The 72,089-nt window shown below is 46.5% G+C and overlaps 1 protein-coding gene across 1 annotated transcript; it reads right to left on the reverse strand.

Moving 5' to 3' along the window:
• Nucleotides 1-5,349: 5,349 nt before the first annotated feature.
• LOC138297216 (syncytin-2-like) lies at nt 5,350-17,419 on the reverse strand. Its single transcript, XM_069236702.1, has 2 exons — nt 17,349-17,419; nt 5,350-8,019 (listed from the first exon to the last, which is right to left on the reverse strand). The coding sequence occupies exon 2, from the start codon at nt 6,880-6,882 to the stop codon at nt 5,491-5,493; it is 1,392 nt and encodes a 463-aa protein (XP_069092803.1). The 5' UTR covers nt 6,883-8,019; nt 17,349-17,419; the 3' UTR covers nt 5,350-5,490.
• Nucleotides 17,420-72,089: the final 54,670 nt, after the last annotated feature.

Consider the following 72,089-nt stretch of genomic DNA (forward strand, 5'->3'; position numbering starts at 1 on the left):
ACCTATTGGAGATACTGAAGCCAAATTAATTAGGTAAGAATTTGGGTATACATACTATTGCGGTTCAGATTATTGGGGTTCAGCCCCCACACAATTCACAATGGCATTCACGATGTAGTTTTAGTTAGGCCCAGGTTTCCATAGGAAAGGGATGTTTTGGTTTGCTAATAACTTTGACGATGCTTGACAAATCTTCACGAAACTCTCCAGCATGGTTCATCCACATCCCATCCTTCCTGGAGCGTTTCGGGCGTTCAAGAGGGATGAGTAAAATGGAGATTGCAAAACACATTTTCCCCACACAGTTTCCCATAGGAACTTTAAACTGAGCCGCAGCCAAAATAGCAGAACAGAATTACACCGAATTTGGAAGAAAGATAGATTTTTACCCAGAAAGTGACCTTTATGTAATTTGGTGTAAATCTGTCAGTAGGTTTTGAGAAATGAAGGTTTAAAATGTATTGAAATCTAGAGCTGGAAAACTGTAGAACCAACAAATTAAAAGATGGAATCTGACTGACTGCATCACATCATCAACAAATATGTTTGACAGCCATTTTAGGACATGGGCACTCTGTCTATGAGTCCTGAAAAAAATAAAAATAACATAGGGGACAGGGTAGAGATACCCTTACCATATAAGCCTGTTAAGCAAAAAACAAACCAGTACCACCCAGGATGGGTCAAGGATTGGGGAGATCGGCACAATTTTATTTTTGTAATATATGGGGTAGAAGGAACATGTTTGCTTGACACCCTCCCGAGCCACTTATTGGTCCCAGAGACTCCTTCCCTGGGGCCTGAGAATTTGTTAAAAGTAAACTGAGGAGGAGGGGGCCATGTGTGTGGCCCCCGCCACAAGCCAATGTAGTAGCCCCGGGGAACCCATCCCCGTCTGGCCGTCAAGAAATATTGCTCCCTCCTTCTGGGGGAGGAAAAAACTAAATCCCAGTCCACGAGAATGCAAGCAGTGAAGAATGGATGTGCTCCTGCAGCATGAGCAGAAGGTAAGCCATCACTGGGTGGGAGCCCATTCACTTTTACGGCTTCTACTGGCACCCATCTCCCACAGATGCCCCCAACTTGAGGAGTTGCGGGTGCACTAAGTGAGACCGGGCGCCCACCAAAAATATTTTAAAAATACAAAAAGTGCAATGGCAGCTCAGAAGTGGGCTCTCTGCACTGCCATAAAAAAAACATTTGCAACCTTGAAACTTCACTATTGAAGCAGCGAGGAACCTCATGCAGTATTCACTGCTACCTCCCCGGAACACCCCATAATGCCCTGCATTAGCTTTATTTTTAAATATTGTCTGTGTTGTGGTGACCCAAGGAGGGGCAGGTGCACCATCAACATTTTATTAAAGTGCTCTGGGTTGCTGTAAAGAGCACATCAGCCCCCAGGATTTTTTTTTTTTTAAAACACACACAAAGGGGTCTACAGACCACCATACTCATGGTGGTGGACGGCAACCACCATATTACAACCCGGGCAGTCAGACTCCCAGGGAACCGCCAGGATCCATGAACCAAGCAGACTGGCAGTGGCAGAGACAGTAATCCACCAGGGCAGCACTGCATGCAGAGCTGCCCTGCAGATTATGACCTTGTTCTCCGCCAGCCTTTTTATGGCGGTTACGCTGCCACGAAAAGGCTGGCGGAGAACAGGTGCAAGGGGCCACAGGGGGGCCCTGCACTTGGCATGGGCAGTGCAGGGGCCCCCATGCCCAGCACCATCGCAATGTTCACTGTCTGCTCTGCAGACAGTGAACATTGCAAGGTTGCTTGTGCACCTTGCTGGCTACAGCATTGCTCGCAGCTCGATTACGAGCCGGAGACAATGCTGTAGCCTGTTTCCGGCTAGGCCGGTAGGTGGAAACTGAGGTTTCCGCCCGCTGACCTAGGGGGAAACTCCTAATAACTCCAGCAGGGATGTCACCACGAAGGAGGCGGCCACCCTGCTGGGAGTTAGCGGACAGGCTTTCCTGTCCGCCAAACTCAAAATGAAGCCCAAAGTCTTGTGGCTTATTAAAGGCATGACTCCAGAAGAGCTTACCATTATCTTTAAAGCACTCCTGGCTGGAGCTATGTGCTCTTCAAATGGGCTGCAGGGGCTGGTTCCATGGTTGCATTTTCTTGCCCGAAGAGTGTTCAAGAAAGACCCAAACACACAGTTATGGTTGTTTGGAATATAAATGCTTTAATTTAAATATTTTTGTGAAAATAATTATCATGCATTGTCACGTGTATAGTTATTAGGATTACTTTGGACTACTTTTATTGATAAATTATTGTGGCAATTTTTTGGCAAAGCCATTAGGTCTGTTTTTTATAAGTTGATGTGTTGACCCCAAGCTAAAGTCAATAGGCCAGTCTTTTATATCTTTGTTTTCTTGCCCTTCAATACAGCCAGTAGGTCTGCCAGACTTATAATGACATCTCTTTATATTGTTACTTTACATTAAAAGAAATCTCAGAAATTCATTGAATACTCAAAAGGTTAAAATGATATAGTTAGGTCTGATAATAATATCTTTATTGACATTAATAAAAAAACTCAGAAATTCGGTGAAAAAACAAAGGTTAAAGTGACATTATAAATAGGTGAAAATGTTGGTTAAAACGTAACAAAAAAGCCATTGAAATTCACCTCTTCTAATTAACTAAAGTAACTATAACTCAGGCCCTTTCCATGCACTGCTTATGATCATAAATAGTACATCACTGTTCTATGACATCATTGATGATCACTGTGAATGCCAAGGGTGCGAGTTAGTTACTTAAGTGAACTATAACATTACATTTTAAGTGACATTTTCATTGAATTATAGCATCACTGTAATCTTTGTTTTTTTCAGTGAATTTCTGAGGTTTTTTTTAACTTAAAGTAAGATATTATAACCAGACCTAACTATAACATCACTTTAAACTTTTGTTTTTTCAGTGACTATATATATATATATATATATATATATATATATATATATATATATATATATATATATATATATTTATATATATATATTAGACACACTGATGCATACATGAGGAGTCTGCTGCTCTTTGGCTATGCTGGAGCATTTACTTTAAAAGGTATGCTTTCATGAGACTGACAAACCTTTTCTCGTGCTGGAGGTAAGAAATAAGGGCATCACAAATCAACAAACATTTAGCATTTAAAGTTTGACCAATGTGGCCACACACAAAAATACAGGGAATGGCCAACAGGGGGTAACTTAACATTTGGAGGATAGTGATCCATGGAAAATTTGGATACCAACAGTATGTCACCTAGTGGTAAGTAAGGGTATGTTCTAATTCACCAATGATTATTAGAACTTGTGCCCTGCCAACAATAATCATTAACATAATAAAAAGCAATCTAATCTAGTTTTACTTGTGTTGTTTTTTGTTCAAATTAAAAATGTAGGGCCTGATTGAGAGCTCAGCAGTTTATTCCATCAAAATGCTGATGGTTATCCAGACCGCCAAAACTGAAATCCCATAGGACATAATGGGAATTAGATTTCGGGGGACGGGATATATGTCACTGTAGTGATCCTCTATGTTAATTTATTACACATTAGGACTCGTTTTAGGCCAATGAATCTTTTGACCCAGTTGAGAGACACCATAGGACGAGATAGCTAATCAATATGTCGATCAATATATCAATATTTATCACAATTATAAATTTCACTTTGGTCAAAGTCATTAATCAATTACATTGACGCAATCATGACCTTTCACCCATGAATAACCACACCTTTTAGTAGAATTTTATAAACTTTATTCCCTATTAGATACAATCTAAGATTAAGTGCTTTAATCTCAAAATAAAGAAACACAATAGCATAGTTACTATATGGCAGCTTTGGTAAGATTTCATTAAGGCAAGAATCACAAACATCAGAACATAGCACGGCGTAAACATAGATCAAATATAGCAGAATATTGATATCTCGTCAGTTCAACAAAGCATAGTCTCGGTCGTTTGTCTATTTGCGTCAGTGTGATGAACACCTGTCCTAACCACTAATTATCATTAGCATGTTGGGCTTCATGCAAAACAATTTTGAACACCAATTTGGAAAACATCTAGCTATGGTCTCTTGTCAAAAGCAAGCAGTTGGTACCTAGAAAGGAAAAGCAAACAGACAAATCACAAATGCATTGTCATAATTACCCTCCAAAGATTTGGTCAGCATACAGGATCATTCTTCGTCTTCAGGACATCAGTCAAAACACCATCAGTCAGGACTTAACTAAAAGGCATAGGGGCACTTCCCTCATAAGGAGGAAAAGTGTAAAATGGGCCGTCTATGGGTGAGGATGGTTTAATAAGTCTCAAGTCGCCAAACAGAGTGACAGAGTTTCTGGATAAAATCAATAGCATTCCCTACATAATTCTAATGACCTTTTTGTGACATGGGTTTTTATCCCTTTTTCGTAGTACATTCCCCCAAAATTCTAATGGACAATTGCTAACCCCACTATCTTTAGCCTATCACATAACACATTGGGTAATCCCAAATCTTCACCCCATATTATTTATGAGGTTTTGATTGGTCTTCATAATTGACGTCTTTAGAGGTTGCACATCCGGCATTGCTTCATCTTCTTGGCAATTCTTTGTACATCTTTTGATCAGCAGTTCTTCATTGTCCCGGTTTGAGTGACCTTGTACGTTACATTAATCTACACTTGTTTTAATTCATTTATAACAATTATTCCAGGGCACCGAAGATGCGCCTGGGAACGGATCTTACATGGTTACATTCATCTTCCAAGCTAGAAAGAAAAGAACATGGTGGGGTCATGGCCCCTCATGAGTCAGCACACTGGAAAACAGAGAAATGCATTTAATATGAGAGGCGAGCATCTAATCTGCAGCTCACGCTAATTTAAGGCCTATGAGGATTTTTAATACAGATTCAGTAATGCAAAAGGTTAATATAGCTCAGTTGGACATAACATAAAAACATTTTATTCATCATTATTTAATTCTGCATATACATTGGTGGCCACTCACCGTGGTCACAATTCAGGTGCATGTTTAAGCAATATCGCTATAATTATAGTTACTAGGCAGCATCGTTACACAATAATATATATACGTTTCATGTTAGCATGGATTATGTAAACTACGCTCTCTGTCCCTCCTCTGATGACGCATGTCATCATATAAACCTTCCCCTTTCAATCTTTCTCTCAATTTTTCACTTTACGCATGATGCGCATTTCAACATCTTGTCCCTTGCGTGAACTTTCCCAAATTTCGTTGAACATCTTCTCTCTTTCACTTTCTTCATTTCTCCTGGTTCTTTTTGTCCAATTTCTTTTAATTTTATCATTAATTTTGCATGCTCCCCATAATCCTAATAGACAGGCCAGAACAATTAACAGACCCATTAGTATTTTTGCAAGTACCCCATCCCAAATGTTGGTAAACCAGCTCCCTACTCTGGCAACTCCCTTTCCAAATTTCTCTCAAACTCCAAGTTCCTTCAAATCCTTCAAATCTGTACTATCTCTAGTTAGGTTAGTAAGCATACTTCTAATCTTTATATTATTATCTGGAATGAACGTGCAACAATGACGCTCGTTGAGCATCTTGCAGACCCCTCCACTCTTTGCCAAAAGAATGTCTAAAGCAAGCTGATTTTGAAGAGTCATAGCTCTTTCTGCAGCAAGTTCAGTATCAATCAGGAGTATAGCCCCTGTAAAATTTGTCAGCATGTTGTCCACAATAGTAGACAACTTTTGAATTTTCATGGAGTTTAAAATAACCCCTACTGAATGGATTATAGCCCCAAATATATCACCAATGACAGCCGCCACTGATTCTCGTTTCTGTCTAGTATGTTGTAATTCAGACGTTTTAGGTATTTGTTTTAAGTCATCAATCTGGTATATCTTTGGGAAAACTATTCCCAAATAACATGTCCCATACCATCCCTTAGGGAGACGGTAATAAGCATTAAGCCCACAGATGTAATAGATCCCAGGGATCGCTGGATCCTGTCCATTCAACATAAATGTCCATTTACTCTGAAACAAAAACAGATGTCTACATTCACTCGTTCCCACAAACAAGTTGTCTTGCTCAGATTTTGGCCTATATATACAAAGCCTTCCTACATGTAATGCATCTATAGCTAATTTGCCTTGTGTCTTGATTGCAGTGTAAGCGTAATCATTTGCATATGAGCGTTTTTCTAATCCTTTTTCTAATCTTTCTTTTAATGCTTTGCGTCTATCATCAGTGTGATCTAAGAAGCTTTTCTCTACAGGTGACAGCAAACAGGTCAGATTGTTGCGATGTGCATAAGCAGTTCCGAATGTAAGCGTTGGTTCGAAGAAACCTCTAACTATTTTTATATCATGCTCCTTAGCTAGCTTGTTCAAGAACTCAATCACAGGCACAAAGGAAAACACAACATCCAAATTTGAATAAAAGTATTGTACATGCTCTTGATTATAAAATCTGGTTAGTAGCAGACTACAGCTAATACCGTATGTTAGAGGAAGGCTATGATAGGTAACCCCTTCTTGCACAGATGAAGGAATCTTGGTACACACATAACAGTCTTTCGCATCCATGGTCTCGACATACTCATTCAGCAAGCAATAGAAGACATTAGTAGAAAGTTCCCCCTTTGAATTAGTTCCCTCATGCAAGTGTCTTGCATCCTGCTCAAACCTCTCCCACGGTGTTAGTGTTGCAGTTTCCAGTTTTGAAGTAGCATTAATATTCTTCTTATCTAACCACGGCATTCCCACAATCACTCCCACAATTATTATTGTGCACACAATACCTATTATAAGGCTTAACCAACCACACACCTTACTTTTCTTGTTACTACCTCTATTATAAGCCATGTCTGTACAGAATCAGATAGCAGAATAACAGTTAATTCGAGGATGATATAGAACTCTTTTTCTCTCTTGCTCTTTGCGTGTATTTACAGCGTTTTCACTCGCTCCAGGTCCCCTTTGTCAAATTAGGTTAGCAGCTTGTCACAATCAGGATTCTTAAAGTCAAATCAGGTTCTAATGTCACATCTGGTAATTTATAAGTCTCTTTCTCTTGGTCCTCAGCTTTGATTCTCAACAAAGTCTTTTCTTTGAGTTAATTCAGGTACCGTAGTATTGACCTGGTACTTCTCGATCAAAACAGAATGCTAGGCATTCTTGTTGCCATTCAGATGTTGTAGCATACGTCCATTAAGGACCTGTATATCTTCTGTTTGCGACTCTCTTTCCTTTCAATCTTCGTTCACCTTGCAGTTCTCCTTCACTTAGATCTTCCACTCGGGATGTATCAGTTTCTTCTGTTATTGTTTCACCTGGTATGCTTCTTATTCTTAGAACTGGTTTCTCTGGCCAGTTATCACCTTTATGCGTCTTCTTCCGATTTGTCTTTTCAGGACGCTGGACAGCACCCTTCTCTTGTAATATGGTGTTTTCACTTGATGGACCTGCAACTGGCTCAGGGGATGCTGGTACACTCTGATCTCTTTCTATTATTTCCCCCTCTTCTTCTTCTTCTTCTTGATCTGTAACGGGTTCGAGTTCTAACCCGTATCCGTCTACTTCTGGGAGAACCTCTCCTTGACTTAGTTCTCCTGCCGCCTCTACTGAGATAGGCACTCTGTCACCTCTCTCAAACTCATTCACTGTAAGAGGGACGAGGCTGTTCTCAGTGGGCTCTCCTACAGTCTCAGTTCCTTCTTGGCTATTTTCTGACCCTGAGACTTCTCTTCCTGGAACTGTTGTGCCGGAAACTTCAAGTTCCTCGTCAGTTGGGCACGTTACCTTCTTTATGTGACTGGCATGTATCCAATTTGGAACGCCTGCACATTTCACAGCAGTGGTTGTTGTCAAGATCCCTTGATATGGCCCTTTCCAGCACGGCTCCAAACACGACTTTCTCACGTGCTTCTTGACAACCACCCAGTCACCGGCCTGCAGGGTATGACCTGGATCTCCAATCGGTGGCAATGTGTTAGCCTCTACCTGGTGAGAGAAAGAGAGAATTACGTCAGCCAAACCTTTGCAGTAGTCCAACACCATATCATCTGTGATATTCACTAGAGCATTTGCAGGTACTGCTGGCAACCTCATAGCTCTGCCCATGAGGATCTCATGGGGGGACAGTCCTGTCTTCTTATCAGGGGTGTTCCTCATTGACATCAGCACTAAGGGCAATGCATCTGGCCATTTCATATTGGTAGCTGCGCACATCTTTGCCATTCTTGACTTCAGAGTACCACTCATTTGTTCTACTAGTCCTGATGCTTCAGGGCGGTAGCTACAATGCAGCTTTTGTTCGATGTCTAGTGTGGCACACAGAAGTTTAATCACTTCATTGTCGAAGTGTCTGCCCCTATCTGATTCTATAGAGACCGGAAACCCGAACCTTGGTATTAGTTCCCTAAGAAGCAGCTTTGAAACTGTGAGACTGTCATTTCTACGTGTGGGGTAGGCTTCAATCCAGTGACTGAAAACACATACAATCACCAGCATGTACTTCAATCATCCACAAACAGGCATCTCAATGAAAACCATTTGCATTTTGCTGAATAGACCACCAGCTCTCCCAATATGGCTCAAAGTTACCACAGTCCCTTTTCCAACATTCATCTGTTGACAGATGATGCACCTGTGACAGGTAACCTCTGCGGCATGTCTGAACTTTGGGTTAAACCAATCGATTTTGAATGACCTGATCATTGCATCTCTCCCAAGTCGTGCCTGTCCATGATATAACCTTGCGAATTGTGACAGAAGGCTGTTTGGCAAAACTAATTTCCCCTCTTCTGAGACCCACAAATCGTCAGCCCTCTGTACGCATTGCATTCTTTGCCAGGAACGTTTTTCCTCTGTGCTAGCATGACCCTGTAATGTCTTTAGCTCATCTAGGGTATCAACCACCCTTAATGCAAAGTTCAAACATGTGTCATTTTCAGTTTGCGGTAACAATTCCCACTGTTCCTTGAACGATATACAGTTCAATGCGCAAAGCCTTGCGACTTGATCTGCATAACCGTTTCCCATAGACACAGTCTTGTGACTTAACGTGAGCATTGCATTTCACCACAGCAATTTCAAGAGGTAACTGAATCGCATGTAACAAATCCTTTATCTGTTCACCATTTTTCACAGGAGAATCAGAAGAGGTCATGAAACCTCTCTGTGACCACAGTTGGCCGAAATCATGTACAATTCCGAATCCATATCTGCTGTCAGTATAGATAGTGACTCTCAGATTCACAGCTACGTGGCATGCCTTGGTAAGGGCAATTAACTCTGCCACTTGTGCGGAAAACACCTTCTCGAGCCAGGAAGCTTCAATGATACCAGCTATAGTGCATACAGCGTAACCAGCTCTCAGTGTTCCGATGGAATCTCTCAAACAAGATCCATCAACAAACATAATGCAATCATTTTCCTTTAACTGTGTGTCTTGAATATCAGGTTGTGGTTTGGTACATAGTTCCGTTACCTCAAGACAATCATGTTCAAATTCTTCTTCATTATTGACTTCAGTACTTTCAGCAGGAAGTAGAGTTGCTGGGTTTAACACAGTACATCGTTTCAGAGAAACATTTGGTGACCCCAGTATAATTGTCTAATATTTGGTAAGTCGAGCATTTGTCATGTGCTGGGTTTTGGTTCGAGCCAACAAAATTTCAACTGAATGTGGAACCATTACTGTTAGTGGGTATCCCATCACTATGCCTTCACATTGCGTAAGGCTCTGACCAACTGCTGCGACTGCGCGCAAACAACCCGGTAAGGATGCTGCGACGGGGTCCAGGGTAGCTGAAAAATACACTACAGGGCGATTTGCACGTCCATGGACCTGTGTCAAGACAGACAAAGAACAAGCGTCACGTTCATGACAAAACAGTAGAAAAGGCTTCGTATAATCAGGCATACCCAAAGCTGGTGCCCTGCACATGCACTCTCTCAATTCCATGAATGACTCAAGCTCTTCTTTGGACAAAGCTATGGTATACGGCTCATCCTTGATCTCTTTACCTGTCAGTTTTATCAAAGGTTTTGAGATAATCGAGAAGTTGGGTATCCACTGGCGACAGTAGCCCACCATTCCCAAAAACATTCTGACATCTCTCTTTGTCGTTAGGGGGTTTATTTGCAGAATGGCTGTTATTCTTTCTTTCGATATTCTCCTGGACCCTCTTTCAATCAGATGTCCCAAGTATTTCACCTCTTTCTGACAGTATTGCAGCTTCTTGGGAGACACCTTATGTCCGTTCTTTCCCAAATGATTCAGTAAGGCAATTGTGTCATATTTACAGTTATCCCTTGTTTTGGATGCAATCAGTAAGTCATTGATGTACTGCACTAGAGTCGAGTCAAAAGGCAGTACTAAGGATTCCAAATCCTTTTTCAATATCTGATTGAAGATGGACGGTGACTCAGAAAACCCTTGAGGAATTCTGCACCAACTGTAGACCTTATCCAGGAATTTAAAACTGAACAAAAATTGTCTGTCCTCGTGAAGAGGTATCGAAAAGAAAGCTTGTGACAAGTCTATAACGGTGAATCACTCAGCATCACACGGAACCTGAAACATGATCACTGCTGGATTTGGCACTATGGGGCAACATTTTACCACAATCTCGTTTATTTTCCTCAAATCCTGCACAATTCGGACTTTCCCACAGGGCTTTTTCAGACCCATTATCGGAGAATTACATGGACTGCTCAACACTTCCTTCAGAACTCCCTGTTTCAGAAAATCTGCAATTATTTGTGACACTTCAATAAGAACATCTTGTGCAATATGATATTGTGACACCTGGGGAAACACTGCATTTGGCTTCACTTGTACTTTAACTGGTTCCGCACCTTTTATCAGTCCCACTTCCTTTCCTGTCAAATCCCACACTTTCTCTGTCACAGTGCCTTGTAACTCGACAGGTAGGTCAATCATTGTAAGCATTGGAAACAAGGTAATCAAAGGATAATCCTCATTTGCCGTCCCTGTCTCTTCCTCTGAGAACTGACCTTCATCTCCTTCATCATCACTATTTGTCTGTACTTCAATTCCATCATTAGAACAGGTAATTGAACATTTTGTCTTGCACAGTAAGTCCCTTCCCAATAGGGATACCGGACTTGAATCACAGACTACAAACCTATACAGTCCCTGGAAGTTACCGATCTCAACTTGCACTGGATCTGTAATCGGATTTGTCAGGTACTGGTTTGCTACACCGACTACCCTTATGGTACGCCCCGAAAGTGGTAGTTTTGGAACCTCCGCACTCCTGACTGTAGAGCGTGTAGCTCCGGTATCAACCAAGAATTAAACTTTTTAACCCATCACCTTTCCCTCCACATAGGGACCCCTTTGGTCTATCTCTAAGGATGCTGCAAGCCTGCACTCTTCACTATCTGAGCTGTCATCCGACCACTCTTCATTCATGCCATTTTCACCTCGTAATGGGAATTGCTGTACTGTATTATTTTGACTCATTATCTGACCTGTGACCTGTTGAGGAAGCATCACCTGCTGCTGTCCCATCGGAGCCATTGGTAATTGCATTTGCTGTCTAGGTACCATGGGAATCTGCTGTTGTACTTGTTGCATCTGTACTGGCTGAACACGCGGCATTTGCATCTGCTGCATGGGCTGTACCCCTTGCATCTGTACCAAGTTATTTTGAAAGTTCGGATTTTGATGTCTCAGTTTTGAACCTCTTACATGTTGCAATGTACCGACATTAGTGCTTTGTTGAACGACACCATCCTGCACCACATTCGGGCACTCCCATTTCCAGTGCCCCACACCCCGCGCGCGTGACATGGTGACATCTTTTTCATCCCTTGTGCATCATTTTGAACCACAACGGTATTCAAGTCTGGACCGCGATTCACAAACCATTGGCCACGACCTCTCGGTTGCGCCTGAAACACACTATTCATTTGCGGTTGCTGCTGTATCATCTGTTGAATTTCATTTCCCTGTATTCCTGCCTATGCAGCCTTTATCTGCATCACCATTACTTTTTCCTTCAGCTTTTTCTGCTTCAGCTCAATTTCGTAGCTACAGTATTTCGCATACTGCAACACGTCATCAATTGGCTTTGCTTGCCAACAAATCAAATGATTCTTAATCATCTGACTGACCTCTGGTCTCAACCCTTCAACAAATCTAAACACGAGATGGTTCATGTCTTTCGGCTCGATGGTCTCAGTACCACTGTAATGTTTAAATGCTTTCAATAATCTCTCATAATAAGCATGTATAGATTCCTTAACCTCTTGTGAGGTCCGGTTGATTTTCTGCCAATCAGTCACCTTCGGCGACACCTTTTGTTTCAGAAACTCAATCACTTTATGATAGTACTTCATCACCTCCTCAGAGGGAGCTCCGGTCACCTTATCCCTTGCCGGCTCCTTCGTTGGCCAGTCTACCCCTCTCTTACACTCAAGCCACAAGTCAGGCAGAACAATGATCTCAAACAAGGTATTCAAGTCTTCCCAAAGACACTTTGCAAGTTTCACGAACCTGTCGGTTTGCTGATACCACTCGATCGGTTTCTCCCTCAGCCTAGGATAATCGTTAGTAAAGGATAGGATGTCTACTCTGGACCACGGTACATGAATTAAAACACCACCAGCTGTCTCTCTCATAGGTAGTATTTTTACCGATTGTGTATCGGGTGAAGCTTTTGTCTGACTCGACCCTGGACTGTCACTTTTCTCCTTATCTCTTTTCTTTGCCCATCTGCCTTCCCACTTTTCTAACGCACACCTGATTTGCGCACTTTGCAATAATTTTTTTTAATGCGCCTTCATTCCGGCAGACCTCATGTACTTAAAGTCTTTCAAATCAAAGTCTAATCTGTAGCTTCTTTTCAAATGTTTAGTGTTCTCAATGTCAATGTTGTATTTGTCTGCCAGGTTTGCTAATCTCTGATGCACCTTGCCCATTCTTTGGTAATCTTGGGGCACAGGAATCTCAGTTCCGCTTCAGTGTATGACTCTAATCTGTTTACCCCCATGGTCCCGTCCACTAATTCAGCAGCTTTCACTCCCAGTCTTACAAAATTTAGGCAGTCTTCTTGCCCTACCTTTCCCGGCTCCACTGCAGTCACTGTAGTCTTTTGTGAAGTATAAGTCTTTTCTAGCCATTCATTCAACTGTTGCACTGTAAAACCCTGCAGTGATATGTTCCCTGCATGTATCATTGGCGACTGTGAAGTATTTGTACTTATCGTCTGCGGAGTTAAAACCCCTAACCCTGTCTGACGCATTGCTTCCAAGGGTGCTTCTACTGGGCTTAGGTCTATTAAGGACCTCGGCTTTTCAACCGCTTGTTCTCCTGGGGCCATTATCTGGGGAGTTCCTATAGACTCTCCTCTTATCGCATCTTGGGTCATTACTCCCTGGTCACATATGCCAGATTTGCCCTGTACATATAATGGCACTGGCGGACCAACAGTGACTGGTAATGATATTGCAGCAGGTGTCTGACCTGGTCCCAAACTCCGTGGAGCAGCAACTCCATAAGTCTGTTCCAAAGTACCCGGGAGCGGTACTAATGGAGGACCAGCCACTGGGTTATACCCTGGTATCAATTGTGGTTGCGGCTGGGACAGCAATTTCGGAGTTGACTCAATCTGCACTAACCTTGATTTTGTATATATCGGGTCTGGTGGCACTATCAGATTTGTAGTAGTCTCAAGTACTGGGACGTCTGGATAGATTCTCTGTATCTGCGGTGGAGGTTGTAACTGTATCTGCATGTCTGGTGCAGTGGGTACACTGACACCATTCTGTATCGAAGTCGTATCACTAGTCTGTACCGTATCAGTAACTCCCTTCTCCTGCGTCTGGTTCCCAGGACCCACACTAGTGCTTGGAACACTGTCGCTCACTGCATAAGGTGGCGGGCGATCATGTAATAATCGGTCCATGAATTCCTCGTCATCTGAATCGTCTTCCTCTTCCCAAGGTCTCTTAGTTTCCTTAGACTTACTAGAGTCTTTGTCTGTTTTACAGGAAGCTTTCTTTCCCTGCGTCTCTTCTCCCTCAGCTATTGCTGGGAACAACTTTAATCCGTCAACGATTCCCCGTCTCCACATTTTGTTCTCGTTATCCTACCTGGCTTCTGCATAGGATTTTTCTGCCCTTTTCAGCCTTCTCTGGAACCTTTCTTGTCTATGTTTAAGAGCCATCAAATCCCAAATCGCTAGAGCCTCATATTGAGCTGGCCTCGGAGGTGGTTTTTGTGTACTTAACATCCACCTTAAATTCTCTAATACCTTCGGATTGAACGTTCCATGTTCTGGGAACGCTAAACATCCCTCTTTCTCTGTTAATTTGCACCACTGTTTCATCCATAAACAGGGCGCGACACCCTTCTCCTCCATAACCAAGTAAGCTGGAGTACCCTCAGGCGGTGTAGGCTCCCCATCAGTTGCCATGATATATGCATCTCCTTTCAGAGCGCTCTTAAATGCCTTGACAAAATTCATTTTTACGGTTTTCTCTTATTTGTATTTAATCAGAAAGTGACTTAGTTCCCAGGACACTCTTCACCCACCTTTCTCAACTTATTGCCTCTCACGGACGTCAGCCAATTCGTGCGCGACCCCTCTCGACAACTGACCTATCTCAGAGCGGCACCACTTACGTCACACTCACACACTGAAGCTGACAAAGTCTTGCGGCTCGTCCGCCCCTCACTGAATTCACACAAATGAATGCAATATTATTGAGAGCACCTTTAATGATAATACAAATCTGCCGGTTTACTACAGGAAGGGTAACATTCGCTTCCGAACTTTACAGAGATTTCACTTGAAGCCTCGGCCGCTACTCTCTCCTTTTCAGCTCCTGCATACGCAAGCAGAAGTCGACCCGCAAATTCTACTCTCGACTTGTCAATGGTTCGTTCTAGTGCACTTTAGAACTTGCCAAATCTCCATTGAAGGTTTCACAAATACAGTTTGACTCAAACTTGACTTGCCAACCACGCCCGATTGACCTATTAAACCTTACAGATAACAACATAACCCCAAGTGTCTCCTGCACTTGTCAATATACTCCGGAGTCTTAGACAACAACGGGTCCGTACAAAACAACCAACCACGTGGATCATTTTTAAGCACAAAGCGCCACACTCATGTGAAGTACGCCGACTTCCCTACTCTCATACTGCGGAGTACGCCCACTCCTACTAAAACAACATTTACCTGACCTAAATACACACAAACTTCACAATTCACCTGCAAAAATGCATAAGCTGAGCAAGCGCAAAACCCTATACCACACACGCTATGACGCCGAGAACATTCCCAACTCACTTAGGCAGGCTCCGAGATCCCGGGAAAGTCATGGTGAATTTAGAAACACATCATACTTTCAACTTGCATTATCAGAGAAAAACAAATTAAACAATTATTCTCCGTCCTAGGGCCCCAAAGGGCCAAACCGTTGCTCTGCTACCAGAACTGCTAACGCGTCCCTCTATGTTAATTTATTACACATTAGGACTCGTTTTAGGCCAATTAATCTTTTGACCCAGTTGAGAGACACCGTAGGACGAGATAGCTAATCAATATGTCGATCAATATATCAATAATGTCATCAATATTTATCACAATGATAAATTTCACTTTGGTCAAAGTCATTAATCAATTACATCGACGCAATCATGACCTTTCAGCCATGAATAACCACACCTTTTAGTAGAATTTTATAAATGTTATTCCCTATTAGATACAATCTAAGATTAAGTGCGTTAATCTCAAAACCAAGAAACACAATAGCATAGTTACTATATGGCAGCTTTGGTAAGATTTCATTAAGGCAAGAATCACAAACATCAGAACATAGCACGGCGTCAACATAGATCAAATATAGAAGAATATTGATATCTCGTCAGTTCAACAAAGCATAGTCTCGGTCGTTTGTCTATTTGCGTCAGTTTGATGAACACCTGTCCTAACCGCTAATTATCATTAGCATGTTGGGCTTCATGCAAAACAATTTTGAACACCAACATCTAGCTATGGTCTCTTGTCAAAAGCAAGCAGTTGGTACCTAGAAAGGAAAAGCAAACAGACAAATCACAAATGCATTGTCATAATTACCCTCCAAAGATTTGGTCAGCATACAGGATCAGTCTTCGTCTTCAGGACATCAGTCAAAACACCATCAGTCAGAACTTAACTAAAAGGCATAGGGGCACTTCCCTCATAAGGAGGAAAAGTGTAAAATGGGCCGTCTATGGGTGAGGATGGTTTAATAAGTCTCAAGTCACCAGAGTGACAGAGTTTCTGGATAAAATCAATAGCATTCCCTACATAATTCTAATGACCTTTTAGTGACATGGGTTTTTATCCCTTTTTCGTAGTACATTCCCCCAAAATTCTATTGGACACTTGCTAACCCCACTATCTTTAGCCTATCACATAACACATTGGGTAATCCCAAATCTTCACCCCATATTATTTATGAGGTTTTGATTGGTCTTCATAATTGACGTCTTTAGAGGTGGCACATCCGGCATTACTTCATCTTCTTGGCAATTCTTTGTACATCTTTTGGTCAGCAGTTCTTCATTGTCCCGGTTTGAGTGACCTTGTACGTTACATTAATCTACACTCGTTTCAATTCATTTATAACAATTATTCCAGGGCACCGAAGATGCGCCTGGGAACGGATCTTAAATGGTTACATTCATCTTCCAAGCTAGAAAGAAAAGAACATGGTGGGGTCATGGCCCCTTGTGAGTCAGCACACTGGAAAACAGAGAAATGCATTTAATATGAGAGCCGAGCAGCTAATCTGCAGCTTACGCTAATTTAAGGCCTATGAGGATTTTTAATACAGATTCAGTAATGCAAAAGGTTAATATAGCTCAGTTGGACATAACATAAAAACATTTTATTCATCATTATTTAATTCTGCGTATACATTGATGCCCACTCACCATGGTCACAATTCAGGTGCACGCTTAAGCAATATCGCTATTATTATAGTTACTAGGCAGCATTGTTACACATTAATATATATACGTTTCATGTTAGCATGGATTATGTAAACTACGCTCTCTCAATCCCTTCGCCAACCTCTAAATCAGACCTTTGACCTTATGGTCAATTTCATAACGCTTTGGTATTTACAGCGGTGGACTCTGAACATACGTGCCAATACCTAAGCACTGCCAACACCAAGAAGGAGATTTTGGACCGACTTGTAGAATTGGCGGTGCTGTTCATTTTTTTAAATAATGATAAGGTGGTTGTTAACCAGTATTCGGCACCCCGCAAGGGACTGAAATACATGAATGCCACTACCGTATATTCTCGTCATAGAACTTCCTGGTTCCCAATTGACATTGTTCTCACAATAACTACTTGTGTCCCCCGCTTCCTGCTGGATCTGAGATGGGAGGGCACCTGTGAGTAGGCGGGAGTAGGGGCACGTGGGAGGGAGCGTGCGTGGGAGAGGAAGAAGCAGGCGGGCTCCGCGCTCCGGCTCGTGCCGAAGGGATCTGCTAAGCCCCGCCCTCCAGCTGTCCAGCCCTGCAGTGCTGTAACCAGCTGGCTAATCAGCGACCGGCGAGGCTGACGTCACCCCTCCTGCGGCACGGACGGGCGGGAGCATCCACCATAGGCCCCTTCTACAGGCTGATGTCATCAGCAGCCAATCGGAAGACAGCGTTTTTTTTTATCCATCCTCTTTGTCGGGTTGTTTACAGTCTTGCCGAGGACAATCTATCCGACCGAGTTTTATGACTTGTCATGTCTTAAAAATCAATTGTAATCACATCCTGCCTTCGTAGGGTTTTGATTACATCACCATACCTTTTACTAACGTGTGTGCATTTTCTGTCATTTCAATACCGGCCATCGAATGACTCCTACTTTTTGTGTTATAATAATAATTGTTCTTATTAATCTGTTTTGCACTTTCGTGGTGTCTTGGCAGGATGACGTTGGCGACGATCAGTCCAGTGAGCCCGCTTTACTTCCTTAGTTGTACAATCTTGGCGTGGCCCACAGGAAAAGCTCCCTATACTGTGAAAACCGATTGCCTCTGGTGCTAATAAATCAGCATACTGCGCTTGTTTTTGTACTACAAGAATAGTAGTTCCATAATAACCTTGCCAAAGAAGTCTTCTAGTAGTGTGCGTCTAGATTTGCAATAAGTGGGAAGGCGGCCCCTGGGGAGGTGGGGACAGGGGGGCTGTAGCCATGGGCAACTACAAACCAATGGTGATCAGACATCAAATCCCTGATTTTTTGTGACAGGAATATTTGTTTACCAGAACTCTCAAGTTCTGAAAATTCTTAAAGAGTAAGTGTTGATTAGCATGCTTAATGACATCAAAGAAAGTGATGCCACACAAACCTTGATATCCATGATAAAACGAGACGTGACCAGTGCAATAACTAAACGTATTAAAATATGCGTAAAATAATAAATGTTACAGCAGCCAATAAACGTTTAATTAACAAAAAAAACGTAATAACCCAACATTCCCAGTAGTCCATAATCTGATCAATCCTCAATCTACAGTCCATATAAATGTCCTTGTGGCCTTAGTCCTTCCTCTTTCTTTGCCATAACAAAACAAGACAACCTGAGTAAGAACCAAGGGGCATATTTATACTCCGTTTGTGCCGAATTTGCGTCGTTTTTTCGACGCAAATTCGACGCAAAACTAACTCCATATTTATACTTTGGCGTTAGACGCGTCTAGCGCCAAAGTTCATGGAGTTAGCGTAATTTTTTGGCGTGAACACCTCCCTTGCGTTAATGATATGCAAGGGAGGCGTTCCCGTCTTAAAAAATGACTCCGAGGCATGTGCGTGGTATTTATACTCCCGGGCAAAAATGACGCCCGGGAGTGGGCGGGGCAAAAAACACCGCATTTGCGCCTCTTTTAACGCCTGGGTCAGGGCAGGCGTTAAGGGACCTGTGGGCTCTGAAGGAGCCCAGAGGTGCCCTCCCCTGCCCTCAGGGACACCCCCTGCCACCCTTGCCCACCCCAGGAGGACACCCAAGGATGGAGGGACCCATCCCAGGGAAGAAAAGGTAAGTTGTGGTAAGTATTTTTATTTTTATTTTTTGTGGCATAGGGGGGCCTGATTTGTGCCCCCCTACATGCCACTATGCCCAATGACCATGCCCAGGGGACAGAAGTCCCCTGGGCATGGCCATTGGGCAAGGGGGCATGACTCCTGTCTTTGCTAAGACAGGAGTCATGTTGATGGGGGATGGGCGTCGTAAAAAAATGGCGCAAATCGGGTTAAGACGATTTTTTTGCCTCGACCTGACTTGCACCATTTTTAGATGCCCATACGCCATTTTCCCCTACGCCGGCGCTGCCTGGTGTACGTGGTTTTTTTTCACGCACACCAGGCAGCGCCGGTCGGCTAACGCCAGCTAACGCCATTCTATAAATACGGCGCCCGCATGGTGCTTCAGAATGGCGTTAGCCGGCGCTAATTTTTTTGACGCTAAACTGCGTTAGCGCAGATTAGCGTCAAAAAGTATAAATACGGGCCCAAATCTTCAATCCAACCAGGATCCTCATCTTGGAATTCAACTTGCTACTGTCCAATCGCTCTGGTCACCGACACATCTGCTTCTTATGCACCTTTGTTATCGGAACCTAATAGAGAAAAAACAGACCGCTAATATCACATATATAATGTGTAAAAAGGGAGGGAAATCTGATTAAATACAGTATATCAAATATGTATCATTAATGTTGATAACTTAACCGATGAAATAAATATCAAACATTTTCTTTAAATACATACATAATAAGGGTGGGATCATCCTCGTCTCCGTGTCCTTAATAGAATTGAAAATTCTTGCCGCAATAGCTAGATTTTTTTTAATTTTATGCCCGGACCGGAGGCTTCAGAATATGCTAGTTCAAAGCTGATCCACCACAACCGAAGCTACACCTACAATAGGTTTATGATAAAATACCTTAAATGTATTATCAGATGACCAATCTGCAGTATTCGTAATGTCCTCCAAACGAGAACCAGCTCCAAAATTCTTAAAGGCCATAGCACCCCTCACAGAATGTGCCTCAAAAGCGGAAACATCTGTACCTGCTTCAGCCAACAACCATTTAACCCATCTAGCCAATGTGGCAGAGGAGACTGGAGAAAAGGTCTCTGTAAGGAAATGTGTAATTGTCCTTGAGAATCCTTGCAAAATGTATGAGTACAATCTTCATATGCCTTTATGCATCGTACCCCACATAATTTAGGATGATTAGGAAAAGCTGGATAAGAAACACACCAATAAGCAGTTTTAGTACGTCTTGAAATGGAAAAGGAAACTCCTGAAGGAGTAAATATTCTACCTGCTAAATCAAGGGCTCTAACATCTGATACCCTTCTGCATGAAATAAGACACAAAAATATCGTGAGTTTGGCTGACAATTGTTTACGTGATAAATCTTCATTACATGTCCAATTTCGTAGAAAACGAAGCACAATATCGACTTCACATGAAACTGTATTTAGGCTGAGGGGGGTTGACCATCCTGATGCCCCCTAAAAGTTTGCAAACTAAAGTGTGTTTACCCACCAGTTTACCTTCAATATGAGGATGTCCAGCTGAAAGAGCCGATCTAAAATTATTGATAGTCCTATAAGCCAAACCTTGCGTAGCCAAATCTGATAAAACATTGATAATCATGCTAATGTGGGCCCTCAGGGGATCAATACTCCGTTCACCACACCAACCCATCCATCGCTTCCGAGAAGCCTCATATCTCTTATGAGTGGAAGGTGCCCAGGATTGGGATAAGAAGAAGATAGCTTCTCTCAAAACATTTGGTATTTGCCAACATCCCCTAAAAGTCTCCATCCCAGGAGGGACAACTGTCCCTATATTATTAGAGGAAGAGGGAGGAGTCCTGGATCCAGAAGTAGAGAAGGGAATGACGGCAGAAGAACCTGAGGGCCACAAGATAGTGACATCGCCACCGGAAACCACGTCTGAGCCGTCCACAGGGGTGTTATCAAAATGATCTACGCCCCCTTTCTCTGGACCTAAGAGAGTATCCTCTGAATCATGGAGAAGGGGGGAAAGGCTTACGAGAGAGTGGTCGTCCAGACCTGAAGGAAAGTGCCCGTCGCCAGGGCTGATGGATCGGTCTCCGACTGTAAAAGAGAGGGATTTGAGAATTGATGCGAGACGCACACTTGTCCCAATGAATGGCCCGTGTCAAGAAAATAGACTGATGAAGTGTCCAGGCGCTGCCGCCCCTCAAAAACCGAGAGTTCCAATCTGCTACTATATTGGAACGTCACGAAACGTATTCCGCCATCACCGATATCTGATGCTGAAGGCAAAAATGCCAGAATTCCTTGGCAATCTCCACCAATACTCAGGACCTGGTCCCGCCAAATCGATTGATATATCGCACCGTGTCCATAGGTAACATTATGGAACAGCTGTCTTTGTGGGGATAAAGAGAGCGAATCGCGAAAGCTCCCACCAGTAGTTCCAAACAATTGATGTGTAGGGAGAGTTCTGTTGAGGCCACCTGCCCCCAGTCTCTACCGTTCCACATAGTGCTCCCCATCCCCACTGACTAGCATCAGACTCTATGACTATTTCCGGGACAGAGGCAAAGATGGCTTTGCCGTTCCAAGCATCCATGTGCTCCAACCACCAGTATATCTCTGTTCGGGCTTCCTCTGTCAGAGAAATCTGTTCCGCATAACTCAGACCTTTGCAAAGATGCAGAATCTTTAGACACTGAAGGGCCCTGTGATGCAATGGACCTGGAAATATTGCTTGGATAGAGGAGGCTAGAAGCCCTAACAACCTCGCCTAACTCCTCAATGATATACTCAGAGACAAAGGCTCTCCATTTCTCTCTCGATCATAGACCGTTTCACCAGAGGAAGCTTTAATTGTGCTTTCACCTAATCGACCTGGAAGCCTAACAATTCTATGCATTGAGAGAGGAGGAAGATGGGTTTGTCTGAATTCATCAGAAACCCCACATCCTGCAAAATCTGAATGGTCCAACTTAGATGAACAAGAACTAACTCTTTGGTGTGGTCCATAATTAGAATGTTGTCTAGATAAATATTTAGGTGTACGCCTCTCTCTCAAAGAAATTGCACAACAGGTCTCAGCATATTGGTGAAACACCATGGGGCTGAGGACAGACTGAAAGGAAGGACTGCAAACTCGAACCAAAGGTTCCGCCAACAAACCTGCAGGAATCTGCGATGCGGTGCGAAAACTAGTACTGTCAAATAAGCATCTTTGAGGTCTAGATGGAGGAGCCAATCCCACTCCTGCAACAGATCTCTTAAAAGATGAATACCTTCCATCTTTAAATGGTGGTAGACTATGAAGGAATTGAACTCCCTGAGATTCAGTACAGCTGATACCCTCCTCCTTTATTTTGCACGAGAAAGATCATGCTGACAAATCCTGACGGGTGCAAATCAGTACAAACTATTGCTTGCTACTGTAGAAGGGAAGCAATCCTGGCATCTATGAAACTGCTCTCTGCTTTGGAAAATGTAGAGGAGAAGGAATGGCTGTCTGTTTGGGAGGGGAATAAAACTCTAACTGGTAACCCAGTACCATCTGCAGGACCCAGGGATCCTGAGATATTTGTCAGCAACCTTGCAAATGCTCTTTTAATCTGCCCCCCAAAACACCTAGGAAAAGGGAATGATTCTCACCTAGTGCTGCCATGCCTGGGTTGTTGGAGTTGCCTCTAATTCCGCCTGGCTGGGAACGATCGCGACCTCTCCTGGGGAGGGGTAGAATCCTGAAGAGGACTGGTAGGAGCCATGGCCTCTCTGCGAGTATGTGGAGGAGGCCTGATAGAAACCATGGCCTGGCGCTTGGCCTCTATAGCGTCCTGCCCTGAGAAAAAGGCCGCCACTGAACATCTTTTTCATGGAGAATTGAGCCTTGTCCAGGGTGGAGAATGTGGAAATGTATTTGCTAAGATCCTTAACGAATTTGTCCCCAAACAAGAGGCCATTAGTCTTCGAACCAAGCTCCGAAGAGGCCAATTCAAGCAATTTGGAATTGATCTGCATCAAAAATGACTTGTGCTGCTGCACGGACATGGCGCAATTGGCATTACTGAGGAGGCAAATGGCTCTTTGCGCCCCCTCCAGGACTGCTTCAGGATCTAAGGGCATATTATTTTCCTTGGCCTGGACTGCAAGCTCCAGAATATTTGTGATAGGCCTTGATATATCTAAAAGGTTATCCTGGCAGCCTCTCTATACTCTGTACAGTCCCTTCTTTGGATTCTTCGCAAACTTTTTAAGAAAGGTGGCCATGCTAGGGTCTAACTCAGGAGTGTCTGCCACTCTGCCAGTCAGGGAAGGACGGAGGCACTCCGAGTGCAGAGTGTTGCGAACATCTTTGTCAAAACTCTTGTGCAACATAGACATAGTGCGCAACCTCCATAGAGGGCACCCATTCGGTAGATCTCAGGTGAATAATACTCTCTGGATCAAAAAAAGAGGTTCCCGTGAACCACTGCTCTTCAGTCGAATGTTGGGATTTGCGTTTCCGCTTGCCCGACACTTTAGGTTCATCCTGAGTTAGAGGAATGGGAAGCGGAAGATTGAGATTCCTCAGGGTGCGTCAGTCCATGAGAGGACAGCTCTTTTGGGGTCTCAATAAGATCCTGTTCGTATTCATGGTCTCTGAGGACCAAGGAAGCCATTTGGGACAAAATCTCTGCTGAGGATCTGGGTCCTCTGGAAGCCCTTTGGGTCCAACTCATATCATGAAGTTAATTATCCATCACCCTATTATCAGAGGGTCTGTCCATCAATTCTCTTTGCCCAAAATGCACTAGGAGCTGAGGAAAGGGCATCAAAGCCTTTATAAGGGCTCGATTCACAGAGTCCTGCATGTGATGACCCAGGGCCTGGACCAGTCTTTCCTCCATCTGATTTTCATATGGCTCTTCAGCCTCTTCCTGAAATAATTCATCCTTTTCTGCATAAAACACCCTATCTAGGTATGTAGAGGTATGAAGGAGTTCAATATGGCAGAATCAGCCCCTGCAGGTATCAACATGGAGAAACTCCAGTCAAAATTGAGAGCACAACTCTAAAAAAACAGCCCAATAAGAAGTGGAGGGAGCACCAGTAGCAGATTCCCGTAGGCAAAGCCTTTGGATGCTTTTACTGCCCCATCGGGCATTCTCAGGGGTAATTAGGCACAGTAATTCACACACGTGTTGACTGCCAGCGAGATTTAAAGCAGAAGGGCCCTGGAGCGCGTGTGAAAATCAAGAGAGAACTAGCCTCTCAAAAACTAGCGCTCATATGGCTTTAAGAACACACTGCCCGAACACCGGGACATCCCGCAGGGCATTCAAGAGCCTTGGCAGAAGTCTCTAGCTCTTCCGCGCTTGCCACAACTGCCAATTCCCAAAGAGGGAAAAAACAAAGAGGCAAACGAGTGCGGAGCACCGTACACACAAAAGACTGGAGGGAATCAGTCATCGAGCGGCGTTCAACCCCAGCTCCTGCTCCTCAGCCACAATAAGTAAATACAATTACACAAATACATACAATACGTTGCACTTAAACCACTGGGTACTTATCTAAGGGCTGCAAGCAGCAAAGAAAGAGGAAGGACTAAGGACACAAGGATATTTATATGGACTGTAGACTGGGGATTGGTCAGATTATGGGCTACTGGGAATGTTGGGTTATGTAGTTTTTTTGTTATTTAAACGTTTATTGGCTGCTATATTCTTTCAATAAAGAAAAACAAAGCATAATCTAAAGCCTCCGGCCCAACTTCCAGGAGCTGCTCTGCACAAGGCAGAGCACTAAAAAGAGTCATGTTTAGGGTTTGAGTTCTAGCCTTTTTTTCAACCAGGGTTGATATTTAGCATATTGTGAGTGAGACCTCGATCCAACCTCCAAATGTGTGAGACTCACTCACAATGAGAAAGACTTGAGGCCTGAGGTCTCTTTGTGCAGTCATTTCAGCGTAATTCTTTCACCTTTAGAAAATTGAAGTCTATAACTTTGCTTGTTTTTGTTATATTATTTAATGAGCAGGAATAGTGTAGATTTTTAAAATGCAACCCTGCTTGTTATCTGCTTTTTTAAGGCAAACTCCTGGATACTGACAGCTTTTAGTACTAGGATATATAAGTTAACCTCTTATATAACACAGTGTAACTATGCATAACTTACTAAGTGTTGATGTGTTATAACTTACTCTAGCACAGTAGAGCATTTATATACTAACAAGCTTAGCCTAGGCCAGGGATACTCAGTGTATGGCACAGAGGTTGCATTTACATGCGCACCCCTGGTGAACAGCAGCACAGGGCTGCCGTTTACTTAACAGAGCACTAACATTGAGAAATATGTTAAACGGGCAAGCATTTATTTACACACTAACTGAAGTAAAAGAAAAGAAGCAAAGATGTTGACCTGCACCGCTTACCTTAAGAAACACCTTCATGTTGTAAGACATTGTGCAACAAACATTTAAAATTTGATAAAGTCTTCAAAATTCAAAAAAGTGTATTTCTTTAACAAGCAGAAGCATTTCACCTTAGTATATAAGATTATATTGCTGCATTGAGAGGCATTTATTAAAAAGTAACTGGTTTCAAACATGAACTTAGAAACATTCATTCCTCCCCTGATGACAGTGCCATACGTGAACCAAGAGGCAGGTCAGTTCAGGGGTATAGCTACCAGTGGTGCAGCAAGTGCAAAGCAAAGGGGACCTGTTTGGGAGGGGGCCCCGTTCTGTTTGCCCCAATTGCTCCCGCAGAGCTGGGCCATTCAATGCCGCCTTGAACTCTTCTGCCTGACAGCTGGTGGGAGGGGCTGAATTCTCTGCCCCATGATGCTAGAAAGTACCTTTGAACGAGCACAGCACTTTCTTTTCTCCAGCCAGGAGACACAGCAGTATGTGCTGCAGTCAGGCTATGCTGGGAGAGCAGTGCACATGGTACCCTCAAACTTGGTGCTGACGTCTTCTACGCTCATTAGAAGATGGTGCCTCATTCAAAGTGATACGTTGGTCCTCCAATCCTGGAGTGAGAGTGCAGCAACAGATGGAGGTACCAATGTGAATCCTGAGCCGTTAGCTCAGTGGCGACTCCTCTGCTGTGGCGGAGGAGTGTCACCCCTGTCGGCAGCAGAAGCTGCAATCCTTTCACAACAAAGGGATAATAAACTTTGTTTATTATGTTTATTATCAGTTCATTGTGAAAGGGGCGGGGCCATGGGGGTGACTAGCAGTGAGGGGAGAGAAAATAAAACATTTCATAAAAAACAACCAACATTTTTGAAGACTTTCAAAACAGAGAGGGAGAGAGTGTGTGTGTGTGTGTTTCTGTCCACGTATATGTAAAATTTCCTAGTGAAATCCGACTGACATCTCAGAGTACCCGACTGGAAGCACCTGCACCCAACTATTTAACAGAAAATACATTTATTAGAGGGGTGTAACACCCCTCCCCGCCCAAAGCTACGCCCTTGCCTTCCCCTTATGTATGATACCATGTGCTAATGTCTGAGTCCAGGTAACCAACACACAACAACACGTCACAACAACTGTTAGCACTGAAAGCTCCATTCACACACACACACACACACATGTGTTACAACATAGCAGAAGTTGTGGTATCTTACCATTATATACACAACACAGGCAGTAGCAAAGCAAGCTCCCCTGACACATAAAAGAACATGCACAGAGTACACTGAAAGCTTGTCATATAAATTACATGCAGTACAGATGACAACAGTATGAGCTCATCCCACACGTGGAACAGGCTAGAAGTAAACAAGCTCCCTTCACACATAATATGTGGAACAAAGGAGGTAGTCGTACGAAATTCCTTTATTAATAGTATAGATATAGGGCGTAGCTTCAGGGGGTGTTTGGGGTATCACACCTCTCTAATAAATGTATTTTGTGATTAATAGTATGGTAAGGTGTCTGTGGGATTTCACTAAGAATTTTTACACACAGACAAAAACACACACACTCCCTTCCTCTGTTTGGAAAGACTTAAGAAATGTTGGTTATTTCACAAAATAATGTGCTTTTTCTCACTTAATACCCCACCCAATATGCATTCTGCTCCATTTCGGCTGCCCATTAAGCCCCTCTCCAGTACCCTGCTTGTCAATCAATCACTGTCTTGTATAGCGCTACTCACCCCATAGGGTCTCAAGGCGCTGAGGAGTGGTCCCTCAGATCAGTCGAAGAGCCATGTCTTGAGGTCCTTCCTGAACTGAGGCAGCGATGTGACTGTCTGAGGTGCGGTGGTAAGGCGTTCCAGCTTTTTGCTGCCAGGTATGAAAACGATTTCCAGCCGAGGACTCCTTTATTCGGGGTACATTGGCGAGTAACTGTTGGATGAGTGGAGGGGTCTTGGAGGGGAGTGTCAGTTGATACGGTTCTTGAGGTAGTTGTGTCCGTCATCGTGGAGGGCTTTGTAGGCGTGTATGAGGAGTTTGAAGTTGATCCTCTTCTCGACGTGAGCCAGTGGAGGGTCTTCAGGTGTTCTGTGATATGTTCTCTGCGGGGGAGTTCTAGGACAAGTCTGGCAACGGCATTCTGGATCTGTTGTACCTTGCTTAGGTTTTTCTGGTCCTACATTGAATTTTACCATTATATACCATCGTGATTGTTGAGGAATCTGAAGCTCACTCCCATCCCTAGTCATACTGACCAAGGTACGCCCCTGAGTACCTCCCTAATGAAACAAGAATTAATATGAAAAATAGTCCCTAAATTAATGTATTGTATATATGGAGGAATAGGTCTGCTCACTCCTTGCTCTCATACATACCCCATAGAACTCAGTGAAGTCTCATTCATGTACCTTCACTGGCCTTACAAACTTGAATGGAATCTCACCATTCACCGCTGTCTAAAGAGGAGGTTTGGGGTGTTTGCACTGCAGCCTATGGAAGGAACAAGGGTGACAGGGTGAGAGCGCTTTTCTTTCTTGAGGCACACATATTACAATTAAATTAGAATTTAAAATTTTAAATGCGGTGCAGTGTTAAGGGTTAAGAAACATACATTCCTGTGCAAAACAAGAGAGATGATAGTTCACCAGTAGGGGGCGTAAGCACACACCAATGAGCAGCGGCGGGCATCTTCTTCTGGCAGTACGTCGGCTCATGGGACTGAGTTTTCAAATTAGACAAGGCACTTACTGAGCAATTATAAGGCAGTTTCTCATCTGTGATGCTTAGTGTTTAGAAACAGTACTAAGCGCTATAAAGGTAAGTTGTTCTAGTGTTAGCTTTCCCAATTCCCCTGCCAGCCTATTACTGTTGCAACTGTTTGTAAAAAAAAAAAAAAAAAAAAAAAAAACACATACAAAGATAGCTTAAAAAGGTGGGGCTATGATTAATCATAATTCAGGGTCTGTCAGAAATTAAAGAGACCGGCACATGATGAGGCTAACTGAAAAAAGCACGAGCAGAAGACACTTTAATGTTTTGATGTTTTGGGAGTTCCTTCTGCTGACAGTTATATCAAATACATTTTGATTTGCCGGTACTATATTTTAGGGCAAAATTTTAAAATATTTACATTTGAACTTTGGTACTTAAATGACACACCAAAAGACGTCGCAGGACAGGCTGATATTTCACGCATACTTTCTGTTACACAAGAACAATGTCATTAATTGTGAATTATGCAACTGGAGTTTGTGTACCTGTTTCTGCTGGGCAGCTAATGCAGTCGCGGCTCGCAGGGTTACAGGGGATGGGGCAACGTGTGGGGGGAGGAATTTTTTAATAAACGTAAAAGAATACATTTTAAAAAACGTACTTTCGCTCCGCTTTTGCGCACCGCCGCTCTTATGTCTTTGAGTGCAGACACAGGCTCCCAGCCTGCCCAGTGGCCAATCCTGACGCTGCTCAGAGTAGTATTAGGATTGGCTGGGAGCGCCCAGCCAGGCCGCTCTGAGGCAAACTGGGAGTATGTGCATGCTCTCGCCACCCCAGCATCACAGTCCCGGGCTGGAGAAAGCACACTGCACCTGTGTGCTTGGCCGCCCGAGATGGCTCACCAACCATACATGCACATTTCCACTGCAATTCAGGCCTCTCCCATGCACCCTGCTTGTAGTATAATGTGTTTAAACATTATGGGGGTCATTATGACCCTGGTGGTATTATGACCGCCAGGGCCAAAACGACGGGAGCACCGCCAACAGGCTGGCGGTGCCTCCCTGCGTATTTGGACCGCGGCGGTAGAGCTGCGGTTGCACCGCCGGGGCCGGCGGTATATGGCCATTTTAGCCCCGGCGGTGCTAATCCACCAGGGCAGCGCTGCCCTGGGAATTATGACTCCCCTACCGCCAGCCTGTTTCTGTCGGTTTGCACCGCCAGGAAGAGGCTGGCGGTAAGGGGACTCAGGGGGCCCCTGGGGGCCCCTGCACTGCCCATGCACATGCCCTTGCATGGGCACTTGGCATGGGCAGTGCAGGGGCCCCCAGGCAGAGCCCCGTTGCGCATTTCATTGCCCGAATTTCGGGCAGTGAAATGTGCGACGGGTGCTACTGCACCTGCTGCACATCAGCATAGCCGCCGGCTCAATTACGAGCCGGCGGCAATGTTGATGTGACATTTCCGCTGGCCCAGCGGAAATGTCAAAATAGGTAGCCAGCCATTCCGCCAGCAATGGCGGTATTCTGGCGCCCGCAACCTCGGCGGTCTGCCAGGCAGACCGCCGAGGTTGTAATGACCCCCTACATGCCACAGCGATGGTCGGAAAGTCTGAAGCTCACTCCCCGACTACCTCCCACAATCTTACTGACCAAGCTACGCCCCTGGGGGAAGGGAACACAAGTGTGAGCAGTAAAGATGCACAGTACTTCCTGCCCACAGAGACTGGAGGAAGCTTTAGTGATTATAGACACATCTACATCCCTTGCAATACTTGTCTGCCCCACCATCGTAAAACCTCAAAATATGAGGGGAAGTTTGTTCATGAAACATTCAGATTAAGAGAGTGACATCCCCACAACACCTCCATTACCCACGCCAGTGTGAATACCTTTTCTATTGCAGGTGCCTTTTTGGCATTTTTATACGTGTAGTGTTGTTTGATTATAAATACAAGAATGTACAGAAAAACTGAACTGGAAGAGCTCCACACGTCTGGCGTGGGAAAATCTGGAAGATTTGCATCAGTTTGAGAAATAAACACATTTGCTATATGTTTTTTGCGGTGCCCAGAACACAAAGACTCTAGGAAAGAATAATAGTGGCATGAGTTGGATATTTGTTGACTTCAAAGCTGTTATGTAAGTGTCTTCACTGACTGTTTTACATGATCCAGTCACATGGTTATTATAAAACATCACACAAAGGTCCCCAGACACTGAGGAAAGATATGAGATAAATGCTGTGACTATTCCAAGATAGAATCTTGACTTGGAGGTCACAAACGTACATATAGTGGCCAGACCTGGCATATAATTGTGATGAATGTGAAATCTGAACCTGGGTTGATGAGTCTAAATACAAGCTTATACTAGTAATGTCTGAGCATGTTAGTAGAACGCTAGTGTTTGTGCGTAGTATCTGCCACGCAGAGGCAGGAGTACATAAAAAGGCCCTTATTATTTGAGAAGAAAAGTGTGTTTGCCAGAAAAGTACTTTCAAGATAGCAATTGGGGGTTGCACACCTTCTAGGTGTGGGTGGTGGTGGGGGACATCTTCTGTGCTAGCACTAGGGCCCTTGGCAATGTTGTTCGCCACTGATTCAGTTGTTGTGTGTGCCCTCTCTGTAGCCCAGGTTGTTGTTACAGATAAACAGCAATATAGTCTATTAAATCAAACACAAGAGAGGCTTTTGTATATCTCAAACTTCTCCAATCAAGTGTTGTGGGTGGTGTTTTTCAGCAGTGTTTATCACAGTTGACCATAAGATTCCCATTGGTCTGCTGGCTGGAGAAGAGTGGGAGGTTATGTTATGCCACGTGGTTGCATTTCTTCATTTAGATAACCTCACACCCAGTATGTCTCATACTCGAAGCGGCAGTAGGGATCAACCCTGAGTGCAGTGACATGTATTTTAGTATTTGTTTTTAGCTCATATTTGCCTGTTTGGTCGTTAGGGCTCAATAAATTTGATGATGTATGTGCTAATTGTCCAAACTTTTATCAAGTTTTGGTCCGAAACATTTCACCTATCCTTTCCGGGCAGATGTAAGAGTAGATATGCGCCTACCCACGTATTGTGCTTTCCTGATAGCCATTTACGACTGGCTGCGGATCAGCGCCCTACAACCTAATCGTCATAAAGTAGTGGTCCTGATATGTGGCGGTAACAAAAATCTTTGTTTTAAGAATATGAGCCTGAGGCTTTTGTCAATTGACCAAATCCAGCTAAGCTGATATTAATTTGAGTGTTCAGTTGAAAATACAATTTAAGTTGGTTTCTTGAGATGGCAATTTTCTGCTTGGTCTCCTGCGAAAATCATTCCCTTTTATCCTGGTGACGGTTCATTGTAACAAGTTTCTTATTATCTGCCATTTTGGATTGCTATAATACTTTTTACTTGGGCCTGCCGAGTTACCTTACTGTGTTGGTTTCAGAATGCTGCAGCCAGTGGCGGCTGCTAATCAACAGAGGTGGGAGGTGGGCATAATAAAAAAAAAAACACTTACTTTTTCTGTCTGGAGAGGCGGTTCTGTCTCTCCTTTGTCCTCTTCTCTTCCCCGACTCCCGGCAGCATGGAAGCACACAGGCTCCCAGACTTGCCTAACCCAATTACGATGCTACTGTCGTCAGCATGATAGCAGTGCTGTGATTGGTCTGAGCTGCCTTGTTTGGTGCTCAGACAGGGAGTGGGAGCCTGTGCACGTTCTCCTCCCGCATGTGCAATACAGCCAGGTGGAGAAATGCTAAGTGTGCATGACCGTTGGCCGGGCCAAACGGTCATGCGCACTTAGGGTGCACATACCCCTCCTCTCTGTGAGGTAGCCCAGCCCCACCCTGCCCTGCCCTACCCTAATCTGGCTCCTGAGGAAAAATAAAATGATAATAACATTGCGTTATTATCATTTTATTTTTCCTTTATCTGCACTCACAAAGCAGAGAGGTGACGCTCCTCCGCCTTAGCGGAGGAGTCGCTGCAGGCTGCAGTCCGCCTAGCCAATGAATCCTCAGGGCGGCAACACCATTTAAATTTGCAAACTGCTGTCCCCAAAACAGGTTTACAATGTAGGAGTAAATCAGGGGTGTTTACTTTTGTAATTTGTAGGTAAAACCTTTCACAAATGAAACACACATGGTTCTTGAGCCCCTTGGAATGAGGAACAAGCGCTATTGGTGGATTAATTTCCACCCCAAAAGTATCAAACCTGGAATCAAGTGCAATTTGTGCACTCACTGATTTGCACCCCACCCGCTAAGGCAAATTAGCCGGTGCACATTTTGCACTGGAATAGCCTTGGTGAGGACCTTTGCTGGGAACATAATTAGAAGGTGCTCTTATGTCAACTGTAGACCTTGTTTTAACGTCCTTTGCCTACAATTTTCACTTTAACACCAAGAGACTATGCACAGCTGAGAACGTGCTGTAAGCAAGGCCACTGGAATTATGCGGCAAGCGAGGGCCAGATTATGTGGCAGGGTTGAGTAAATCATGCAGCAATAAAAGGCAAATTATGCGGCACATTTCGGAACAGTATTACTTTATTATTTAGTCATTTTTAGGTTGAGCATAGCAGCGCACTAGTGCTGCTTTTTGACCTGCTGTAATCTATTCTGTGGGCTTTTACCACGCCCATCTCATGCCCATCACTTTAATTCGTTCCTGGGCCTGCCTTTCAAAAAGGCGGTGATGTCGTTGGTAAATGCTTTACGGTTGTCCCGCCTTGAGGCTGTTTTCTTACCACCTTAGCGACTGACCCTGTTACATAGATTATTGATCAATCAGCCAGATAGCTTCATGTCGGTGCACCTTTTTTCCTTTTTCCTCGCTGCTTCGCTCATGGCAGCATGTTGTTTCATTTTCTTTCTTAGTTTCGAGCATCTTGCTGTTTCTCTGCGATGTCTGTGGGGTCTTTTTTATTTATTTGTTTGCAGTTTTACTTAGCACAAACTTGACACAAAGGTATTGTATCACTTTATTTATTTTATTTGAAGTTTTAAATAGTGCACTCAATACAAAGGTATTACAGCACTTTACATGAGCACCAGTTACAATACACAAGAACACATTCATTTCTGGTAGCAAGGTGAGATTAAGTGATTTGTGCAGAATTATAGGACGTTGATCCAGCGCCAAGACTCAAACCATGTTCCCCAACTCCAAAGTTAGCAGCTCTGGCCCTTACGCCACATCCTGTCCCTTAGGGTTCTTTGTCTGGTGCTTGTTGGGGCAGTCTGGGAATAACTCATTTTTTAAAATATAGAGCTTGGAAATACAGATTCTGCCATTTATAGCTCTGCAAAGCAGGTGTCATTCTTAACAAAATCGCTATAATTTATTTGCATTGACCTTGCAGAGATAAAGCAGTGAAAAAGCTATATCAGGATTGTAATCTGCGATATTCTGCGATATTCTCGTTCTGTTAAGACCTCTGAAGTGGGTGCATTAACCAACTGACTTGAGTAGAGCGTAACACTAAGCACATATTATTGATAACCTTTGGAGGGTCACCTACAGTGCACATACGTTCGTTCTAGGCAAGAAGATGGCGAAAGGTCTTGTCTCCAAAATGATGAAAAAGGTGTCGTGACTCCAGACCCAAGTACTTCACGGTCTCAAGCTTGATAACAAAAAACATCTAGCCTTTGGATGTAAATTGGAACTCTGAATAGAGTTCAGTTAGTGGGAACTCAATACAAAGGTATTACAGTGCTTTACATGAGCACTGGTTACATTACACAAGAACACATTCATTTTTGGTAGCAAGGGGAGATCAAGGCCCAGATGTATCAAGCAAATTTGCATTCACAAACGGTGCGAATGGTCTTTTGCGAATGCAAAAATGCCTTTCATTATGTGTGAAAGGCATTCGCTATGCAATTTTAAGGAATCGCTAAAATAGCGATTCCTTAAAAATACGAGGCCTTTTAGAGAATCACAAATTGCGATTCTCTAAATAAGAAATCGCAAATAAGGAATACTTATTTGCGATTTCTTAAGCACATGTATCAAGCTTTTCCTTAATGCAAATTGGGCATTAAGGAATCGCAATTACCACCAAGTAAAACTTGGTGGTAACCATGTGCAAATTTTAAAAATGCATTAAAATGCATTTTTAAAATTGACATGTAAGGCACACATGCCCCTTAGGCATGTGTGCGCCTTACATGTCCTGAAATATTTTTTTGGGGTGCAGCAGAGGGGGCCTTAGGCCGCCAGCACCCTGGGGTTTTGCATTTCCTAAATTGCGAATTCCAGTTAGGAATTCGCAATTTGGGAAATGCAAAAAATTAGCAAATGTGGGCCTGCAGGCCCATAGGTGCGAATGGGCTCAGAATCGCTATTTGCGATTCAGTAATAGCATTTAAGATTTTTAAGAAATCGCTATTACCGAATCGTAAATATGATACATATCATTTTGCGAATCAGAAATAGCCATTTCTTAAAAATCGCTTTTAGAGATTCGCAAAGTGGTTTCTTCATACATCTGGCCCCAAGTGATTTGCCCAGAATCACAGGATGTTGAGCCGGCGACGAGACGCGAGCCGTGTTCCCCAGCTCCAAGGTTGGCAGCGCTGGTCCTTAGCCACATCCTCTCCCCTAGGGTTCTATGTCTGGTGTGTGTTTGGGCAGTCTGGGAATATATATATTTTTTTAATATAGCGCTTGGTAATTCAGGTTCTGCCATTTCATAGCACTGCAAAGCAGGTGTCATTCTTAACTACATCGCTATAATTCATTTGCAGTTAAGATGCCTCTTCTGTTATTCTCTTTGTATACAGTTCTGTATACAGTTAGGGTGTATTTAAGAAAAATGGTGCTGCACACAGTGCAGCGCCACTTTTCTTGCTCTCCCTAGCGCCTCCCCTAATGCCACCATGTGTGCGTGGTATTTAAAATACGGCACACCATGGCAGTAGTTATGGGACTAGCATTAGAATTTTTTATGCTAGTCCGATGCTTTTCAGGATTGGCATAAAAAATTCTGACGCTAATCCTGCAAAACACCTAGAGTCCCATTGTAAGCAATGGAAGCCTCCGGTAATGCCGGCTCTGAGCATGCGTTAAAAATGCTAAAATAAATGGCGGAAGAAAATCTATTTGATTCCTTGCGCAATATTTTTTGGCCTCCCTAGTGGGGAACGACCCTTTTGCAAACATTATTCCTGGCGCAGGCATAATGTAGCGCAAACGGTTACAACGTAAATATGGTGTGGCGATTTTGGCCTTCTAACCCCACATTAGCATCAATAAATGATGGTTCTAGGGCCTCTTAAATATGCCCCTTAATGTTTTAAAAATGAGGCTGGTATTGCCAATGTAGAGGAATAATTCCTTTAAAAGTTTAACACACAGAAATATATGGCTACCCCCTTTTCTTTGCTTCTAACTCTTTTGACCACCTCATTCTCCGTGTTAAATGCCAAGAAGGTGCCTCTTTGTGGCTTGTTTGGTGCTATAAACGTTTAGGTAAACACACTAGAAATGGTTGCATCTTTAGGGTATCACAGCCAGTCTGTAAGAATGAGGCAGACACACTCCCAAGATGGCGGCCTTGTTGTGTTCTCTCTCCTGCAGCGAAAGGCTGTAAAGGGTTGCTGTGGCACCTGGCATACATCCACTACACTCCAAACCAAAACATATAAGTAAAAGACATTGGCCCTCATTCTGACCCTGGCGGTCTTTGACCGCCAGGGCGGAGGACCGCGGGAGCACCGCCGACAAGCCGGCGGTGCTTCAATGGGGATTCCGACCGCGGCGGTAAAGCCGCGGTCGGACCGGCACCACTGGCGGGGTCCCGCCAGTGTACCGCGGCCCCATTGAATCCTCCGCGGCGGCGCAGCTTGCTGCACCGCCGCGGGGATTCTGACCCCCCCTACCGCCATCCAGATCCCGGCGGTCGGACCGCCGAGATCCGGATGGCGGTAGGGGGGGGTCGCGGGGCCCCTGGGGGCCCCTGCAGTGCCCATGCCACTGGCATGGGCATTGCAGGGGCCCCCGTAAGAGGGCCCCTACATGTATTTCACTGTCTGCTGCGCAGACAGTGAAATACGCGACGGGTGCAACTGCACCCGTCGCACAGCTTCCACTCCGCCGGCTCGATTCCGAGCCGGCTTCATCGTGGAAGCCTCTTTCCCGCTGGGCTGGCTGGCGGTCTGAAGGCGACCGCCAGCCAGCCCAGCGGGAAAGTCAGAATTACCGCCGCGGTCTTTCGACCGCGGAACGGTAACTTGACGGCGGGACTTTGGCGGTCGGCCTCCGCCGCCCGCCAAGGTCAGAATGAGGGCCATTGTCATTTACAACGCCAATACCTCTAACTCTCACAAATGCAAGAACTATGGTATTGCAAATGCTTGTTTAAATTTGGTAACACTGTATGGGCATTGGTTGCACCTCATTAGTACCAGTTTAACACCCAAGAATAGCAATAAGAAACAGAAAGGTGACCAGTCCGGTTTGCAAAGGACCTTCCACTGCGTGCCAACTTATGTTGCTGCATTTTTTAGTAACTTTTGAACCGTTTGAGCTAGAAACAAATAATGTTGTTAAAATCTGCAGATTATGTGGAAGAGGATGGATTATGTGGCAAATTAGGGTAATCTATAATTATGCAAAAAATCGCCGCAGCCATACAGTTGCATAGTTCCAGTGGCCCTGGTTAAGATACAATAACATAAGATCGCCTAAAATAACAAAATCTTGGGGAGAGCAATGTCCAGGTTGGAGAGGAGAGGTGGTGTGCAGCTGCCCCACCCCCATTCCAGATGTGGGCATTTTGGATAACAAATGCAGACTTGTTAACTTCACATTAAAATTCACTGGACACCCTCTGAGAAAGGGGGCAATGGGGTGTTTGTTTTATTCATGGTTTCTGAGCCGTTTTTACCCTCAGGGGAGTTCCAGGGCATCTGAGTTGACTGCAGAGATAAATAGCCTGCAGGATAAATAAATAAGGGCGTGCAAGAAAAAAGGCTTTTGGATTAAAGTGGATAAATAAATAAATAATAATAAAAAAATAAGTAAATAATGATGACAATAACAGAAGGCATAAGAAATATGAAGTTGAAAGCAAATAAGCAAATAATGAAAGACAACAGCTGTACAAAAATATTCTATAGGTTTTGTATCTGCAGGAAAATGTGTGTATTCTAATTCCCACTAGAGTATTGTTATGTAAGGTTGCTTAATTTTATCACGCCTGACATGTTTATTTTTTTCTTTTCTATGGGTTTTCAACCTTTTTTTGAATTTATTTATTAAGGTTCAACAGATGCAGCATAGAAACAACACATCAGCGCATCAGACTCCTGACATTTTGTGCGTGTGGTTTATGTGCCTGACATGCTTCTTAAAGGCATATTCCCCACCCCGACTGCTTGTCACCCTCTAAGCCTGTTAAAGTCACTGCGTCTCTGCCTAGTGCCAGGAAATAAACAGATAACCCTCCTTTCAAAGGTTCGCGCTCTCTGACCCCTTCAGTGGGTTTCATTCACAAGGCTCGTTTGCCTTCCAGACAGTATGAGAATCTGACCAGGGGCGTAGCTTCGAGGCCGGAGTGTTACAGCCCCCCCCCCCCTTAATAAATGTATTTTGTGATAAATAGTGGGATACAGGTGCTTTCAGTCGGGTATGGTGATGTGTCTGTCGGATTTCACCAAGACTTTTTACACACAAACAAAAACACACACACGCTCTTTTCTCTGTTAGGAAAGACTTCTAAAATGTTGATTATTTCACGAAATAATGCGCTTTTTTCCACTTAGTCCAATCTGAATTACTCTCCACTGCCCCTTAAGCCCCTCTGCGCCCTGCTTGTTGTATAATGTATTTTAACATTATGTGCCAGCGTGATTGTCAGGAAATCTGAAGCTAACTTCCCCCCCAATCATACTGACCGAGCCATGCCCCTGCTGAAAATGTACACCTCTAGGCAGACGTAATAAAGTTAATTCGTGACATAAAAATCCTTCTAATCTGCCCCAAAATGCAGTCTGAAACCAGTTGTCCAGTTGTGGCAGGTGAGGCCGACCCCGCCTACCTCTGGACTTTGGACCACTCCCAAAGTCTTCACGAGGTACCTCGGCACCATGGGTGAAGTGCATTCTTTGTCCCATCGGCCTGTCTTTTGTGTGCATCCCATTCATGCACTGCTCCCCCTGCCCCACCCAGCATGTGCACCATATGTCTGAAATTACCTTCTGACGGTCGCCAATAGGTAGAGTTAGGAACATTTTTCCATAGAAGAAACATTTTTTGACCTGCCTATATCTTTGGCATGTTTTTACAGATCTTCATGATTTTTTTTTTTAAGTGTTTGTTGGTGATTCTTGTGGCGCATGGGAAGTTTTGTGGTGATCCACCAAGCGGGTGCTGAGAAAAAGGGGGGGAGCGGGTGCAAAAAATTTGTTTTTCCCATGTTAATTCCCATAGGAGTTTTGAACACAACTATAGCCTGGACCGCTGGACAGAATTACACCAAATTTAGCAGAAAGCTACATTTTGTTCTGCAGATGGTGCTTTTGGTTATTTGGTGTAAATCTGTTCATAATTTACCAGAAATTAAAGAAAATCCATATTTTTATATCTGAGGTCGCAAATAATTCACAATTATTTGTGAATATTTGTGAATGTGCATGCGAATAGAAGCACTGTAATTGGCTAGCCGCAACCTGAACAGAAAGTTGTGGCTGCCATTTAAAGGTCCTGGGAGACAGTCCCTGGGCCGGAAAAACAAAATAAAAAGTAGCATAAGGGGTCAGGGTGGAGGTACACTGGCACCAACGTGTGTGATATGGGGGTGTTTGAGAGTTAAATTATGGGTTTCAAATGAAGTTTCTTTACCATGCCCGATATTTGCAAATAATTGAGACTAAGAAAAATTAATCGTGAATAAGCACAAAAAAATGCAAAAATTCACAGACTTATTCATACACTAATTCATTCACTCATACATGCACTCAGAGACTCATGTGCCCGCTAACACACCCACTCACACTTGTGCACCCATTAAGACCCACTTATAGACTCACACACCACTTTCAGACCCACTCAGAAATTCACGCACCCACTCACAGATCCACTGACAGAGACAGGCCCTGTGGTCAACCGCTCATGCGCACTGCCAAAGGCCTTGCGCTGCGTGGAGTTGGGTGGTTATAAGGGCTTGGCTGGAGGGCCTGGCTGTGCGCGGTGGTGGTTGGATTAAAGTATAGTAATTAAAATGAGTTTACATAAAAAAAACATAGTAAAAAACATAGAAATTCACTGAAAAAACAAAGGTTACAGGGATGTTATAGTGAGGTTCTGAATTTACTTCTACAAAACCATACAAATTCAGCAATTACAGTTAGAGTTATTTCAAGTAACTATAATTCGCGCCCTCAGGTAAATACAATTCACACTTTCGCCATGCACAGCTAATTGCTCCACATATTATATCATTGATGACACCTTCTATGGTATCTTTGAAATTATCACTGCAACATTGGCAATAAAATTATTGATGAGAAAACTGTGCATGGCGAGAGCACGAGTTATAGTTACCTTAGGGCATGAGTTATTCTCTTTGGTTTCCTGTGTGGTGGTGGGGGGGCGGCTCAGTTTCTATTTAGCTACCCTGTGTTAAGTTTCAAAGTCTGAAATGTACTCAGCATCCAAACAATGGATATATCATGTGGGCAGGGCTGAGAAATGTTCATGCATGATTATGTTCATGTAAGTACACCCCAGGGAAACAGAGACCAAGGAGATGGAATCCTGGACTGGGGCTTATGGACACAGCAGTACTGACTCACAAAACAAATGCACATGCCAGTGTAGGAATGGGAAAGGGGGCTGCCTGGATTGTAAAAAGCCATGCACTTTAAGAACTAAGCATATGTTTTTTCACTGAAATAGACTGCAGGGATGCCGCCCATCCTCCCACACATACACACTAGAGGGAGTCAAACCTGCTTGTCAGTCACTTAGGGCCTGTCATAAATCGGCACTAGGGATGCAGGGAGGTGCAACACTAACAGTGAACTGCCGCCTATCACCCCTTCACAGAAGCTTCATGAGGGACTCCAGGACCCCCTCCCTGAAGCTTTTATGAGGGAAATTTTGGTCCATTATCACCTGCTTTCCAATTATACTTCCTCTTAATTATAAGAGGCTAGTGCTTGTTTGTTTGCTGGAGAGGTGCTCGAATCCTCTGCATGCTGAACGCTGGAGGGTCCTTTTGGTAAGCTGCCCCTCATGCTGCAAAAAGGTAGGAAGAATGTTGCATACCACTAACCTATACGGAGAGGGGCCAAACAGGAGCGCTTTGAGGTCTTTTTGTGCATTTGCATACTTATAGTAATGAAAAGGATAAACTATGGACTCTGCACTCTCAAGGAGATGACCGGAGGAAATGATCCCACTCATAACAGTCATCACAGTCACTACAGAAGAGATTGTACAGTGTCAAGTATTTCAGATCATTTTTTCAAGGTGAAAACGACTGATTCTTCCAACTTCTTCAGCTCATCCAATGCAAAGCAAGGGTCTTTTCTCTGCAATTCCAACTTGAAAAAATGATCTGAAATACTTGATGGCTGTCAATGCATCCTTTCCAGATGCTACATTGCCCTGAGGAGATGGTGTCCCGAGGTCATGGGGCCGCACAGCTCCCCGCATTCTTTGTGGATATTGCCCCGGGGAGATGGTGATCTGCTGGGCCCGAGGGGTCTACGGGACCCCCCAATATATAAATAATAACTAAGCCCCAGGGAGATGGTGGGCCTCGGAGGCGTCTATAAGCCCTAGGCGGGAGGCCCCGTGCACTCCCTCTTATTTTACCCACAATGCTCTCAGGACCTGGCCCACCCGGAGGCCCAATTAAAAGGAAGCACAGGAGACCACGCTTGCTTTTTGTTTTTTTTTAATCTCGGCAAAATCTGCAAATCTGCTGCGATTATCACTGTGATTGTAAAAAAACATGCTTTTAAGCCTTGGAGAGATCCCTGGGGGACCCCTGCACCAAGGCTTAGTGTAAATGTACCCTTCCCCTTTTTATGCTTCTCGGCTGAAGCCCAGGTTCAAGATCGCTGCCAACACTTCCTGGTTGAATTGTTGGCAGCCAATCAGATCTCTGCACGAGAAGCCATCACACCTCCAGGTATACAAATTTAGTTTTCTTTTAATATTTCAAAAACTACTGAAGGGATTTACACCAAATAAAAAAAAGCACTTTTTGGACTAAGAGCTATTTTTCTGCCAATTGTGGTGTAATTCTGTTCACCAGTTTGGACTGTAGTTGTTTCTAAAATCTCTATGTTAATTAAAATGGGCAAAGTTTCAGGGTGATTCATCAAGCTGGGACCAAGAAAAAAAGGGGGGATACCGAGACGCTTTTTCCCCATTCTATATCTATGGGGATTTTGCAATCTTTAGACGCGGATGCAGCACGAACCGTCAAACAGAATTACACCAAATTTGTCAGGAAGCTCAATCTTCGTCAACAGATCGTGCTTTTTGTGATTTGGTGATTCAGTAGTTTCAGAGGTATTTTAGGGAAAAAATATAGATATCTAAGGACGCAGCTCCTCCCCGGATCCTCAGGCACCCGCCGGTACCTGCGGAGCTGATCAAAAAGCAAGCCCTGATTGGCTAGCTGCAACCTGAAAGCAAAGTTGCAACTGCTGTTCTGGTTCTTGGCTTGGACCCCATGGAGAAAACATATGGGGTCAGAATAGAGGTATCCTAACCCCATTAGCTGCATGGAAAGGTCTCTAAGGGATCCCTCATGGGCATCAAATTGGCCAATATTTTTTTGGCTGATTCGTGGATCCACCGTGGCACACAGCGTGACCCCCAGTGTAAATCTGCAATGGATCTACAGATATGAAGCCTGTTGGAAAAAATAAAACCTCACCCTCTGACGCACCATACCGCCAGCACGCACATCCAAATGCCATGCAGAGCATGGAGTTGGGTGCATGCGGGGGGTAGTTTGAGGCAGAGTCTGGCAGCAGGCAAGGGTCTACGGCCAACCCCTGCCATGCACATCCAAAGGCTGTGCGCGGCGGTGGTTGTATTAACGTAAGGTATTTATATATCACTTTATGTTAAAAAAACATAGAAATTCACTGAAAAAAAACATAGGTTACAGGGATGTTATAGTTAGGTTCACGTTTTACCCACATAAAATTATAGAATTTCAGCAGTTATACTTTCACTTATACTTATCTGAAAAAACTATAACTTGTGTTGGATAGTAACTTTAAGCCACGAGTTATAGTTTCTTAACTAAGTATAACTATAACTGCTGAATTTCTATGGTTTTGTGTGGGTAAAACGTGAACCTAACAATAACATCCCTGTAACCTTTGTTTTTTTTCACTGAAAGCAGGGAGAACATGGGCAAAGCAAGGAGAAGGCACTCAAAAAAGGAGTGAAAAAGCAAGGAGAAATCAGTGAGAATGAGGGAAAAGCAAGGTGAAGGCACACAAAATACGGGGAAAAAAGCAAGGAAAAAGCAGTCAGAATGAGGAATAAGCGAGACAAAGACACTCAATAAACGGGAAAAAAAACAAGGCAAAAGCAGTGAAAACAAGGGAAAAGCAAGAAGACACTCAAAAATCTTAGGGGAAAGCAAGGAGAATGCAGTGAAAATGATGTAAAAGGCACACAAAATACAGGGGAAAAAGCAAGGACAAAGTGGAAACTAGGGAAAAGCAAGGAGAAAGCAGTCAGAATGAGGGATAAGCGAGGCAAAGACACTCAATAAACAGGAAAAAAGCAAGGCAAAAGCAGTGAAAATGAGGAGAAAGCCAGAAAAAGGCAAACAAAAAATGAGTGAAAAAGCAAAGTGAAAGCAGTGAGAACAAGGGAAAAGCAAGGAGAAGGCACTCAGCAATCTTAGGAGAAAGCAAGGAGAATGCAGTGAAAATTATGTAAAAGCAAGGAGAAGGCACACAAAATACAGGGGAAAAAGCAAGGACAAAGCAGTGGAAACTAGGGAATAGCAAGGAGAAGGCTTACAAAATACATGGGGAAAAAGCATGGAGAAAGCAGTGAAAACAAGGGAAAAGCAAGGAGAGGGCACACAAAAAAGGGTGAAAAAACAAGGTGAAAGCATTGAGAACAAGGGAAAAGTAAGGAGATGGTGATCAAAAAACAGATGAACAAGCAAGGTAAAAACAGGAGCAAGAGTGATGCAGCAGCATGGGGAGAGCAGGGCCTTTTTTCATTTTTTTCAGTGACTTTGTGGATCCACAGCAATTTTGCTGAAAACATTTTTTTTTACGTTTTTGGTCCCCGGTGGGGCCCCTGTGGGACCCCACCAATTGATTTAGGGTAGTGGTACTCAAATTATGGCCTGGGGGCTGCATGTGGCCTTCCTCAACCTTCACCTGCAGCCCCCAGCTTAACAACCGCACTTGGCTGCTGTTTATTTCAGAGAGCCCTAACATTCAGACGTATGTTAAATAAACGGGCACGCTTTAACTTACATGCTAACTTAAAAGTAAGAAAAGAAGCAAATAAACTGTCCTGCACAAAGTAACTTTAGAAACATGTTCAATTTTAAGACATCTTGCAACAAATGTGTAAACATGTGATAAAGTCTCTTCAAATGTCAAAAAAGTGTTATTTCATTAACATAAAGAAGCAATTCACCTTAGTTCATCAGATTATATAAGTGCATTCCGAAGTATTTTTTTTTTTAACGGATAGGTTTAAAAAAAGAACGTAGAAAAATTCATGCCTCCTCACACCCTGACAACAATGTCAATAGTGGACTGAGAGGCAAGTCTGCTATCACATCGAACCTCTGGGTGATTGGGGTTGTTATTACACTTGGACATCAATATAGTTTATTAACTCAAACCCAAGAGAAGGTTTTGTACTGCATTTATCCTAATGTATTTTAAGGTGCTCTTTTATTTGATAATGAACAAAAATGAGGCAAAGTGAAATTAGACAATTGCCGAGGATCACAACATTTGGTCAAGAGGGGAAGCCGGGACTGATCCTGTGTTTTCTGTTTTCTCATTATACAATTTTATTTCATTCCGATTCAATAATCTAGTTACTTTCTTCTCCCAAGAATAGCAAACAGAGAAGACTTACCCCAAGCTGCGGTACAGGGATGGAGATTCAGATACAGTATAATACAGTATTGTCAAGTCTGACTCTTCTAGAGGCCAAGGGCTTCATTTAGAGCACAGTATGGAATGAAACTGAAACCCACAAAACAGGTCCATTACTTACTGACTACACCATGTACATTATTTATTTCTTTTACGGCCACCTTTCTGCCCCTGCCAAAAAAAACTACACTCCCACTGTGCTGAAATTGGTGTGGCCCTCAGGCACATCACAGACTATACTATGTGGACCCTGGAGAAATGTTTGTGAGTAACAGTGATCTAGGGGTTCGGGGAACTCCTACCCTACCTCCTTCTGTGTTTTTGTTTTCTCTTTTTTCTTGGGACTCTGCAGAGTCAGGGTCCCAAGATGGCTGTCAGCACTTCCCGGTTGAAGTGCTGGCAGCCTATCAGACCTCAGCATAAGATCTGTCGGATCCACTGAGGATCCTCATTCCTAGACATACAAATTTCTTTAGACATACAAGTTTCTTTTTCTTTTAATATCTTCAAATCTAATGAATAAATTTACTCCAAATATCAAAAAGCAAGCTTTATCGACCAAGATCTAGTTTCTTCCAAATTTGGTGTAATTCCGTCTGGCAGTTCAGGCTGTGGTCGTATTCAAAATTCCTAAGGCAAATAGCATAGGGAATATGCGTTTTGGGACCCCCCTATTTCTCGACCCCCGCTTGATGAATCACCCGAACCTTTCATGATAGCAGCTGAAGTGAGTGGGGTACTAGTTTTGAAAATTTTGTGAAGATTTGTCAAACTGCGCAAAATTATTCGCAAAACAAAAAATGCTTTTCCTATGGAAAGTAGGTCCTAACTATAACTACCTACTGATGAGATAACTGTGCATGGGGGGGGCGTGAGTTATAGTTACCATAGTGCACGAGTTATAGTTACTTGAATTAACCTAACTAAAACAGATTAATTTCTATGGTTTATGGGATGGGAGAGAGAGAGTGACAGAACCGTGGGTGTAGCCTCAAGGGCCCATGGTCTTAGGCAGCTCTCCATGTTCAGCGGGAGCCAGCATTGCTCCCACAGGCAGGGAGCTGCTTTAAATAGCAGCTCCCTGCTTGTGGGCGCAATGTTTTCATTGGTTTCCCTGCACGCATATTTGCGTGTGGGGGAAACAGAAGAAAACTCCGCTTTCTGCAAATGGGAGCTGTTTGACAGCTCCCACTTGCAGAGAGCAGTGTTTGTTCTGACTTGGTGGGAGCTGTCAAAGCTCCCACCAAATGAGAGCAAACAGCTATGTTCCAGAGGTGGGCACCCTGGGACATAGCAGGAGCCGGCCCCCAGGGTGGTGGTCCCCAGGTCCATCATTGGCTCCTTGAAGGGGACCAAATGGGTCCCTGGGAAGGTGGGGGGTTGGGTGCCCCCTGCATTTCAGTATATATTCTGCCCTGGGAGGTGGCGGTCCCCGGGGCAACAGAGAGGCCAACCCCCCTCATTCAGCATTTCAATGCTTCCGAAGACCTGGCCCACCTGGTGGCTTCATGAAAACAAGGGTGGGAGCCTGTCTTTTTTTTTTTACATTTTTGCCAGACCGGCAGCGACCTCCAGCAAAACATTTGTTTTTAATGCTTTTTTGCTCCTGGGGGTGGGAGGGGCTCTCTGGGACCCCAGCACCAGACCTAAGGGGTCAGGGTGTTCCTACCCTGGCCCCTGTTCTTTTTAGGTTGAGCATAGCAGCGCGCATGCGCTGCTTTTCCAACGTGTTGGTATGTATCTGGGCTTTTAACAATGCCGACCTCAAGCCCATCACTATCTCTCGTTCGTGGACCTGCCCTTCAAAAATCCTTTGATGACATTGGTAAAGGGTTTACGTTTGTCCCTCCGTGGGGTGGTTTAGTTACCGCCTTGGCTATCGACCCTGTTACATGGCTAATTGGACTTTTACCAATAAGTTTGACTGAGAGGGAACTTCTTTTTCCTTTTGTGTCTTTCGTTGTAGCTGATGCTCATTGCGGCAGTGACGCTGTGAATCGGCTCGCTTATGTGAAACTGTTTTACTTTTGATTTTCAAGTTATGTGTCAAGAAAAGTCTGGTTAGGAGTTTAGAAACGCTAGTAGCTTGAACTCGAGCAAATGTGAGACTGATTGCATTGCAAAGGCTTGTTTTTTTTCTGTGACTGAGCCAAAGCCGAGCCCCAACATGGCTGCCAACACTATGTGGTTGAAGTTTTGGCTGTCAGTCAGATCTCAGCACGAGATAGGGGGGCTCTCTGAGCCTTTGCGTCCCTGTATATACAAATTTTCTTTTTTCTTTAATGTCTCAAAAACTACTAAAAGGATTTACAGCAAATAACAAAAAGGGCGCTTTCTGGATCAAGAGCTACCTTTCTGCCAAATTTGGTGTAATTCTGTCCTGTGGTTCGGGCACTATTCTTGTTTAAAATCCCTATAGTAAAATGGATGGAGAACAAAGTTTCATCACAGTGTTCAATGAGGCTGCACAATCCAGGTAAGCATTCCCATATGTAGCCATGGTTTGCCAACGTATGCACCAACTCCCACCATGGGTAGCAGAGGTTGCTATAACACTGATCTGTACTGGAATGGACTTGCATCCTTGTGTAGTGTGCACATACTATAGAGACATGAAGTGTTGTCATGCATAGATATTAAGAAGTGCCTTAGCCATGGTCTAGGGTCTAAGAAGCCCTCAATGCGAGTTTCACTCTTGCAGAATATCCATGCTCTTTGATTATCTAGTCATCAGACACAAACTCTTTAGATGCTCCAAAGCCACTGCAAACACAGTGCTCATAGGTGGTTGTGATGCTATTAATATTGGGTTTGACCAATGACTTTGTGTTTCACCACTGCGCATATTAGTTGCTTAATGTTCACCAGTAGAACATTATGGGGGTCATTCTGACCTCTGCGGTAAAAGGCCCTTACCGCCGGTCAGAAGTCCGCCATAACACCGCCGCGGCCGCGGTAAACCGCCACGGTCATTCTGACCACCAACCGTGAAACCGGCAAAAACCCGACAGCCAAGGAAGGCCGCCTCATCAGTGGGCCGCGGAAAACTGGAGATGACCAAACCTCCACCGCCACGCCAACACAAACACGCCCATGCCATTCTGACCCACGAATCCACGCGGCGGTCTTTCAACCGCGGTATCTCATTGGCGGTACACACCGGCGCGGTCAAAATACACATACCCTTACAAAACACAGCCACATTGGACAATTCGAAATACACACACCTGACACACATACAAACAACACTCCCACACATCCAATCAACTATAAAACACACACCCACATCACCCACAAACCCCCACTAGTTGGAAATTGGAGAGAAGGCGATAGAGATAGAGATAGAGCGAGCACAGCAATAGAAAAACCCCAACACACACAGGAACCCAACCTCATCAACCACACCACATTCACGCACACATCACCACATATCACCATGCACATCACCACAAACACCACCCCACACATCATCCACACTGCCCCATGGCACCCCAAAGACACCCCAGGTTCTCGGACCAAGAACTCAGGGTCATGGTGGAGGAAATTATAAGGGTTGAGCCCCAGCTCTTCGGCACACAGGTGCAGCACACCACTATAGCAAGGAAGGCTGAGCTATGGCAAAGGATCGTAGACAGGGTCAACGCTGTGGGACAGCATCCCAGAAATCGGGAAGATATCAGAAAGCGATGGAACGACCTACTGGGGAAGGTGCGCTCGATGGTGTCGCGACACAACATCGCTGTGCAGAAGACTGGCGGCGGACCCCCACCCACTCCACCCCAATTCACAGCATGGGAGCAAGAGGTAGTAAACATCCTGCATCCTGATGGCCTCGCTGGAGTAGGCGGAGGAATGGACTCTGGTAAGTCGAATCTCAACTACTTCACCCCCCCTAAACACCAGCATGCCAACCCCCCCCTCACCCCCAATCTCAACCCCCCAGCACACAACCTCCCTGCCAATGTCTCACCAGCACAACCCACCCTAAACAACACCAACCCCTGAATGCCAACACAAACCAGAGACAGGCACCACCAAAGCATGACCATTGCACATACCCATACCCCCCCCCCCCAACCACCCTCACAACACCTCCCACAAGGGAATGCCAGCACTGGGGGACAAGGGCACTCAAAATGCACGCCATGGCACACACAAAAACAATAACCATACTCAGGGCCCGAACGCCAACACACTGCCACGGAGGGTCCAGATTTGTCCATCCCACCCCCAGAACAGGCCCCCAGCGAGGACAGCAGCTCTGTCGACCTAGAACCTGATGACCAGCCCGGACCATCGGGGACCTCTGGACAGTCGGTTCCCCACACACAGACACAGGCCACACCAGACCCAACCCCCTCTGGGAACACCAGCACAGCTCCCACCCAGCGGGCCCATGCCTCTTTCTCCAGGACGCGTCAAGCAGCGGTGTGTCCACCACTACAGGGCACCCAGGCTGACCCAACACCCCAACAACAACAGGGACCTGGGGGCAGTGGTAGTGGGCACACCGTCCAGGGGACAGAGGCCCGGGGAAACAGGGCAACTGGGAGGGCTGCTGTGCGACAGGGGGGGGAGGACAGGCCCAGGGAACCCACTCTCCAAGAGGCCCTCACCACCATCATGGGAGCATACCATCACTCCCAGGAGACGATGGCGACGGTACTGGCCAGGTTCACCGAGATCCAGGCACAGCAGGAGGAACTCTACATGGGGTTCAGCAATGAATTCAGGACCATCGCTACCGCTATGGGGACCATAGTCCAGGCCCTCAACCGGATAGAAACCACATTGCGGGACCATGTGGCACCACAAAGGGCCCCTGTCACTAGCCAGGAACAGCCTACCACCTCCGCCGGCGCTAGTGGTCAGGAGGCCCCCACAGAACGACAGGCCACCAGAACCCCACCTCCTGCTGAAGATCAACCACCCCGCAAGAGGAACCTGAGATCACAAAGGAAGACAGAGTAGGATGCCAAGACCCCCGCCAGCATAAGATCCCCCCTGATCTCATCCCACTGTCCCACAGTGTCACCCTGTCCAACCTTGAACTGCCCCTGCTCCATCCTTCCACAGGCATATGGAATAAGCACCTGTGAAAATGAGAACTGGGCTCTGCCATGGACATCACTCCACCCTCACCCATCACCGTTTTAATATCATGTACCAATATCTAGCACTAAAAATAAATCACTCATTGCACTGAAATCATTCTGGAGTCAGCCTGTATTATTTACAAATGTATAACACATGACTGAGCAATAATGTTCTGTAATTTTTGTGATGACAACATACCGATGTCAATAAGCCTTAGTCCATGGGCTAACCAAGCAGAAGTCACGCAGTGGGTCATACAGCACTGAAAAGGGAAGGGAAAATCAAACATCAGTTTAAAAGAACTGGGGGGAAATACTCAAAGTAGAGATGCAGGAGGCTTTAAGTAAATGTTAAATGGCGTGGGTGATTCTTACCGGTGTGCTACTGAAAATACTGTTGGATGACTCTGTCCCTGTTGTCTGGGTCGTCCTCTTCGTCTTCCTCCTCTTCACTCTCCGCAGGCTCCACAGCAGCTTCAACACCACCATCTGGACCATCCTCCTGCAGGAAAGGCACCTGACGTCGCAATGCCAGATTGTGAAGCATACAGCAGGCCACGATGATCTGGCACACCTTCTTTGGTGAGTACATCAGGGATCCACCTTCAGGAGGCCAAAGGTTCTTTCTATGATCCTCCTAGTTCGCCCATGAGCCTCATTGTACCGTTCCTCTGCCCTGGTCCTGGGATTCCTCACTGGGGTCAATAGCCAAGGCAGGTTGGGGTAACCAGAGTCACCTATTAGCCACACACGTTGTCTCTGTAGCTGTTCCATCACATAAGGGATGCTGCTATTACGCATCACATACGCGTCATGCACTGACCCAGGGAACTTGGCATTCACATGGGAGATGTACTGGTCAGCCAAACAGACCACCTGGACGTTCATAGAATGGTAATTTTTCCTGTTTCTGTACACCTGCTCATCGTCTTTTGGGGGTACTAAGGCCACATGGGTCCCATCAATGGCACCAATGATGTTGGGGATATGTCCAAGGGCATAAAAATCACCCTTCACAGTGGCTAAATCAACCTCCTCAGGGAATACAATGTAACTCCGCATGTGTTTCGTCAGGGCAGACAACACTCTAGACAAAATTTTTGAAAACATAGGCTGAGACATTCCAGATGACATGGCCACTGTTGTCTGGAATGAGCCACTTGCCAAAAAATGGAGGACTGACAGAACCTGCACTAGAGGGGGAATTCCTGTGGGTTGGCGGATGGGGGACATCAGGGCTGGCTCAAGCTGGGCACACAGTTCATGTATAGTGGCACGGTCAAGTCGGTATCGAAGTATGATGTGGCGTTCTTCCATTGTCGACAGGTCCACCAGCGGTCGGTACACGCGAGGATTCATCCTTCTCCTCGCAAGTCCCAGCGGACGGTGCCTAGGAAGGACAACATGGAGCACAGAGTCAAGCTAATCACAGGTACGTTCACCACAGCTTGCATAGCACACGGTTATCTATGTTGTGAAAGGCGTGTATGTGTGGCAATGCAAGGCCTAGGCCTGTGTGACGCAGTACAAATGATGCCATGTGGGCCCTTGAAATGGCGGCTGCCTGACCTGTGAATTGGGACAATGGGATGTGAGGTCAATGCGCTGGCGGGGCACACCGTGGCGGTAGGCGGTCGAAGACCGCTATACGAAGCCGCATTGGTTAACATTGAAGCCTATGGGTTTCAGGAGCCAATGACGATGTGCGCCGGCAGTCGCGGTACGCACCGCCGCGGTACGCACCGCCGTGGGCGTGACCGCCATTTTATATCTGCTTAATCACTCGAGACCTGATCATCCACAGGAGAGGACCTATACTGCAAGTGCTGCTGTGACCTCGGTCTGGAAGTGACAATGGCTGCTGCGACTGGGGAAAGGGCCCCTGCCTTCAGTTCCGAAGAGTTGGAGAAGCTCGTGGATGGGGTCCTCCCCCAGTATGCGTTACTCTGCGGTCCTCCAGACCAACAGGTGAGTACACCGGGTGCACATGGAATGGGCGATGCCTGTGTGGAGTGGGGTGGATGTAAGTTGGTGGGGTGGGGGACGAATGAGGAGTGCAACGCACGACAGATGAGAGCATGTGCCATATGGCAAGGTTGGGGAGGGGGGGGCCAATCACATCTAACATGCAGTAAATTGATGAATGTTTCCTTCCCACCCTGTACATGTCAAATAGGTCAGCGCCCATCAGAAAGTCGACATTTGGCGTGCCATCGCCAAGGAAGTCCGGGCCCTGGGGGTCCACGTCAGACGGGGCACCCACTGCCGCAAGAGGTGGGAGGACATCCGCCGCGGGACCAGGAAGACCGCCGAGTCACTGCTGGGGATGGCCTCCCAACGTAGGAGGGGTGCCAGTCGTACCCTGACCCCCCTGATGTCCCGGATCCTGGCGGTGGCCTACCCTAATTTGGATGGGCGCTTGAGGACATCACAGCAGACACAAGGGGGTGAGTATCAGCACATTCTGCTATCTTTCTGCGCAGTGGAGGCGTCTGGGTGGGGGAGGAGGGTTGTGGGTGACATTAGGCCAGGGCGCTTTCTGTAGTGTAGTCCTCTCCTTTAGGCATGGCCCTGTGCTCCCGGCCCCCACCTCTGTAGGGTGACAAGTACAGCTATCGATGGTCCAGCATCACACATGTGCGCATTTGTCGTCTCTAGACCTGTTGTCCTAGTCAGAAGTACTGAGTAGTGTACCCCGAATGCGCGGCTTAGTGCATGAGGCTCCTGTGTCTGTCCTCTCCGCCAACGGTGTTGACATTGCATGCACTCAACCTGGTCTTCGTTTTTCTCCCCCCACCCTTCTTCTTCATCTTCTTGTGCATGTGTGCATTAGCATCATCAGGCGGAGGAGATTTGGCATCAGAGCACGAGGGAGCTGCAAGTCACAAGGCCCCGGTGGGCCCAGGAACAGACACCGAGGGCACCAGTGATCCGGAGGGCGAGGAGAGCACCACAACGGGGACCGGTGGTGAGACCAGCGACACCGACACGTCCTCGGATGGGAGCTCCCTAGCGGTGGCGGCAACATCCGGGCCCCCTGCCTCTACAGGTACAGCCGCCACCCAGCGCACCAGCCCCGCCCTCCCAGCAGCCCCTCAGCCTACGCTCCGTGCCCGCTCGCCCAGGAAGGCGGGCGTCTCCTTCGCCCCAGGCACCTCAGCCCCTGCCCCTGTCACCCCTGCTGCCCTCAGTGCGGAGGTCATTGACCTTCTGAGGACGCTCATTGTTGGGCAGACTACCCTTTTGAATGCCATCCAGGGGGTAGAAAGGGAGGTTCATCGGAGCAATGCCTACCTGGAGGGCATTCATTCGGGTCAGGCTGCCCATCAACGATCGTTCAATGCTCTGGCCTCAGCACTGACGGCAGCCATTGTCCCTGTTTCCAGCCTCCCTCTTCTGACTGCCTCCACCCTGTCTCTGTCTCCTGTTCCTCAGCCTATCCCATCCACACCATCAGACCAGCCTGCACACACCTCAACACCCAAGGGCAGCTCATCCAGACACAAGCACCCCAGAACCCACAAGCATTCACCCAAGCAACACCCAGATGCAGACATTCCAACAGTCACTACCACCTCTGTGTCCCCCTCCTCCTCGTCTCCCTCCTCCCTCCCTGTGACGTCTACACTCACACCTGCATGCACACCACCATCAGCCAGTGCTTCCATCACCAGCACACCCTCCAGTACAGTCCACACACGTGCAGTCACCACCCCCACTGCCATTTACACGTCCCCTGTGTCCTCTCCCACTGTGTCTGTCACACCCTCTTCCAAACCACACAAACGCAGGCAGCCACCCACCCAACAGCCATCCACCTCACGACAGCCTCCAGCACAAGCACCTGCACCCAAAGACAGCACACCTGACTCTCCTACAACCACATCCTCTTCCTCCACTCCCATCACCACTTCTCCTACCCTTTACCTTGGTCCTAAAAAACTTTTCCTCGCTAATCTTAACCTCTTTCCCTCCGATGAACCACCCCCTCCATCTGCAAAGAGTCCCAAGAGCACCTCAGCCACCACCAGCCCAGCTTCGAGTGTCACTGTGGTGCATGGGTTCTGGAGTCCACCCTTTGCCAGCAGTGACACTTCGATCAGCAGCAAGGACACATCCAGCCCCCCCCCAGGCAAGAGGACCAGGAAAGTGAAGGGCCGCCGTGAGAGGACTGACACGGCTGCCCCCAAGGAGCCAAGTTCGCCCACTTCACCAGCCACAACATCTAGGGGAGGCAAGGGCCCAAGAGCCCCATCTAAGGAGCGAAAGGGCAGCAGGGCGGAGAAGTCAGCCAGCAGGAGCCCGGAGCAGGTGGGCCCCACAAGCCCCATCCCGGGTGTTAGGGAGGACACCAAAGGGCCCAGGACTCCGTCACCGAAGGGTCCAGCAACATCACGGTCGGAGGGCGACTGAGCAGGGAGTCCAGGCCAGGTCTGGCTCCCTTGACTTACTGGATGAGCACCGCTGAAGAGGGCCCCGCCGTGCAGAAGAGCACCGCTGAAGAGGGCCCCGCCGTGCAGATAGGCACCGCTGAAGAGGGCCCCGCCGTGAAGATAGGCACCGCTGAAGAGGGCCCCGCCGTGCAGAAGAGCACCGCTGAACAGGGCCCCGCCGTGAAGATAGGCACCGCTGAAGAGGGCCCCGCCGTGCAGAAGAGCACCGCTGAACAGGGCCCCGCCGTGAAGATAGGCACCGCTGAAGAGGGCCCCGCCGTGCAGAAGAGCACCGCTGAACAGGGCCCCGCCGTGAAGATAGGCACCGCTGAAGAGGGCCCCGCCGTGAAGATAGGCACCGCTGAAGAGGGCCCCACCATGCAGAAGAGCACCGCTGAACAGGGCCCCGCCGTGAAGATAGGCACCGCTGAAGAGGGCCCCGCCGTGCAGAAGAGCACCGCTGAACAGGGCCCCGCCGTGAAGATAGGCACCGCTGAAGAGGGCCCCGCCGTGCAGAAGAGCACCGCTGAACAGGGCCCCGCCGTGAAGATAGGCACCGCTGAAGAGGGCCCCGCCGTGAAGATAGGAACCGCTGAAGAGGGCCCCGCCGTGCAGAAGAGCACCGCTGAACAGGGCCCCGCCGTGCAGAAGAGCACCGCTGAACAGGGCCCCGCCGTGCAGAAGAGCACCGCTGAACAGGGCCCCGCCGTCTCAAGCACCGCTCCGCTGGGCCCTTCCTGTCAAGCACCGCTCCGCTGGGCCCTTCCTGTCAAGCACCGCTCCGCTGGGCCCTTCCTGTCAAGCCCCGCTCCGCTGGGCCCTTCCTGTCAAGCCCCGCTCCGCTGGGCACCGCCGTCTCAAGCACCGCTCCGCTGGGCACCGCCATCTCAAGCACCGCTCCGCTGGGCACCGCCGTCTCAAGCACCGCTCCGCTGGGCCCTTCCTGTCAAGCACCGCTCCGCTGGGCCCTTCCTGTCAAGCCCCGCTCCGCTGGGCCCTTCCTGTCAAGCCGCGCTCCGCTGGGCCCCGTCGTCTCAAGCACCGCTCCGCTGGGCCCTTCCTGTCAAGCACCGCTCCGCTGGGCCCTTCCTGTCAAGCACCGCTCCGCTGGGCCCTTCCTGTCAAGCCCCGCTCCGCTGGGCCCTTCCTCTCAAGCACCGCTCCACTGGGCACCGCCGTCTCAAGCACCGCTCCGCTGGGCACCGCAGTCTCAAGCACCGCTCCGCTGGGCACCGCCGTCTCAAGCACCGCTCCGCTGGGCCCTTCCTGTCAAGCACCGCTCCGCTGGGCCATTCCTGTCAAGCCCCGCTCCGCTGGGCACCGCCGTCTCAAGCACCGCTCCGCTGGGCACCGCCGTCTCAAGCACCGCTCCGCTGGGCCCTTCCTGTCAAGCACCGCTCCGCTGGGCCCTTCCTGAAAAGCACCGCTCCGCTGGGCACCGCCGTCTCAAGCACCGCTCCGCTGGGCACCGCCGTCTCAAGCACCGCTCCGCTGGGCCCTTCCTGTCAAGCCCCGCTCCGCTGGGCACCGCCGTCTCAAGCACCGCTCCGCTGGGCACCGCCGTCTCAAGCACCGCTCCGCTGGGCCCTTCCTGTCAAGCACCGCTCCGCTGGGCCCTTCCTGAAAAGCACCGCTCTGCTGGGCACCGCCGTCTCAAGCACCGCTCCGCTGGGCCCTTCCTGTCAAGCACCGCTCCGCTGGGCCCTTCCTGTCAAGCACCGCTCCGCTGGGCCCTTCCTGAAAAGCACCGCTCCGCTGGGCACCGCCGTCTCAAGCACCGCTCCGCTGGGCCCTTCCTGTCAAGCACCGCTCCGCTGGGCCCTTCCTGAAAAGCACTGCTCTGCTGGGCGCTTCCTGTCAAGCACCGCTCCGCTGGGCCCCGCCGTCTCAAGCACCGCTCCGCTGGGCCCTTCCTTTCAAGCGCCGCTCCGCTGGGCCCTTCCTGTCAAGCACCGCTCCGCTGGGCCCTTCCTGTCAAGCACCGCTCCGCTGGGCCCTTCCTGTCAAGCACTGTTAATGGTTCACTGTGCCCACCATGCCTCCTCCTTGACCTGTGGAGACTGTACTCCACCTGATGGACTGTGGCTTTGCACTCCCCAGGATTGTTCAGTGGGCAACCCACCTACTGTATAGACTTGAGAGACTGTGGCTTTGCACTCCCCAGGATTGTTCAGTGGGCAACCCCCCTACTGTATAAACTTGAGAGACTGTGGCTTTGCACTCCCCAGGATTGTTCAGTGGGCAACCCCACTACTGTATAGACTTGAGAGACTGTGGCTTTGCACTCCCCAGGATTGTTCAGTGGGCAACCCCCCTACTGTATAGACTTGAGAGACTGTGGCTTTGCACTCCCCAGGATTGTTCAGTGGGCAACCCCCCTACTGTATAGACTTGAGAGACTGTGGCTTTGCACTCCCCTGGATGGTACAGTGGGCATGGTGGCCCCTTCGTGGATCTGGCGTCGTGGACTCATGTGGCTGTGGTGCCCCCCCCTTCCCTTTCCCCTGAGGTGCCTGTAGTTTTGTCATCAGATGCCCCTGCAGTGTTCTCTCCAAAGGACTCAGGTCTCCTGTGTGGGCTTTGCCCTTGTGTTGTTACACTTTGGCCCACGGACACTTCGATTTTCTTTTGATGTGCAGGACTCATTGCCTCGGTTATCCATTGCACTGTATATAGAATTATTTTGGTATTGATTTTTAGGCTAGTTGCCCACTACTTTTCAAAGACTATTTTGTACATACATTTTTTTTCAAAAATTTAATTATGACTTTGCATTTTTCCGGGGGGTTTGGGTGGTGTCACTGTGACTTGTTGCTCTGCATTGGTGTGTACATAGTTTGGGGGGGTGGGGGTCGCATATGTGCGTGCGCGTAACCTTTCCTCCTCCCCCCTCCAGTGTGTCGTAGGTGCAGTACTCACCGTTGTCGTCTGCGCCGGCGTTCGTACTCGTGGTAGATGAGCAGGTAGACGAGAGCAGGTAGGATGTTTAATTCGGGTTCCATGCTGTCCTCCTTCCTCGTGGAGTGAGTAGAGGTGAGCGTTTTCCCGTTCGTAGTCTGTTTCCGCCGTGTTTTTATCGGCGGTGCTCCCGCCCCGGAAAAGGTGGCGGATTGGTGAGTTATGATAGTGTGGGCGGTACATTGTCTGCCGCCTGTCTGTTGGCGGTGACCGCCTGCGCTGTTTGTCTGTACCGCCGTGGCGGTCGGAGTGTTAAAGTGGCGGGCTGTGTTGGCGGTTCCCGCCAGGGTCAGAATTCCATTTTTTGGACCGCCAGCCTGTTGGCGGGTTGGCCGCCGCTTTATCACCGACTGCCAGGGTTAGAATCACCCCCTATATGTTTTGTTCAGCCTAGCCGCCTATTGGCTTTGAAAGGGCATTAGCCATTACTTTCTGTATCCAGTTTAGCCTCCTATTGGCTTTGACATTGCATTAGCCATTACATTCTGTATTCTGCCTATTGGCTTTGACATGCTGTATTCAGCTCAGCTGCCTATTGGCTTTGACATGATATTAGACATTGCATTTTGTATTCAGCTCAGCTGCCTATTGGCTTTGACATGATATTATATATTACATTTTGTATTCAGCTCAGCTGCCTATTGGCTTTGACATGACATTAGACATTGCATTTGATATTTAGGTTAGCTGCCTATTGCCCTTAACGTGGAGTTAGGCATTGCAGTTGAGAATCCAAGCTGTATTTTTCCAAGCTGTGTTTTTCCACAAGATGAACCAAGCTGTTTTATTCGCACAGTAGACTAGACCTGATAAGAGAGGGTACATTTGGTGTTTTTCTCTCTGCTCAGGCTTGGGAAGAGGAGAAGTCTAGGAGATCTGGCCAGTCTCCAAAGGCTTGCGTAGTTTTCCCGAGTCTGAGAGGAGGGGGCACGCTTTTGTAAGGATGACTCGGGGCTTCAGAGATTTAGATTCGAATCTGCTTGACTTCGGACTGGAACTTGGTGCCAGTTGCCAGTCTCCCGTGTGGGTAGATAATCTCTTTCTCGCAGTTGACCGGAGTCATCAACTTGCAGACCCCAGAAAGATGAAGCTGTAAATAGTTTCTCACACGGTGAAGTATTTGTTTTGCTTTGCATTCAATATCTTATATATATAACCTGCTGTGTACATTGCAAATATATTTTGTTTTCATTGAACGTGTGCTTGAAATCTATTAATTCGTCTCTTACGAACTTGTGGGTGGGGAAGAATTAACAACAATAAAGGTCTTCTTTGAACTCAGAAGTGCATTCTTGATATGTTCTGTAAGCTCTGATTACGAGATAAGTAGGAAAGCAGAACAGTGGTCTGGTCCTGGTGCTGACTCCCATACTTGATGATTACAGCATTCGGAGATCACCAGCGCAGACTACGATCGTGGTTGCTCAGTGAGCAGGTGCTGTTGCTCAATGCTGCTTCTCGTCCATATTCAGTGATTTGGCTCAGCCTTATTGAAAATCCATCCTGTGGCCCACCGTGTGTTTACGCCACCATGTGCCTCATACAATGCGGTTGCACTCCTTCTCCACCACCTATTCAGATGTGGCAGTGTGGTTGGTGGCGGTGGTACAAATGTCTTTGTATTGTGGAGTATTGTGGAAAAGTAACATACTGGCAAGGCCATATCTATTACACTTGCCTGGGCTTCAGCAGATCTTTCATCACCTCTTCAACCATTCTGCAAAGGAAATTTACTCTCGCGCTCACATGTGTGGCCATGGCAGAGTTTGGGCAGTGAATCCCTCTGGCTGTTTGATTCCTCATTGGACTTGATGGTCCTGGGCTCTTTACAGATGGGTCACTTTCCCCTGAAGATGCTGGGGATTTGGGCTTGACTCTGCCCTATGGTACTGCATGACCTTCTTACAAAATGTCCTCATGTTCTCTATAGTGTCCTCTTATTCTACTTGGTGCTTCAGCACAGCACCCAACTCAAGAGCTCTCAATCGAAGGATCATAAATCCAACTTCTGACTCTTATACATTCACAACTATTGCTCAAAGATGGATGCGGTCACCGGTGGAACCTCTTTCATGATGTTTCCCCCCTCAGTATTTGGTGGCGTTTCTTCCATTCCATTCCATCTGATGCATGGTGTGGTATCTCAATGGGTGCTTGGTAGGTGATAAGAAGTGGTTAGATCCCTCCCACTGCAAGGGGCTCTACAGTACCTGATTAATCAACTGATGTAACAAAACCCTCTTTGTCGCTCGGCTTGTCTTATCCTTGGCCCATTGATTATTCAACTCCAGGTCAGGTCCCTCATGAGCCAGAGAGCATTTGATGACAGGCCCTTCTTCTGCATCCAGTGTCTGTGGAACAGCAGGTGGCTCTAGGATCTGTGGTTGATGCCTCTTGAGGTGGCCCAGCCTCTGGCACACTATTTCTAGACTGTGGCACTAGTGATGTGGTCTTGTCCTCTTTGTCAGTGTATGGATCCTGGCTTTCTGCTGTCGAATACGGTCCTTTTTTAATCAGTGCCCATCTGGAATGCAGTGGAGCAAGTAATATCTGTCACACTTTTCCTTTTTAGGTCGAGCCTACCAAACAGCTCAAGCTGTCTGGTTGCAAATGACCCATTGTGGGCTCACCAAGAACTTAAAGACACTTACAGCTCACCCATTCCTTACCAGTGGGTGGCTTTATTGTCACTTTCATTGCTAGTTTTTTATTCAGTGGCTTTTCTTCTCTCAGCTTGTCCATCTTGTGTTTATCCCTCCCATGAAGTATAGCCTCTTTGCCATCTCTCTGATTAGCTGTCTTCTCTCTGTCCACTGCTAACTTTAGGGAACTACTTTTTTTCTTTTTGAGAACCACTCAATGAATGTGCATGTGTTTTTCAGCTCTCTCCCTTGTGTGCTTCTCCCCTAACCAAACACCCATGCCCCCATGCTCCGTGTCCATATCCCCCTCAAGTTGCAAGCTCTCTTAAGTGTGCTTCTCCTCCACCAAACTCCCTCCCTCGCCTGTGCTCTGTGTTGCTTTTGCACGGGTGTGTTTCTCCTCCACACTGCATTGCTCTCCCTTGTGTACTGCTTTTTCCTCCCACACCCACTACCCATTGCTTTCCCATACCCACTCCTCTATTGCCCATTTTTCTTTAAAAATATTTTATTTTGGCTTTTATTTTGGCCGGGGGAGGAGGGGGCGAGCAGCAAATTTCAGCCAGTCCGTTCACCTATCCGTCTCGGATTTGTTGAAAAAAAAAAAAAAACATATCACCCATTTCATTTTGTAGAAGTACGTACACAATGACACGTGCGCACACATCATCACGACCGCTGCAAGCATGTCATCACGCCTTTTTTCTTCTTTTGACCGTACTACACGGATCTTCCTGATGCTGTACATCGTAGACAAAAGGCATTGGCAAAGCTAAATGTTCTCAAAGGCGAGCCCTATTGGCTTTACCAATGCTTGTTTCACTTCAGCACAGTATGACTGAATGCTGCCACACAGGGAAGAGGTAATTTTCCAAGTCTCTCCTCTCACTGGGAGACAGGCCAGTGATTGAAGATGCTTGCGCCTCCATCTTGGCGCTAAGAAGGTTCAGGTCAGTCCGATAATGGCTCTCATGCTGGTCATTTCTATGACTTCCACGTGCTGCCCTCAGCACAGGGGCCATACTGGCTAGGCTGGCTAATCATGTACCCAGACTCTGAGGTATCGGCAGCAACAGCACCCCCATAATAAAAGCATTGTCCATGTCCTTCTTGGGTCCAAAGACTCCGAGCTGGGTTTGGAAGTGTCTGAGTTGAGTTTCCCTTGAGTTCATTAACACAGAACCGGCACGTGTCCCTCTTAACTTGTGCAGAACTTGCTTGAACCAGCCCCTCTTCCTCCCTCACACACATATATGGCAGGGATACACAAAGACAATTATTAGCCTGCAGTGAGATCTACTGACACACAACATCCCTCCCTGTACTTTTTTGATTTTTAGAGGAAAGTAGTGAACGTGCTAAGAATGTGACCCTTCTCTATATATATATATTCCTACTTTCCAGCATCATTGTCAGCAAGGCAATCCTGACTTTCAGGCTTCTGAACTCTTGTGCACGTTCCCACTCTAGCCTTTTGTTCATCCTTCTGCATGCAGCACATCTTACAGGCATCTTTTTCTATTGAAAAGCTGTGCCGATGAACTGGTGCCTTGTGGATTACCCTCAGATTCACGTGATGTAGGTGTTCCCCACCTCTTCATATCACTCTGTTTTCTTGACTCTCCCACAGAACGTACTGCTTTTTAACACCTCTTGAGTATTGAGATGCCCCTGTTATTTGTTTGGCCCTCCACTGTTCGTTGCAGTTAAGTTATTTCTAAAGGTCAAACACCTAACCGAAAATTAGACCAGCTTGGAGGCTATACACACATGCATGCGTGCATCAACACACATATCACACACCTGCATGCCACACTGGTAAGTGCATTAGCACCTCAAGCTATCTCACTACATTGGAAACTATGAGATTAATGTTCCACACAGACCACTGCAGCAGATGCTCAGTCTTGTGAATGATGTCATTGGGATTGGAAACTGTAAGCTACATGTGCCACGCTTTCTATGGCTTGTGCCCCACTCAGCGCTCTTCTGCCACCTACTGTAAAAGCGCATTCCATACAACACGCAGTGGGCTTCAAGCATTTCCATCACTTTTCAGACTATTGCCTGCCCTGCCTGTGATAGCCTCACTCCACCCAATGTCTATCATTCGGCCCACAAACCCCGCATGATGCATCATCTTTCTTACTTGGTGACACTGCGGAGATGGTTGGGAAGTTAGCGATTTACACTCCATGAGCACTCCCATTGGCTGCACGGCATCACCATGCTGTCCAGAGAGAATCATGGGGCTTGAGGGCATTTGCGGTTTCCCACTACTCAGCCTCCATCTTGGTCAGTTGGTCAAGGAAAAACTTCATGTGAGCCTCTGTTCGGTGGTATTACCACAAAGACCGAGATAATCTCTGTGTCATATTCTAGAAGTTTATTCATACATCCCAGGTGCATCTCGGTGCATTGAAACTGTTCACACTCACAATCCTCAGAAAAGCCAGGTCACATTTACATTTGTACAGAGAATAATTAGCGTTACTCACACCATAACACCTTTGGAAGAGAAAGGAGACACACACCCTCTCCCACACACTTTCTCTTTCTGGGGTAACGTTCCTTCTCTCCTCCAACACCTCATCCCTGGCAGTGTCTACCAAGAAGTGTCCACACCTACTTAGTAGAAGCTAAATAAATAGTGAGGCAGTAACATATGTGTAGACAGATGTGAGGTCCACGCCTCCTTGGTCCGGTACACCTAACTAATGGGTTATCCATGGGATTCCTGACTGGAAACATGAGGCTTGCAGTCTTGAGATTCATAGTCTCCCATCCCTGATAAACAGAGGCCAACTCAGGGCCCTGAAGTCAACCAGCTGCATTGCTTTGACAGCCGCCAGTCATGACTCACACACTGTGCCTGTTGACGCCTCCATCCTCTGCGCCTCACAAGAAGGCGCTGCAGGCATAGTTCCCAGGGACTGTGCCTGTCAATGGCTTGAGCAGGCCTAGTGCCTAGGTCCTTCATCCCTGGGCTTCTCAAAGGGTTTGGTCGTCCCTCATGGACAGTGCATGCGCTTTAGAGTACTGTCAAGTGTGAGGGGTTTTGATACCAGACCTGGCAGGTCAAGAGTCACGCGGGGTAGCCAAGAACAGTGTCTTATGAGCACCTCACTCCCATCTCACTAGAGGCACACCTGGGGTAACATCCAGGCCTATTACACATACAGACATGATCCTGCAAAGCTCACCCATCAGCGTGCAGTAGCCCCTGTGTGGTGATCTCAGGCATCCTGCATTATACATGACACTGTGGAATGTGGGATGCTGTGAGCTGAGAGAGACCCGGAGGGTTCTATGGTTGACAGTTGTGGAGAGAGCGGTCTATGCAGTCAATGACTGTGGCCAATAAAGACTCATCTTCATCGCTCAATTCGTCTATATTTGTGTTCATTCCATAGCACCGCAAAATTAGTGACGAGGATGGCCACAGTCAAGAACCCACAATCAACATATCGGGATCTTGAGTGTCAGCTTCCCCACTTGAGGAGTCTACAGGCCAGTCTGCAGTTGGTCCAGGCCAGTTATGTTTTTATAGCTTTGCGCTTATCGACAATCTCGGGAACATTCAGAACAAGCTTGGTCGCTTAAACTTTTCTTAAACTTTTGTCGACGTTTAAAAGGATATTTTACCTCTTGTTCCTTAACCACTTCGCTGCCAGGCCTTTTCCCCCTCCTGTGCCAGGCCTTTTTTTGCCTATTTGGGGCAGTTCGCGCTTAGGCCCTCATAACTTTTTGTCCACATAAGCTAACCAAGCCAAATTTGCGTCCTTTTTTTCCAACATCCTAGCGATTCTAAAGGTACCCAGACTTTGTGGGTTCCCCTGAAGGAGGCCAAGAAATTGGCCAAAATACAGTGAAAATTTCGTTTTTTTCAAAAAAATTGGAAAAAGGGGCTGCAGAAGAAGGCTTGTGGTTTTTCCCCTGAAAATGGCATCAACAAAGGGTTTGCGGTGCTAAACTCAGCAGCTTCCCAGCTTTCAGGAACAGGCAGACTTGAATCCGAAAACCCAATTTTTCAACACAATTTTGGCATTTTACTGGGGCATACCCCATTTGTGCAATTTTTTGTGCTTTCAGCCTCCTTCCAGTCAGTGACCGGAATGGTCATGAAACCAATGCTGGATCCCAGAAACCTAAACATTTCTGAAAAGTAGACAAAATTCTGAATTCAGCAAGGGGTCATTTGTGTAGATCCTACAAGGGTTTCCTACAGAAAATAACAGCTGAAAAAGAAAAATATTGAAATTGAGGTGAAAAAAACATCAATTTTTCTCTACTTTTTACTCTGTAACTTTTCCCTGCAATGCCAGATTATCGAAAGCAATATACCGTTACGTCTGCTGGACTCCTCTGGTTGCGGGGATATATAGGGTTTGTAGGTTCATCAAGAACCCGAGGAACCCAGAGCCAATAAATGAGCTGCACCCTGCAGTGCGTTTTCATTCTATACCGGGTATACAGTAATTCATTTGCTGAAATATAAGGAGTAAAAAATAGCTATCAAGAAAACCTTTGCATTTCCAAAAAGGGCACAAGATAAGGTGTTGAGGAGCAGTGGTTATTTGCACATCTCTGAATTCCGGGGTGACCATAGTAGCACGTGAATTACATGGAATTTCTCAAATAGATGTCTTTTTTACACACACCCCTATATTTGGAAGGAATAAATGTAGAGAAAGACAAGGGGCAATAACACTTGTTTTGCTATTCTATGTTCCCCCAAGTCTCCCGATAAAAATGATACCTCACTTGTTTGGGTAGGCCTAGCGCCCGCGACAGGATATGCCCCAAAACACAACGTGGACACATCACAGAAAACAGAGCTGTTTTTAGCAAAGTGACTACCTGTAGATTTTGGCCTCTAGCTCAGCCGCCACCTAGGGAAACCTACGAAACCTGTGCATTTCTGAAAACTAGAGACCTAGGGGAATCCAAGGAGGGGTGACTTGTGTGGCTCGGACCAGGTTCTGTTACCCAGAATCCTTTGCAAACCTCAAAATTTGGCTAAAAAAACACATGTTCCTCACATTTCTGTGGCAGAAAGTTCTGGAATCTGAGAGGAGCCACAAATTTCCTTCCACCTAGCGTTCCCCCACGTATCCCGATAAAAATGATAACTCACTTGTGTGGGTAGGCCTAGCGCCCGCGACAGGATATGCCCCAAAACACAACGTGGACATATCACAGAAAACAGAGCTGTTTTTAGCAAAGTGACTACCTGTAGATTTTGGCCTCTAGCTCAGCCGCCACCTAGGGAAACCTACCAAACCTGTGCATTTCTGAAAACTAGAGACCTAGGGGGATCCAAGGAGGGGTGACTTGCGGGGCTCGGACCAGGTTCTGTTACCCAGAATCCTTTGCAAACCTCAAAATTTGGCTAAAAAAACACATGTTCCTCACATTTCTGTGGCAGAAAGTTCTGGAATCTGAGAGGAGCCACAAATTTCCTTCCACCCAGCGTTCCCCCACGTCTCCCGATAAAAATGATACCTCACTTGTGTGGGTAGGCCTAGCGCCCGCGACAGGATATGCCCCAAAACACAACGTGGACATATCACAGAAAACAGAGCTGTTTTTAGCAAAGTGACTACCTGTAGATTTTGGCCTCTAGCTCAGCCGCCACCTAGGGAAACCTACCAAACCTATGCATTTCTGAAAACTAGAGACCTAGGGGAATCCAAGGAGGGGTGACTTGTGTGGCTCGGACGAGGTTCTGTTACCCAGAATCCTTTGGAAACCTCAAAATTTGGCTAAAAAAACACATGTTCCTCACATTTCTGTGGCAGAAAGTTCTGGAATCTGAGAGGAGCTACAAATTTCCTTCCACCCAGTGTTCCCCCAAGTCTCCCGATAAAAATGATACCTCACTTGCGTGGGTAGGCCTAGCGCCGGCGACAGGAAACACCCCAAAGCGCAACGTGGACACATCCTAAATTTTGGAAAAAAACAGAGGTGTTTTTTGCAAAGTGCCTACCTGTAGATTTTGGCCTCTAGCTCAGCCGGCACCTAGGGAAACCTACCAAACCTGTGCATTTCTGAAAACTAGAGACCTAGGGGAATCCAAGGAGGGGTGACTTGCGGGGCTCGGACCAGGTTCTGTTACCCAGAATCCTTTGCAAACCTCAAAATTTGGCTAAAAAAACACATGTTCCTCACATTTCTGTGGCAGAAAGTTCTGGAATCTGAGAGGAGCTACAAATTTCCTTCCACCCAGCGTTCCCCCACGTCTCCCGATAAAAATGATACCTCACTTGTGTGGGTAGGCCTAGCGCCCGCGACAGGATATGCCCCAAAACACAACGTGGACATATCACAGAAAACAGAGCTGTTTTTAGCAAAGTGACTACCTGTAGATTTTGGCCTCTAGCTCAGCCGCCACCTAGGGAAACTTACCAAACCTGTGTATTTCTGAAAACTAGAGACCTAGGGGGATCCAAGGAGGGGTGACTTGCGGGGCTCGGACCAGGTTCTGTTACCCAGAATCCTTTGCAAACCTCAAAATTTGGCTAAAAAAACACATGTTCCTCACATTTCTGTGGCAGAAAGTTCTGGAATCTGAGAGGAGCCACAAATTTCCTTCCACCCAGCGTTCCCCCACGTCTCCCGATAAAAATGATACCTCACTTGTGTGGGTAGGCCTAGCGCCCGCGACAGGATATGCCCCAAAACACAACGTGGACATATCACAGAAAACAGAGCTGTTTTTAGCAAAGTGACTACCTGTAGATTTTGGCCTCTAGCTCAGCCGCCACCTAGGGAAACCTACCAAACCTGTGCATTTCTGAAAACTAGAGACCTAGGGGGATCCAAGGAGGGGTGACTTGCGGGGCTCGGACCAGGTTCTGTTACCCAGAATCCTTTGCAAACCTCAAAATTTGGCTAAAAAAACACATGTCCCTCACATTTCTGTGGCAGAAAGTTCTGGAATCTGAGAGGAGCTACAAATTTCCTTCCACCCAGCGTTCCCCCAAGTCTCCCGATAAAAATGATACCTCACTTGCGTGGGTAGGCCTAGCGCCGGCGACAGGAAACACCCCAAAGCGCAACGTGGACACATCCTAAATTTTGGAAAAAAACAGAGGTGTTTTTTGCGAAGTGCCTACCTGTAGATTTTGGCCTCTAGCTCAGCCGGCACCTAGGGAAACCTACCAAACCTGTGCATTTCTGAAAACTAGAGACCTAGGGGGATCCAAGGAGGGGTGACTTGCGGGGCTCGGACCAGGTTCTGTTACCCAGAATCCTTTGCAAACCTCAAAATTTGGCTAAAAAAACACATGTTCCTCACATTTCTGTGGCAGAAAGTTCTGGAATCTGAGAGGAGCTACAAATTTCCTTCCACCCAGCGTTCCCCCACGTCTCCCGATAAAAATGATACCTCACTTGTGTGGGTAGGCCTAGCGCCCGCGACAGGATATGCCCCAAAACACAACGTGGACATATCACAGAAAACAGAGCTGTTTTTAGCAAAGTGACTACCTGTAGATTTTGGCCTCTAGCTCAGCCGCCACCTAGGGAAACTTACCAAACCTGTGTATTTCTGAAAACTAGAGACCTAGGGGGATCCAAGGAGGGGTGACTTGCGGGGCTCGGACCAGGTTCTGTTACCCAGAATCCTTTGCAAACCTCAAAATTTGGCTAAAAAAACACATGTTCCTCACATTTCTGTGGCAGAAAGTTCTGGAATCTGAGAGGAGCCACAAATTTCCTTCCACCCAGCGTTCCCCCACGTCTCCCGATAAAAATGATACCTCACTTGTGTGGGTAGGCCTAGCGCCCGCGACAGGATATGCCCCAAAACACAACGTGGACATATCACAGAAAACAGAGCTGTTTTTAGCAAAGTGACTACCTGTAGATTTTGGCCTCTAGCTCAGCCGCCACCTAGGGAAACCTACCAAACCTGTGCATTTCTGAAAACTAGAGACCTAGGGGGATCCAAGGAGGGGTGACTTGCGGGGCTCGGACCAGGTTCTGTTACCCAGAATCCTTTGCAAACCTCAAAATTTGGCTAAAAAAACACATGTCCCTCACATTTCTGTGGCAGAAAGTTCTGGAATCTGAGAGGAGCTACAAATTTCCTTCCACCCAGCGTTCCCCCAAGTCTCCCGATAAAAATGATACCTCACTTGCGTGGGTAGGCCTAGCGCCGGCGACAGGAAACACCCCAAAGCGCAACGTGGACACATCCTAAATTTTGGAAAAAAACAGAGGTGTTTTTTGCGAAGTGCCTACCTGTAGATTTTGGCCTCTAGCTCAGCCGGCACCTAGGGAAACCTACCAAACCTGTGCATTTCTGAAAACTAGAGACCTAGGGGGATCCAAGGAGGGGTGACTTGCGGGGCTCGGACCAGGTTCTGTTACCCAGAATCCTTTGCAAACCTCAAAATTTGGCTAAAAAAACACATGTTCCTCACATTTCTGTGGCAGAAAGTTCTGGAATCTGAGAGGAGCTACAAATTTCCTTCCACCCAGCGTTCCCCCACGTCTCCCGATAAAAATGATACCTCACTTGTGTGGGTAGGCCTAGCGCCCGCGACAGGATATGCCCCAAAACACAACGTGGACATATCACAGAAAACAGAGCTGTTTTTAGCAAAGTGACTACCTGTAGATTTTGGCCTCTAGCTCAGCCGCCACCTAGGGAAACCTACCAAACCTGTGCATTTCTGAAAACTAGAGACCTAGGGGGATCCAAGGAGGGGTGACTTGCGGGGCTCGGACCAGGTTCTGTTACCCAGAATCCTTTGCAAACCTCAAAATTTGGCTAAAAAAACACATGTTCCTCACATTTCTGTGGCAGAAAGTTCTGGAATCTGAGAGGAGCCACAAATTTCCTTCCACCCAGCGTTCCCCCACGTCTCCCGATAAAAATGATACCTCACTTGTGTGGGTAGGCCTAGCGCCCGCGACAGGATATGCCCCAAAACACAACGTGGACATATCACAGAAAACAGAGCTGTTTTTAGCAAAGTGACTACCTGTAGATTTTGGCCTCTAGCTCAGCCGCCACCTAGGGAAACCTACCAAACCTGTGCATTTCTGAAAACTAGAGAACTAGGGGGATCCAAGGAGGGGTGACTTGCGGGGCTCGGACCAGGTTCTGTTACCCAGAATCCTTTGCAAACCTCAAAATTTGGCTAAAAAAACACATGTCCCTCACATTTCTGTGGCAGAAAGTTCTGGAATCTGAGAGGAGCTACAAATTTCCTTCCACCCAGCGTTCCCCCAAGTCTCCCGATAAAAATGATACCTCACTTGCGTGGGTAGGCCTAGCGCCGGCGACAGGAAACACCCCAAAGCGCAACGTGGACACATCCTAAATTTTGGAAAAAAACAGAGGTGTTTTTTGCGAAGTGCCTACCTGTAGATTTTGGCCTCTAGCTCAGCCGGCACCTAGGGAAACCTACCAAACCTGTGCATTTCTGAAAACTAGAGACCTAGGGGAATCCAAGGAGGGGTGACTTGCGGGGCTCGGACCAGGTTCTGTTACCCAGAATCCTTTGCAAACCTCAAAATTTGGCTAAAATAACACATGTTCCTCACATTTCTGTGGCAGAAAGTTCTGGAATCTGAGAGGAGCTACAAATTTCCTTCCACCTAGCGTTCCCCCACGTATCCCGATAAAAATGATACCTCACTTGTGTGGGTAGGCCTAGCGCCCGCGACAGGATATGCCCCAAAGCACAACGTGGACATATCACAGAAAACAGAGCTGTTTTTAGCAAAGTGACTACCTGTAGATTTTGGCCTCTAGCTCAGCCGCCACCTAGGGAAACCTACCAAACCTGTGCATTTCTGAAAACTAGAGACCTAGGGAGATCCAAGGAGGGGTGACTTGCGGGGCTCGGACCAGGTTCTGTTACCCAGAATCCTTTGCAAACCTCAAAATTTGGCTAAAAAAACACATGTTCCTCACATTTCTGTGGCAGAAAGTTCTGGAATCTGAGAGGAGCCACAAATTTCCTTCCACCCAGTGTTCCCCCACGTCTCCCGATAAAAATGATACCTCACTTGTGTGGGTAGGCCTAGCTCCCGCGACAGGATATGCCCCAAAACACAACGTGGACATATCACAGAAAACAGAGCTGTTTTTAGCAAAGTGACTACCTGTAGATTTTGGCCTCTAGCTCAGCCGCCACCTAGGGAAACCTACCAAACCTGTGCATTTCTGAAAACTAGAGACCTAGGGGAATCCAAGGAGGGGTGACTTGCGGGGCTCGGACCAGGTTCTGTTACCCTGAATCCTTTGCAAACCTCAAAATTTGGCTAAAATAACACATGTTCCTCACATTTCTGTGGCAGAAAGTTCTGGAATCTGAGAGGACCTACAAATTTCCTTCCACCCAGCGTTCCCCCACGTCTCCCGATAAAAATGATACCTCACTTGTGTGGGTAGGCCTAGCGCCCGCGACAGGATATGCCCCAAAACACAACGTGGACATATCACAGAAAACAGAGCTGTTTTTAGCAAAGTGACTACCTGTAGATTTTGGCCTCTAGCTCAGCCGCCACCTAGGGAAACCTACCAAACCTGTGCATTTCTGAACACTAGAGACCTAGGGGGATCCAAGGAGGGGTGACTTGCGGGGCTCGGACCAGGTTCTGTTACCCAAAATCCTTTGCAAACCTCAAAATTTGGCTAAAAAAACACATGTTCCTCACATTTCTGTGGCAGAAAGTTCTGGAATCTGAGAGGAGCCACAAATTTCCTTCCACCCAGCGTTCCCCCACGTCTCCCGATAAAAATGATACCTCACTTGTGTGGGTAGGCCTAGCGCCCGCGACAGGATATGCCCCAAAACACAACGTGGACATATCACAGAAAACAGAGCTGTTTTTAGCAAAGTGACTACCTGTAGATTTTGGCCTCTAGCTCAGCCGCCACCTAGGGAAACCTACCAAACCTGTGCATTTCTGAAAACTAGAGACCTAGGGGGATCCAAGGAGGGGTGACTTGCGGGGCTCGGACCAGGTTCTGTTACCCAGAATCCTTTGCAAACCTCAAAATTTGGCTAAAAAAACACATGTCCCTCACATTTCTGTGGCAGAAAGTTCTGGAATCTGAGAGGAGCTACAAATTTCCTTCCACCCAGCGTTCCCCCAAGTCTCCCGATAAAAATGATACCTCACTTGCGTGGGTAGGCCTAGCGCCGGCGACAGGAAACACCCCAAAGCGCAACGTGGACACATCCTAAATTTTGGAAAAAAACAGAGGTGTTTTTTGCGAAGTGCCTACCTGTAGATTTTGGCCTCTAGCTCAGCCGGCACCTAGGGAAACCTACCAAACCTGTGCATTTCTGAAAACTAGAGACCTTGGGGAATCCAAGGAGGGGTGACTTGCGGGGCTCGGACCAGGTTCTGTTACCCAGAATCCTTTGCAAACCTCAAAATTTGGCTAAAATAACACATGTTCCTCACATTTCTGTGGCAGAAAGTTCTGGAATCTGAGAGGAGCTACAAATTTCCTTCCACCCAGCGTTCCCCCACGTCTCCCGATAAAAATGATACCTCACTTGTGTGGGTAGGCCTAGCGCCCGCGACAGGATATGCCCCAAAACACAACGTGGACATATCACAGAAAACAGAGCTGTTTTTAGCAAAGTGACTACCTGTAGATTTTGGCCTCTAGCTCAGCCGCCACCTAGGGAAACCTACCAAACCTGTGCATTTCTGAAAACTAGAGACCTAGGGAGATCCAAGGAGGGGTGACTTGCGGGGCTCGGACCAGGTTCTGTTACCCAGAATCCTTTGCAAACCTCAAAATTTGGCTAAAAAAACACATGTTCCTCACATTTCTGTGGCAGAAAGTTCTGGAATCTGAGAGGAGCCACAAATTTCCTTCCACCCAGTGTTCCCCCACGTCTCCCGATAAAAATGATACCTCACTTGTGTGGGTAGGCCTAGCTCCCGCGACAGGATATGCCCCAAAACACAACGTGGACATATCACAGAAAACAGAGCTGTTTTCAGCAAAGTGACTACCTGTAGATTTTGGCCTCTAGCTCAGCCGCCACCTAGGGAAACCTACCAAACCTGTGCATTTCTGAAAACTAGAGACCTAGGGGAATCCAAGGAGGGGTGACTTGCGGGGCTCGGACCAGGTTCTGTTACCCAGAATCCTTTGCAAACCTCAAAATTTGGCTAAAATAACACATGTTCCTCACATTTCTGTGGCAGAAAGTTCTGGAATCTGAGAGGAGCTACAAATTTCCTTCCACCCAGCGTTCCCCCACGTCTCCCGATAAAAATGATACCTCACTTGTGTGGGTAGGCCTAGCGCCCGCGACAGGATATGCCCCAAAACACAACGTGGACATATCACAGAAAACAGAGCTGTTTTTAGCAAAGTGACTACCTGTAGATTTTGGCCTCTAGCTCAGCCGCCACCTAGGGAAACCTACCAAACCTGTGCATTTCTGAAAACTAGAGATCTAGGGAGATCCAAGGAGGGGTGACTTGCGGGGCTCGGACCAGGTTCTGTTACCCAGAATCCTTTGCAAACCTCAAAATTTGGCTAAAAAAACACATGTTCCTCACATTTCTGTGGCAGAAAGTTCTGGAATCTGAGAGGAGCCACAAATTTCCTTCCACCCAGTGTTCCCCCACGTCTCCCGATAAAAATGATACCT

Source organism: Pleurodeles waltl, chromosome 5 (assembly GCF_031143425.1).
Source record: "Pleurodeles waltl isolate 20211129_DDA chromosome 5, aPleWal1.hap1.20221129, whole genome shotgun sequence".
Taxonomy (NCBI): Eukaryota; Metazoa; Chordata; class Amphibia; order Caudata; family Salamandridae; genus Pleurodeles; species Pleurodeles waltl.

Excerpts from the sequence above, each read along its gene's own strand:
- LOC138297216 (XM_069236702.1), bottom strand. The coding sequence starts at position 6,882 with ATGGCTTATAATAGAGGTAGTAACAAGAAAAGTAAGGTGTGTGGTTGG.